Source organism: Pagrus pagrus (genome assembly GCF_965226575.1).
Source record: "Pagrus pagrus genome assembly, chromosome: 24".
NCBI lineage: Eukaryota > Metazoa > Chordata > Actinopteri > Spariformes > Sparidae > Pagrus > Pagrus pagrus.
In genome coordinates, this window is record NC_140206.1 from 10,548,794 (window position 1) to 10,616,453 (window position 67,660).

Genomic DNA, 67,660 nt, shown 5'->3' on the forward strand with positions numbered 1-67,660 from the left:
CATAAGAGAAGAGAAACGTCCTGGGGTCAACAAGTATACATTCCTATCTTTCACTACCAGCTTACTACTGATTTATAGGCTCCAGGCTCATCATGGTACAGAACAGTAAACAGCCTCACTGACTGCACCTCCTCAGCACTGCAGCGTCTCAGTGTCGCCCTCTGCTGGTGGGCGGGAGAGCAACAGTATTATGTCTCCAGGGAATTTACAGATTTTTCAAGAATGTTTGAATTGATATGATACTGATAATATATATAAAACGTTTTGCTGCGTTAAATCAATAACACACCAAGATTAAAATGAAGCACAAATGATATGAAACAGGAAGTTACAACTAAATCCCACTCCTGATACGACATTTCAGATCAAATCAATAAGAAAAATGAGAACATAAATAAAGCGAAAATTTGGGCTTCACGAGATAAAGATTTAGTGACTCAATAAGTTTCAAAACACAAATAAACAATGTGGAGGAACAAACGTTCCGCTCATGTTTCCAGGGGAATGTTTATCGTGGTGGACGTCCCCACTCAATTTGTGTATGAGGAAGTCTTCAACTTGTAGGTCGCTTGGAGAAGTCTGACAGAGTAAAAAGAGCAAGGTAACTCTCAAATCTGATATATTTCATTATGTTTCTAACATTTATCGTCGCTGTTCCTCAAATAAAGCTAAAGAATAAGATAATAACACTTTACTTCCTACTTCAGCGGTGTGTTTTCAAAATGAAAGCTCAGCTAACATTAAACGCTGTGTTCAATCACGTTTCGTTGAGTGTGAGCTGAATGTCACGTTAAGTTGCTGTTAAAAATACAAAATTGCTGTTAAATATCGCCTCGTTTGACGGCAAATGTCCGTAACTTCACCGGTCAGACATGTTTGTACAACACAGACGTCATTATGACAACAGATACTTTTATTTTGAAAGTGAACTAACCGTGGTTTTCTCTTTGACAGCCGCAAATGTCAGTGTAAATACGTTTAAATGTGGCTAATAATCAGTAAAAGATGCTTTACTTCATGTGGATGCTTGGCCTGGGAAAAAAAAGAAATGCTTACCATCATGTTTAGACAGTTCCTCTCAGCTGCTTTTCAGATTAAAAGCCCTGGCTGTTCTGAGACATGTCAGAACATGTCAGGACCAGCAATCTGCAACTCCAATAGTAAGACATTTAATTGGGGAAAATTGGCGTTTTAAAACACTAATAATTCACCATGTTTAGTAGATTTGGTTCTTAATCATTGATTCATCATTGTTCAATCTGAAGAATAGGTTTATCAGCTAAGCGGGGCACCAATTTAGAGTATGTATCCTTCCTTGGGCACATTCTGGCTTTCTATTCTTGTTATTTTTGTCCAATTATATATTTTAGGATTGTATTGTAATGTATCAACCACATTTAAGAGCAACCTCTTTTTTGACAAAATCAGAAAAGAGAAAAAAGTCAAATTCATTTATTTTCTGGCTGATTTCATGTGACGGAAAGTTTTATGGTCAGTGATCATCTGATTACATTATGCTAAGCCTTAGCCTGTAATTGATTTGAACAATGTAAACAAATAGGTTGGCGATTAATTTAGTAGTTGACATTTAATCTATTAGTCATTGCAATAATATTCAGTTTACTGTCACACGAGACAAAAGCATCAATGTTCACATTTGACAGGCTGGAACCAGAATAATATTTGGTATATTTGTTTGAAAATGACATAAGATTTGTCAAAATTGTATAAAACAGATTATTTTTCTGTCAATCAATTAGTCAATTAATAGACTAACCATTTCCATTTGACAAGATTCATTGATTTACACTGCTATTTTGATACAACAGATTTCAACATGGAGGGAACTTCCAAAAGCGATGCTGCAGCTCAGCCCTCCGTTGCTGCTCAGGTTCCTTTCCTTCACCTGTGTAATACCTGTGAGAAAATCCAGAAGTCTAAACTCCGTCCAGATAAATCCAAAATCCTTGGGGACTTCATTGGATCATGGAGGAAGTTTCATTCCGCCCTCCACAAAGACAACCCCAAAACAACAGACTCTTTCTACCCAGCTATGCGCCTCATTGTCCCCTCTTTTGAACGAGAGCGTATGGCGTACGGCATCAAAGAAAGCATGTTGGCTAAACTCTACATTGATGTATTAGGCCTCCCAAAGAATGGCCCGGAAGCCAATAAACTGTTGAACTACCGTGCTCCAACTACATCACAAGGAGAAGCAGGAGACTTTGCCGGCATGGCATACTTTGTGCTAAAGAAACGGTGCAGCAGTGAAGGAAAGCTCAGCGTCAAAGAAGTCAATGACTTCCTGGACTCTGTGGCGATCAACAACGCAACCAAGAAGAAGGATCTCGTGAGAAAGAGTCTGCTGCACCTCATCACCCAGAGCTCGGCTCTGGAGCAGAAATGGCTCATCAGAATGATTCTGAAGGACATGAAGCTCGGGATCAGCAAAGAAATTGTCCTCCAGGTCTTCCACCCGGACGCTGCTGAGCTCTATAACGTCAACACGGACTTGAACAAAGTGTGCCAGCAGCTCCACAACCCCTCCGTGTCTTTAAGCGACGTCTCTATCGGACTCTTCTCTGCTTTCAAGCCAATGTTGGCAGCTGTGGCGAACATCCGCAATGTGGAGAAGCAGATGGGAAACAGCCCATTTTATATTCAGACCAAGCTTGACGGGGAGCGTATACAGCTGCACAAAGACGGGGACGTGTACAAGTACTTCAGCCGGAATGCCTTCGAATACACCCAGCAGTTTGGAGCGTCCCCAATGGAGGGCTCGCTGACACCTTACATCCACAACGTTTTTAAAAGCAACGTCCTAAACTGTATCCTCGACGGTGAGATGATGGCGTACAACCCAACCACTGAGATCTTCATGCAGAAAGGAAGCAAATTCGACATCAAGAGACTCATGGATGACTCCGAGCTACAGACCTGCTTCTGTGTGTTTGACGTGTTGCTAGTTAACGACCAGAAGCTTGGCAAGGAATCTCTGAAGAAGCGCTTAGAGATCCTTCAGACAGTTTTCACCCCGGTCAAGGGGAGGATACACCTGGTGCCAAAGTCCGATGCAAGGACCATGCAGGAGGTGGTGAACGCTCTAAATGATGCCATTGACAGCAGAGAAGAGGGGATCATGGTGAAGGATCCTTTATCCATCTACAAGCCTGACAAGCGTGGGGAGGGATGGATGAAAATAAAGCCAGAGTACGTGGACGGGTTGATGGATGAGCTTGACCTGCTGATTGTTGGTGGATACTGGGGGAAAGGGAGAAGAGGTGGTATGATGTCCCACTTCTTGTGTGCCATTGCCGAAGCTCCAAAGCCTGGCGAGAAACCCACGGTTTTCCACACTTTCTGTCGCATCGGCTCTGGATACACCATGAAGGAGTTGTACGAGCTTGGTTTGAAGCTAGCCAAGCACTGGAAAGTCTATAAGAAAAATGACCCACCATCATCCATCTTGTGCGGTACAGAGAAACCAGAAGTTTACATCGAACCCTGCAACTCAGTCATAATCCAGGTCAAGGCAGCTGAAATAGTCGGAAGCGACATGTATAAAACCAACTGCACCCTGCGCTTCCCCAGAATCGAGAAGATCCGTGATGACAAGGAGTGGCACCAGTGCATGACTCTGGCAGAGCTGGATCAGTTTCGCAGTAAGGCGTCCGGGAAACTCGCTTCGAGGCACCTCCGCATCGATGATGATTCACCACAAAAGAAGAAGCGCAAGATGGTGGCCAAACCCAAGAAGGTGATCGGGATCATTGACCATTTTAAGCCTCAGGACCTCTCCGGGGTTACAAAGGAGACGGATATGTTCGAGGATGTGGAGTTCTGTATCCTGAATGGCACCGAGGATCACCCCAAGGCTGAGCTGGAAAGGGGTGTGGCCAGGTAACATGACATCCGTGAAAGAAGCCTTTTGTGGTGTTGTTAAAAGAGTCGTTGTTGAACTAGAAAATAGAATGAGGATGATTGAATGATTGATGGCAAACAGTTATAGATCCAGCAGACATGGAGCAACATTAACATTCAGGTGGAGTCTTGGTTGTACCCAACTGATGAATGTACTCTTCTTTTAGCCCTTTTTTTGGTCTCTCCGAGAGCTGTTCATGGTCATGCATCAGCAGTGTGTCGATATTTGACGACCTGGGAATTAGACTCAACAATCAACTGTCTTTCTACAGAATCACTTACTTCACCTTTAATACAATTCAAACTGTGATTTGAGGGAATTATTTTCAGGAAACCCTGAACACTACATTGATAAAAGCTGTGAGTGTGACACAAAAGAGTAAAATTGGGGACCACGAAACCAAAACAATGAGCTGAAAGATGCTAAAATGCTCTGTAGAGCTGAGACAAACTGCAGAATTGAATGATAATTGATGCCCTTGAAGTCCTTTTATCGGTTGTTAAGACAAAAATATTGATTTAAAGCCGCTTTAAAGCAAGACTTTGTAACTTTTGGTAAACAGTAGTCACTGTAACTACAAATAACTGATCACAGATGTCCTCTCCTCATTAGGTGTGGAGGTATCGTCGTCCAAAACCCAGGACGGGACACCTACTGCGTGATCGCCGGCGTGGAGAACATGCGTGTGAAGAACCTGATCTCGTCCGATCAGCATGACGTGGTTTGGGCCGCATGGCTGCTGGAGTGCCTGGACCAGAAGGTAGTGGTCCCATGGCAACCGCGTCACATGATCCACATGTCGCCCTCCACCAGGGAGCACTTCGCCAAGGAGTACGACAGCCACGGCGACAGCTACTTCGTGGACACAGATGAGCAGCAGCTGCGGGAGGTGTTCGGCCGGATCAGCAGTGCGGACGTGTCTACGGCGGTAAACGTCTGCCAGGTGGAGCAGCGTTACGGCTGGGAAGACCTTCCCACCAGCATCTTCAGACCCTTCAAGGTGTACATGGACAGCTACACCGACATAGGAGAACCTCAAACCGCCTTACCTGCCACCTGTTTGGACATCAGGGCGCTGGAGTTTCGCTACCATGGAGGGAGGGTGGTGCAGAGGTTGGAGGAGGGAGTCTCTCATGTCATCATCGCAGAGGAAACAAGACTTCTGGATTTAAGGACTCTGAGGCGTTGCTTTAGGAAGAAGTTTAAGATTGTTAGAGACTCATGGGTGACTGATTCAATCACAGCAGGCTACCTCATGGATGACACCGACTACTTAGTTTGAAGAGAAAGTTGACACTGGAGAGAAATCCTCTTATAGTCACAAGCTGACTTCAAGATTAGCAATAAACTAGAAGTAGAAAAATAACAATTCCAGAGAGAGTAAGCGATGTGATTCAAAACTACACTGTACTTTACAGGGATGTAACTTCTCAGGGGCTTCATGCAAACTCAATTAGTTTTAATTCTGCGTTCTTAATGCGTGATTAAGGCTGCTTGTTATTTTATTATGGTTTTAAATTGATAGGCTGCTTTGAAAGTCAGGAAGGCCGTGATTGTTTTTTCAATTTTGAAAGTGAGAATTTCATTAAGAGGGATCCAAATACGGATGCTGATTCATTCCTTTTTAGAGACACTGCTTAATCTTTTTCAGCTATTATTGAAACGGTTTTATGGAAAGAAAAAAAGGTATTGAGGGATTTCATTTGAAAAACTGTTAAATTTTATGGGAATATGAGGGTTAGTAGTGTTTTTTGTCATTTGTGATTTGTGAATAAAGGGGTATTACTGCCCTCTTTATATGATGTGTGCCTTTTTGCCTTTATGTCTGTTTATTTATATGTAAGCACAACTCTAATAAACATCTGGAAATGGTTTAAAACGGACTGATTGTACAATTTTCTTTTTAAAATTGATAATTAAGTAAAATGGAGAACGCGTGTGAAGGGATGGCCTTTACCTCGGCTCGTCAGGGTGTAGTCAGCTGGCAGAGAGAGACCGAGCGACACCACGGGGGTACGTTAAAATCGGTTCAGCTAAAGGCCCTCCAACAAAGATGTCTCCATGTTTTCCTGTCTTTATAAAATGTCACCATTGCGTCTCGGGACTCATTGATATGTTATAACCTTCATTACTGTCGCCTCTAGGGTGCAGGTAGCTGCCTGTGGTGTCCTGGGTATTGTTGTGCATAAATGCCGCATGAATACATTGTCAAAGTAAAAGGGATGAGGTACCTGTTCCTAATCATATACTGAGAATAATGGCTCCGATTGGTATGTCGTCGCGTTCCCTGTAGGGTTTGAATTTTTGTCACATCGTTGTTAAATCAAAGGGGCACTGTGTAGTTCTGGAGAAGAAATTCAAACTCAGAATTTTACAATATTAGTGAGGTAATAATACAAACTCAGAAATATTTATAACAAAATAGTTGAGAACAAAATGATCTCGATTAGTGGTTAAAAAAGAAAAATCCTGTGCCACAGAAAGCGTTCTGTGACCCATCGCCCACTCTAAACTATTTACAGGTGATGCGGAGTGAGCGTTTGACTGACAGGCTTTAATTAGAGGTACTCAACTAGTGCTTATTCCAGCGTGGCTCTGTGCATGTGATGTGTTGTGTCACTTCTAGTCGTGAAAAAGTCTGACTGCCTGTCCTCTGAAAGGACTCGCAGGAGCAGATTATCAGTCATCTGGAGAAGAAAAACAGCAGCCGCTCAAACAGCCGCTGAAAGCTGGGATTGCAGAAATACTACGTCCTAATGGGATAAATGCTCTAATTAGGCCGGCTGTACGCTGGACACAAGCAGAAACAAATGGCTCGGAAGTGGCCCTTAGACAACCAGTGGCTGCGTGCACTCAGCTGAAATAAATGAGCTCCTGTAGAGACCAAACAGAGGCTCATGGCTGCAGGGAAGGTTTGTGTGCAGCAATTAGCACGGCCCACCCTCAATGAAGAAATTAAATCAGAAACAACAGAGAATCGAGCTCCATTTTGTGCCTCTTGAATAAGTGGTCATATGGTTTAAACATTTATAAATATATGACCAACATAACAGTATTTTATTTTTCATAAAGGTCACATATTATGCTCATTTTTAAGCTTTTATTTTGGTTGTCTACTTGAAGATGTTCACATGCTTTAATTTTCCCAAATCACTTTATCTTTCTCATGCTGTCCATTGCTGCAGCACCTCAATTCACCCTCTGTCTGAACGCTCCGTTTTAGTGCCCGTCTCTTTAAGGCCACCCTGCTGAAAATTCAGAAGTATTTATTTTTTCCATAACTGGAATAAACAAGCTGTTCTCAGAGGGAAATAAGGTCCCCAGAACACTGTTTGAAGCTAGGAAGGTGGCAGGGTCCGCCACATATAAACAAAGTAAAACAGTTGTGTTGTCCTTTAAGATCAGTTTGTTTGCAAAACAAAGGATGCATTTAGCCCCTTTATGACATCAGTACAAGACGTTTCCACTGTGTGCCGCAAGCCTTTCAAACTGTGTTATCCCGCCGACCAGGCAGCTGCTCATTTTCAACCGTTTCATTACCGTCATAAGATTGACTTGCAGAGACTTGCTTGAGTGAGGTAATCCATCACAGTGAAGCATCGTGTCTGCTTTAATCGCTGTCAATCTCATCCCTGAGTGGTAATGGAGTTGTAGGCCTGAGCGCTCATTGATTTAAACGTCTGTGTTGCGTTACTGTGCAACACTGTCACACCTCTGGCAAAAAATTAAAGCACGCTGTTCACCTGACGGACTTCCTGTCTGAGGTGAGCGTCAGTGTTAGCAGGTTGATTTCTTACAACTTTTACAGAAGTGGTCGTCAAGAGAGACACATTCAAATGTCTCAACCTCAACGGCAGCCTTTGTTTTTAAAAATCAGTGGCTGTTTTATAGAGTACTCTTAATTTGAAATTGGCTCAAGCTGACAAAAGTTGGTATTGTCCTTTAAAGAGGAAACAGGCTCCTGTCTTTTGATGAGAGCATCTGAAACCAGGTGAGTACCAACCTGTCTGTCTGCTCCAGTGTCAAGCACACTACAATATAACCTACAATAAGTCTGCTGATGGATATTTTCAGAATAAAACAGCTCACGCGAACTCTCCTTATCCAGTCAGCACATCTTATTGTTCAGTATCTCCTGCACAGCTGCATGTTTTTGCCTTCAGTGGTTGTAGTTGTTCTTTATCTTTCCTGCTTTAGACCTAAATAGTTGAGACAGGAGTCATTTTGGACACCGACATCACGGGCTTTCATTTTGAAGTCACAATCAGAAAGTTTCTGGTGACGTCGTGTCTCACTCTGTCGGTCTTGACGCACCAAAGTGCCGAAGGATGCGGTGACTGCGGTGCGCGCGCATAACGTCAGAGCCTGAGAAGTTGTGTCACGTTAGAAGGATTAGCTAGCACAATACCGGATGTTGATTGATTTGACCTTCAAAATAAAATACAAAATGTAGCTCAACATCAGCTGTAGGTTTTTTGTTTTGTTCAAATATTATATTGAATATTACTATATCATTACTATATATACACTATATAATTAAATGCTTTATGCACATTAGTAAAATCAGCTAGTCTGCTTTTTTTGGTCTTAAAATGTCTTTTAAAATGACAATATAACAGGTCTAATGTGTTCAACTTCATCAGAAAGCTGGCTTGTGGTAAAGCCTAGGTCAATGGTTCCTGATTTGGGGGTCATGGGGTCTTGAAGAGGTATTAATATTAATAAAAATAAATAAAATGAGGGGTCATAAGAGTGTCAAAACAAAAGGATAAGAAGGGGAAAGTACTTACTGTTACCTACAATGAGGCTATGTCTGACTTAATAGATAGTTTTATTTTCTGTGGCGTCTAAAAAGCCTTCAACTATACTATGCAAGATTAGTTAGCTATATTGGGATGTTTTAGTGTTTTACTTGATTGTTTATTCTGTGACATATCTTAATGTTTATTTTGTGTTTTGTAAATAGTTTTCTTCCCTGAATATAATGCCACATATTTGATTTGACTTTTATTGCACATCCATACACATGCACGTATGCACCCATATCTCAATATCCCTGACAACCCGAGGAGGAGAAATGACTGTTTGCTTTAACTGTCCATAAATGTGATCAGGGCTCATAAATAGACAGTGCTTCATTTTAACTGTGTCACAAACAGGACACAAAACAAAAAAGTCATTTCAAGACCTTTATTTTGAATGTCACAACCGGAAACACCGCCGGTTATCGCCCCTGACTTGACGCAGCTTCCTGCAAACACACACCGTCTCTTGGCGAACATGGCGGCAACTTGACAACGGCAGCGAGATGAAGACGGTGAGGGCTTGAAAAAGAAAAGAGGTCTGTTACAGGCTTGTAGGCCCATCCGCCGACACAAAGGCAGACAGCTTCGCCATGTTGGAAGAGGATAGCGCCCTTGTCCCTGCACGACCGAGGCCGGGGAAAACGTAAACGAGTCGGTGAGTGTTTCTAAAAACGGAGTCGAGGCTACGCAGAGGAGCGGAGCGGCGCGGCGCGGGGCTCAGGGCGGACGGGAGGACAGCGGCTTCACCGGTCAGCCATGGAGGATGCGGCCCGTGGTCGCCAGCGTCTAATTTGCCATCCGGCCCACGCTCATTTTAATGGGAATTACCGCTGAACGCAAAGGCAAGCCGGGACGACCCACCACCTGACACTTGAGGGGAGGAAAACGCGAAGCGGACCCCACGTCAATGACTGTTGCGGCAGAGGAGCCCCCACGGTGGAGTCGGCCGGTTCCCAAAATATGACCAGGGGTGCTGGGACGTGTTGGCAGCAAGAAGATGACGACGGCTTCCAAATCTGGCTAGAGCCCCCCCGCGACAACCAAAAGCCATTCACCGACTCAGAGAGGGCGCAGAGATGGCGACTGTCCTTGGCATCCCTCTTGTTCTTAACCATCCTCCTCTCTGATCACCTGTGGTTCTGCGCCGAGGCCAAACTGGCCCGGACCCGGGTCAAGATCGCATCCTCCAACCTCCTCTCACCCCAGACCCACTCAGCACACAGCAGCCTCAGCGGAAACCCATATGCTATTTTTATAGGAAACTCTACCAAACATTTGTGGCGGCTCGAAACTTGCCACCAGGATAGTTTGTCTAAAGACTGCTTTGCTTACGCAGATGCCGACCTTTTGTGCGAGGGCCTTTCCGACAAAGAGGGGACGCGGGCTGTAAATATGAGCGATTTGTACCTTTCCTTTTGTAACTCCTACTCTCTGCTGGATTTGTTTTACGGGTCGACAAGTCCGGACAATTTGAACTGCAGCCTCGACGTGCTCGGCGATGGCGACACCTCCAGATGCATCCTGTGCGTCCAGGCGTACCAGCGCTACGACCAGCACGCCCAGGAGAAATACGAGGACTTTGAGCTCCTGACTCAGAAATACGAGCCGGGGGAATATTCAGTGAGGACGTGCATGGAGCAGTGCAAGGTAGGATGCAAAAAAAGGGATGGAGGGGGGTGGTGGTGGTGGTGTTGGGTGATGTGGTGGCCATCTGTTGATTTGGGCCCGGATAGATGCCAGTTTTGGTCCTCCTCCTCCTCCTCCTCCTGTCGCCATGGAGACGGATGACAGATTCAAGGAGACTCCCGGCTCCGGGCCTCATGTTCATTCATCTCCTCATTGTGTTTAGGCCCCATGCTAATGTGCAGATGGAGGCCCTGCTCGTGTGTGTGTGTTTTTTTTCTTCACTCCACGCTCCCTCCTTTGACATTGAGCACCGCCCCGGCGCTTCTTCCAGCTCGTAATCCGCCTGATCAGCCGTCGATAACCCTCGATAAGGCTTGTTGGAAGTGGCTGAGCTTTTTTCTTTTCTTTTTTTTTTTTTTTTTTTACAGCCAGCCGTATATAACAGTTTAATGAGCAGGAAGGAGGCTGCAGGCGTAAGCAAACAACTCTTGAGAGCCCGTGTGTCCGTCCTGTGTGTGCTGTCGCAGTCCGCCAGGTGTTCATCATGGCCGCCCACTCCATATCGAGAGCGTTTCATTAATGTCAAGAGGTGGTTTCCCCGCCTAATGTGGTGGAAGGCTTTTTTGTGTGTGTGTGTGTTTGCTCAGTACCTAGGCCCGCACACAGGCCTCGTTTTAGCTCCAGGCCCCGGGCTTCGCTATTTGATAGCCGGTGCACTGTTTACAAGCTACTAACAGAGCGAGCAGGGTCAGAGAGGCTGGAGTGGGTGTCCGGGAAACGAGGCGCTGTGTGCCGCCGCAGCTGCGCTCAGCACCGCGCCGCCGCGGAGCTGTCCGCGGTGCTGAATGGCGCTCCACCGGCTCCATTCACAGAAGCTCCTGGCCAATCCCAGATGGCCTCCATTCAGCCAACCAGTGGCAGAGACACATGCAAAGGCGTCAAGAACGCGAATCTAATAAGGCCATCTGCCTGCTTATACAAATGCATTGAGCTTCAGATAGACCCACATACATATGAGCTGGGCCTTGTTTAAATTTAGAGGAGGGGAAACACAAAAAAAGACTAACAGAGTCCCTTGAGTGTGTGTGTGTGTGTGTGAGAGAGAGTGTGTGTTCATCAAACAGTGATTCACTTTCCTTTATATTCTCTGTGCAGTCTTAATCCTAACAAAGACAACACAGCCTTTTTTGAGCAAGATAAATCCAGCATTCACATGTTTGTAGACCCCCACTAGTCCTTACTTGTATAAACACTCACACACACTCTTTGTGTACACAATGGAGCTGGAGACTGCTGCACTTTAATTTGTCGTACACCCAAACATGAAGCGGGGGTTTTACAGTCTTAAAATAACAGTTTAAAGCTTTGCTGCACGGATCTGAAGGACATATTTCCAAGTTTTTATGGCAGTCCATATGGTTCAGATTGTTCTGTGGAAGAAGCTGAAACAATTAATGAATAAGTGTCAGAAAAATACACTTTTTTGATAATTGATGAATCATTTCTGTGATTTTTCAAGCAAAAATCTGAAAAATGATCTGAATTTTGCTGCTTTTCTTGGTCATTTATGAATTGAAAACTATATATCTTTGAATTTTGGTCCAACAAGATAAGCACATTGAAGGCGTCAGCTTGGGCACCGTTTGATAGTGTTAGTTTCTTTCTCTTTTGTGGAGAGTGTGAGGAAACAACAGTGTTGACGTCAGGTTAAAGTTGTTTATGTATTGTTTTGCAGAGATGTTTACTGAAGTTAGCATGTGAAACAGCTAGCCCCAGCCCATCCTGTCTCGTGTGCCAGCTGTTTGCTTAATAAATAAACAAAATAAACTCACAAAGTGTCGAGAAATCAAATACTCTTACTTCTATTTTCCTTAATAGACACTTTCTGAAATTAAGTTTCTTTCCTTTACTAAACTAAGATGAGCTTAATCGCCTTGTTAACTCATCGTTAAACATCGTTAAACAATCACCTCAGTTTTGTTTGTAATAAATCCTCAATTCACAGATATGAAAATATCCTAACTGTACACACCATATTTGGCCACTGCTGATGTCCGACTCTTCCTCAAACTCAAAGTCCTGGTCAGAGCAGCTGTAAATCGCCTCCATACTCTATCCTTGTTGTCAACCGGCCCCTCGGTTAGTCTCGGAGGCTGTGTCAGTCCCAGTTTGGTTTCCAGCTCAGGTTCACTCTCACGTCAGGCTGCCAAATCCAGTTGAGCTAGGCCCAGTCGCCCTGTGATTCGAGGTCCTGGTCCAGACAAACTCTAGGCCCAGTGGCTCCCCAGCAAACTGGGCCATAAGCTAATTAGCTAACAGCCAAGGATAGCTAACAAAGAGCAGCTGTTTTGTCGGTTTTTCTTTGAATTCTGGTGTATTCTATAAGTTATACCTTTATTGGAGAAAATAATCTATCAACCAGCATTAAAAATAATCAATAACAGAGGCTTTAATTCTGATATTTCATTTCTGGAAGCTTTTTACCCCATTGGCACTCTCTGCATACCGAGGCCTCTACTGGTGTTGAGTAGGTGAAGCTTGACCTAAGCGACTTCTCACTTCAAGGCCGGGCAGATGCCAGCTTTAGAATATGCAATCATGTTCCCCAGGGTGATGGCAATGGCCTGGGTTCAGCCTTTTTCTTGATAAATAGCCAAGCCAGCAGCACCTGTCCTTGCCATCAAGTACCAGGCATTGAAGAAGGCTCCCATTGATTCACTCAAGCCTCCACGTGTGCCATTCTTTGCTTTCCTCCGCATGATTTCATGTTTTGTCCTCTGCCAGTCTCGGGCTGGTGTTTCCCCCTCTTCCTCCGAGCTCACCTCTTGGCACTTGGAGAGAAAACAGTCATTTAGTCAAGCGGATAATTTCTTTAACAATGACCCTTCTCTCTCACCTTCTTGATTATAGGTTTGTTCCAGCTTGTATATGTGGTCGGCGGCGTTACGGAAAGAGCAGCGTGACTCAAACGATAATGTCGAGCTCTTGTTGAGTTAATGGCTACCTGCCTTGGAGAAGCCAAGTTGTGTGCCGGCTCAGACAGATGTACGTTGAATCTGTGTAAATATGGCAAGATTATAGTGCACACTGAGCTGGCAAGCGTGACAAACATGAACCAAATAGATCCCTACATTGTGAACAGCGGAGGCAGGTACAGTGAGTGTTCGCATCCAAAGCCAGTGGAAGATCTCTGACATTTTCAAGTGAGGATATTTGACATGAAGAGCGGCGTTTGTTGTGCAGGAGTGGCTCCCGTGGTCCGCAGGTGGTACTTTGATTCCTCTTGCCTGAGGTGAAACATCACACAGTAGACACGGCCGGTGTGCTGTTCCTCACAATGGGATTCTCCATCATCTGACTCTGTGAAAAACCCACCATTCATCTTGACAGCGGGGCCGGGCTGGAAACATTTAAAGCTGGGCCGACGCACTAATGCCGACTTGAAAGCAGCATTTTTTTTGTCATTCCAAGTGTGTGAACCAAAATGTCAGGCTCGACTAGCAGTTTATCAGGAAACAATGAAGCCAAAACAAACCTGAATCCTCGAAAAGCACAACAACTGTCTTGGGTCTCCACACTGTCATCGCATTATCTGATGGAGGGCTTCCTTATGCTTGAGGTCTGCAGTATAAAAGCACAACTGTTATTATTTAAAGTGTTATCATGTTATATAGTTCGTAAGAAGTTGTATAAAAAGTATAAAAAAAGTCTAAAAACATGGTGTTTGGTTGTTATTAGTGCTGCAACTTAACAATTGTGTTCATTATAGATGAATCCACCCATTATTTTCTCCATAATCTATCAGTTCTTTGGTCTAAAATGTCAGAAAATAATGAAAATATGCATTACAATTTCCCCGAGCCCAGCGTGACATATTCAGATGTCTTTTTTGTCAGAGCAACTGCCCAAAACCCAAAGAAATTCAATTATTATTCAATCAATGTCCCTTTTGAAAACAAAACAAATAATAAGTGAAAAGAAACAGCGCTGATTATTTCTGTTATCGATAAACGTGATGATTATTTCCTCAATTAATCATTTGGTCTGGAAAATGTAAGAAAATAGTGAAAAATGTTCATCGCAGTTCCCTGAAGCCAAAGGTAAAAGTTTCAAATTGTACATTTAAACAGTCCAAAACCAAAAGAAGCAAAAGAAAACCAGCAACTGTTTGTTGGTCAGCTTCTTGGTAAAAGCAGTGGTGTCCTGCATGAATACACTCTTTTCTGCCAGAGTTTGGACACCCACCCCGTCCTGATGAAGCAGATTATCAGAGTTTTTGAGTGTTAAACCTTTATTGAATAATACCTAAAGATGTTTTATTAACTTAATTTGTTGTCATTTTAGTTATTAAGGTTTAATGTGACAGAGAAATGGTCTCCAGGGCATTTAAAAATTCAGCATGTTGCTTTATTGCCTTTTGTGTCAAGGAAGGTTGCAGTTTCTGTTTTATTCATTTCTGAGGGCTTAGATCAGCATTATTTGCAGTATTTGCGACCTCATGTTGTAAAGGGGCATCAAGGTAAAATCGTGTTTTAAAGCCTTTGTTCTCTCAGTTTATCTTGTGCTTTCATATAAATAAATTACACATTGTTAATTAATAGATGCAGTGTGAGAGACTTGGAGCGCCCATTTTCCTCTGGCATCGTACGAGATGAAGCTCAAAGGTTGTACCGCTGTGTTACAGGTTGAAAAATGTATTAATGTGGAGAATCTGATAATTTTTTAATCATTTCACTGCTTCCTGATTAATCAGCAACTGAAAAGATGCTGGATAGTAAAGAAATCTGGAGGGACTTCAGGCCATACTTCAAGCTAATACAACATATTTAATAACCAATTTACAACAGTCAGACAACAGCTAACGTTAGCATCTAACCACTTCCTAGCTAAAATAACTATTTGATAGTGTTACATAATATAATAGGAATGGCGGAAATTAATTCTTAAATATCAACGCACATCTTGGACACGTTTATTGAAGCCTGGAAGTGAAACACAGGAATTAATCCAACAGTAATGTTAGCTAGGAAGTAGTTGAATGCTATTGTTAGCTAATCGGTTATACATTAGTTTTTCACCTTGTAATATGGCCTGATGTCACTCCAGATTTTCACTATATGTCATCTTTTGCGTTGCTTGTTAATGGGGAACTGGTAAAATGATAACATTTTTTGAACGGCCACCATGTGAATATGGTCCGTAGGGGCCCACAGTTCATTTGGCCCAGGACCCGGGTCGTTGGCCAGCCCTGGCTGGGACGTTACACAAAACATGAACTGTGTTTGTGTTTCTCACCAGAAATGAATCTGCTTGGATCTCTCCAAGTAGAAAACATCCCACCTGATATGATCACAGCATGATAGAAAAACATCCACAGTTTTACACACAGAACTCGTTTGACAAGAAAATTGTTGACAAGAATAACGAATCAACAGCGCAGGTGTCTGGTAATTCCAGTTGTGAGTTTGGGAGACAGAACATTCAACACCTGGACCAGTCATACGGCATCTGCTTTCATTACTACTTCTACCCCTTTGACCCTCTATGACCTCTACTCCTAATGCTACTACTACTACCACCAATCCTACTACTTATTATTCTGCTTTTACTACCACTGCTGTAACGTAAAATCATTTTAAAACACAATCACTGACAAGTCTGTGCACAAATCCGTCTCCTCCCCCACCCTCCAGGTCCAATTGAAAGTCTAATCTTAGCCGGTGTTGTGTGCAAGTGGAAAGGAGGACAGCGACCACAGCGTGCTCCCTCTTTAGATCCTTGTCAACCGCACACATCTGCATTGATCTGAGCTCGTTTTGAGCCGGAGGGACGGGTGGCAGCAATACCAAGAGGTTGATCCCTATTGATTTGCACCGAGCCCTCCGCTTTCACTCGTCCTTCATTTGATAGTGGGCAGCTCCTCCGACCGAAATAGGGCAGCGCCTGAGCTCAGTGAAGACATCATGTTGCCATCTGAGCCTGTTTGATTGTGCCACAAGACCTCGTATGTGTTTTTGTTTTGGTAGAGCAGTGTAAAGTTGCACTCTCTTCATCTGTTATCTCCCTCCTTACAACACGGACAGTTCTGCAGTTCTGCAGTAAATGATGTGTAACAACAAGGATATCAGTTCTCAGATCGGGGGCCCTGAGAAAAAAGTCTCAACACAGATGGAGCTGTGTGAGGTAATGCATCTTCCTCTTAGGGAAAAGGTTAGGAGGAACAAATCTTTCCTTCTGACAAGATCTCAAGAAGGTCTCAATGATGTGTAACAACCTGTACCACTTAAAAACCAGTCTGTAAACCAGTCAGGGCTGCAGCTAATTCATATTTAAAATGTTTATTGTATATAGACTGAAATATCTCAGTGACTACTGATCTGATACCAGTAATTTAGTACCCAACGTTACCTTTTTTCAGTACTTTAATCTTTCAGTGAAAAATCCCCAACAAGAACTTCTCCAAACAGCTAATTAATGACATCAAGATGCTGACGTTACTCTAAAGATGCGTCGTCAGGTACCGAAATCTGGTACTGATTGATTGAAAGTCATTCGTTACTGTTGTACCCATGTAATTTGGTTGGTACCCTTATAAATAATGACACTCCCGTGTTAGTTTAGCATGCTAACATATTAAACTAATATGTTGAAAAACACAAAACCTCTGCATGTTAGCATTCTCACTTGCGTAGCATGGTAACGTTAGCCTACAGCTTTTTGTCAGCACTCCTGCTATTGACCTCATTCTGCAGTTCCCATGAGCCTCACAGAGCGTTTTAACACCTCATTGTTTTAGTTTTATGGCCCCAAACTTTACAGTTTGGGTTGATTCTCACTTCTGTCTGCTGCTGATAGATGTAAATAGTGATGACGCTCTTGTCAAAACCTTTGCACACTACCCTCAAAGCACTAAATGACAGACAAAGTAAGCCATGTTGCTAATGAATGCCAATGTTGCTTCATAGCTACCGGATGTGTAAATAAGCAAATGACTGCTAACAAGTTAGACTTAGTTCGCCAACTTTAAAGGTAAAAATAAGCTGCTTCCTGTTGTTCCAGTGTTGCGTGTGTGTACATCAAACCAGCAGGGATTATGACAGCTCCCTGGGTGGAAGAGTCTCATACGGGACCCACTGTAGCTTTGCTTTTCTCCCTCACTCATCCCACAGTACCTCCTACTTGACAACACATAGATAAACAGACTTTCTCATCCCTAAATCAGTTATGTTACAGTCTTACTGCGGTTTCTGCATGAGTGTCCTGCGATCACCCATGCTTCTTCTAATTGCTGCCTTTGTTAGCCTTTTATTCATTATTCATATTAGCCGACACTCTGTGTGTGTGTGTCTGCTCCAGTCTGACAGCCTCATGTGCATTAATGACTGACTGATTGTTGCAGTGCATTGCATTGTTCACCTGTCTAGGTTGCACGAGAGCTGCAAACGGAAGTGCTCACGTGGGTTTTACGCCATTGTGCCTGCCTGCAGCAGTTGTGAATGCTGACCTTGGAGAGGTTTTTGTCCCCTCAAGATGCCTGGCCCACTCCACGACAGGCCTTTTATGAATGGGCAGATCCCTGAGCTGCATGCTAATAAGGCAGGAAGGAGAGAGGGGAGGCCACTAGCTGCTGCAGTGCACGGCAGCGCTTCCATATTGTTTTAACTGTGAACGGCTGTACCGAGAGCAGAGCAGATCACACGAGATAGCAGCAGGGCTGGAGGAGGGAGGGAAAACGCACCAGGCACGAGGGGGTTAAAGCAGGTTAGCACATTAATGGGCCTCATTTAACCTCTGTGGCATTTCCATTATAGGTGACATGTGAAGTAATTTCTCTGTCTTACAGTAATGTTGTCAATCAAGGGTGATGACTGTAATTAACGCTACCTTGTCTCTGTGTACAGGAATGATTTCAATTAGGGAACTAGATTTTTTCTGTTGATTTGTAGCCAGCACTGTTTAATCAGTCCATCGCTTTTGTCCGGACTGAAATGATGGTGACTTCCTGCTTGTGGTTTATGACCGAATAGCTGCAAAACTAATGACATTCCCATTAGCCTCAGCTGTACTTTGTGCCAGTTAGAAAATGTAGGCATGCTAACATGCCCAGCTTGTTACATGGTTAACATAAACATGCTAAACATCAGCATGTTAGCATTGTGAGCATGGTAGCAAGCTGCTGTTAGAATAACGCAACTAATGACTATTTGTAATGTATTTTTTTAACTAGCAGCATGGTATAGACCGTTTTATCTCAACAACTATTAAAAAGATTGCGGTGATGTTTGGTACACATACATAGCACCATCATCAGTTTCAAATTTCTATTTATAGAACAATACCTCTGATATAATGACATTGACATCAGCTTCACTTGTACCTTCTGTTTAGTGCTAATTAGAAAAGGTTAGCATGCTGACATTCTCAACTAAAATGGAATAATGGTAATAATTACACCTCTGCATGCAGCTTGTGGTTCAAACTGGGAGCTCAGGGAACAGGGAAGTGTTTGTGTTGTTTACACCATTAGCACAAGAGCTTTGGACCAAGACGGACTAGCTGGATAGCTGGTTAGCATGCTAACTTAAATACACGTTCTGTTTATTATTTTACTTCATTTTTGGGTGTTTTCAACTAGAAATCTTACATATAGCCCCTTTAGGGCTGCTATAATTCTAATTAATATTTATAGATATTAGCATTTAGCTCAAAACACTGTTGTAGCTAGGTACAGCCTCACAGAGCTGCTAGCATGGCTTTAGACTCTTCTTGTCTTGTTTGAACAAAATAGACAAGCTTACCAGCTTCTTTTGGGCCACTTTTTCTTTTGAATAACGGACATATTTATACATATATCATTTATATATTGAGAAATATATGTTGATGTCCCAAAAGAAAAGAAAAGAAAAACGGAACAACCGCAATTCTTGTTTCTCTGATAACATTTTTCAGCTTGTTACACTTTACCTCTACAACAGTAGAGGTAAAGTGAGTGCAGTATCCCTTTTTTGTTTTTATTGTATAAAGTGTTTGTTTCCTGAAAGAAGACAAACACACAGATGTGTTAAAATGACAGTCTTAAAAAACATACATTTATAACCTCCCTGGAGATGAGTTGCATTTAGTTGCCAAGCTGTTCTCCTGTTTATGCAATAATGGAACAACCAGAATTTAATTAGAGTAAAAACACTCATTACTTTGCCTTCGTAATTGTGAAAAAATGAAGATGTTGCAAGCAGGATGTTTTTTTTTCCTGTGAAACACCTAAGGGTCACACTAATACCTCCATTCATTTATGGGCATGACATCAATTAGTCTAACAGTCCTATTGTCTGTATAGGTATTTGAATGGATTATTTTTACAGGGACAGATATAAGCCTAAATGCATATCCCAGCAGCCATGTGCTATTTGAATTTCAGTTTTTACTGAGCTAGAGATGCAAACTCCTCACCCGGATCAGAGGCAGGGTAGGACGGGTCAGTCGCAGGCGTGCTTGTAGCATGGCTAAATGCTAAACCCCCCTGATCTCCCTAGGTGTACTCGATTTTCTCTCTCCATGCAATGCTCTTGCCCTTTTTACCCTTAACCTTCTTATATCCTTGAATGTAGAAAATGTAGGAGCATTGTGAAGGTTTTGTGCCCTTCGTCAGGGAGAACTCGGCAGCATTGACGATATCTAGTGGTGTCAGATATGAAAACTGATGACTAGGTGACTGAAATATGTATAATGAAAATATGTAATGGGATTATCTGACTTCCCCTTATTCCCCAATAAGGTACCCCTCTCTTCATGTGTCCTTTCATAAAAGCTTTAAACCAGGTCTGCATGTATACAGCGGACTAGGTAAAAGGTTAGGTTTGAATCTCTGTTAAGCTCCGTGTGGCCCATTAGGATGATTGAGGATGATTTTTGTCCTGTTAAATGAATTGTCAGCCACTGGACGTGAGTCTCGTTTATGAGGGCACAGTGCGACGGTTTGCCTAACAGCACTGTCTTCTCAACAAATAAAAAAAGGGGGGGTTGAAAAGTATTGGCCCTCATGATTCAGATTTTGATATTTAAGTATAGTTTTGAATGTCTGTGATGCTCAGGAACATTTTGTTGTTTAATGCCCTTTTGTAATGGATGTTTTAATTACTCCACAGCTAGATTTTCAAACCAATTATGCGGCCTGTAGGTACAACTTTAGCCACTGCAGTAAATGTTCTGCACAGCAGAGCAATGTTTGGGTGACTTGCAAAACACTAGCGGGAGGTCATTTTTATTACGTCTCCTTGAATTATGCATGCAAGATCTATATTGTCAACAAATCCCATTAGTTAGTCCGTCTCTCAATATTTCCCCCCGCTCTGTTTGTGGCACTGAGTTCCTACTGAAGATGTAAATGTGTTGAAGTCGATGTTTGATGGTTAAAGGGCTCAATAATTTCCCAAAACAGCCGGTCACTGTCGTTTAATTAAACATTACTCTCACAGGTGGATATAGAGCATTTGCTGGGGACTATTTTCAGTTGCGGATTAATACACAGTTGATGCTCTAGTGAGTTTTAATGGCAGCGGGATGATGTTTGTGGGATAAAAATAAACTACAGTGTGTGTGTGTTCATGGCAATGAAGGAACATGTCACCCAGTGCAACAGTGTGACTCATTGATGTTTTTAATAGTGCATGGACAACAATGGAGCTCTGTGGCACAGAGGAAGACGATATATCAGGCTGAAGATGCACACACAATACTTGTTGTTGTACAAGTGTAAGAACCGGCTGGAGGCTCTGCAGTGTATCATTACTCAGCCTGAGATAAGCAGATGTGATATGAAAACAAAGCGATCGTTGACGTATAATTTCTCAAAGGACTTTTTCTTCTTTGCGCTGTAATTGTAACATCACTCACTTCAGTGTTATTCTAAAAGTGTACCCGACAGTTATTGCACATTTATTCCTCCAAGACGAACAAAGATCTGATCAGATAATATGTATGATTGACAGAAATTTATATTTGTTTTATGTAAAGATTGCAAAAGCTGCGAGAGTTTTCTTTCATGTCGGTGCCTACCTTTGAACAATAAAGCTGTAACTTTTTGTAAGGCTGTGTGAACATATAAACAGAAAACAAAAGGAACAATCGGTGGCGCAGAAGGCGAGTGTGCAAAGAAAATACATCACATACAGAAGCCGTTCAAACATTATTCTCTTTCTAGTTATGGTTTAATATAACATACTGCCTCCTGAAGGAGTGAAAGGAGGCTTTATTGCATCCTTCTTGTAGGACTTGCAATAGAGAGACTATTTTTCAAAAACACGCAGTTAAATTGTGACGTAGTTTCAGATCAGTCGTATCAGCTGCAGTGTCCAATCAATAATGGATTTACAATAAAGGGGTATTTCTTTTCGTGACTTGTGGCCTAAGTACGCAGCAAGTTACAAGTTGCCTTCAGGGAACTCACACAATTGAGTGGAGGCAGAGCAGACGGAGGACATCATCTACATAAACATTACCATTTCTTTAACCCTAACAGTATCGTAGTTGCCGTGCAGAGATATCACAGAAAGTGAAAATTACATTTTTTTGCACAATGGTCTGTTATCAGCGTTCCTGCCGTCTATAGGGCTCTACTGATCTGTCTGAGAGAGCGGCTCCATTTAGCAGAGAAGAGGCCGAGGGTGTCAAACAGTTAACAGAGCCATCCGCTACACCCACAGTCCTGATGTTGCTCCTGCGTGACCTCTCCTCCAAATCCTCACATCTGATCTGCCAAGTGGCCACCTGAGTGGAGAGCCGCTCTGCCGTGCTGTGAGGAGCTGTCACACCGAGAGCCCGTCTCTTCAACGCTATGTTCAGCTCTGTTATAACAGCAGATGTTCAAACCGCTCGATCCTGGACTGCATCTCATTTACGCGCTTTCAAAACAGCCCTAATATGTCCCAGAGATATCAAAAAAAAGTTCTTCTGCGGTGACTCGAGGAGTTTGGCTTTCAAGGCCGCGATGTTGACTGCAAAGATGGGGGAGATGGAGGAGGAGGAGGGTGGAGGGTGTCTCATCACAGGAGCTTGTGGGCGGGATGGGAGGCCCCTTGGCTGTTAAACTTCCATTTTGTCCTTGTATATTAAACCTACACTCCAGGATAGCTCTGAGGTGTAATATACCAGAGCTCTACATCGCAGCCATGTTTTTATTCCAAACTTAGAACCAGTAAATCAGTGTTATGTCGCTGTTTGTCGCTTTCAGACTCATGAGTGAGTTTGTTGATACCTTGCCCGAACTGTTTGTGTGCGCCTTCTGCTCAGTCCTTTCACTGAGCAGGAGTCAGAGGCAGTTAGCTGTATGCTTACAGCGACACCCTCACTCTTTCTGAGGCAGTTACTGAGGTTAATGTTGACACTGACAGTGTTACATAAGGATCGAGGTCTTGGCCACAGTTATCTGCCCTCCATCACTCAAGCGGTGACCTCTCACATTTTGCCTGCCGTTCAGCCTAATAAATCTATATGCTGATTGCTCCCCCCCCCTCAGGCCGGCCATTCCTCCTCTTTTCCTCACCGTCATTACTGCCAACACTTGGCTGATAATGATGGTCATTTACAGTATTTACCTTGAAAAGTGCGTGATGTCATTCTGCTCATACATTGTTTCCTGAAGTCAGCAAATTGTTCACTGTGTTATCCTCACAATAGAGTTAATGAAAACGTAGAAAGATTATATTGACTTAGTATGAACCTTTTCCAAAACGTCTCAAGATGAAAGTGTCTGTTAAACAGCATTAACATTAGCTGATGTTAGCCACCAGAAGCTACTGGTCATATAGACAAAATAAGACTAGGCTAATGTACATTTTCCTTCATTGAGGTACTACAGGGATAGCCAAATGCGATGTTTGGCTGTGTGTTGATGTTTACTACTGTTGGCAGGGAGTGTAGCCATGTTGGACAATGACATTTCTCCAATAACACTCAGAGACGTCTTGTCAAGTCAAGAAAAAATCTTTTTCTGATGCTTAAAGAGGATAAAAGTGACCTCAGAATGAAAGATGAGGTAAACGAGTGCAAACAAATCAATCAAGAAAAGCATTAGTGAGTACTTCTGCACCATATTTTCATTGCATCCGTTTGGTCTGCTCTCTCTCTAATGTGTGGACTGAATTTAGGTCGGTGTCGGTATAATCTGATGATGAACTCAAACAAGGCAGTTTAGGATGAATGAGCTCTGATGATAGTAAAGCTCCCTTACGAACATGTGTAACATGAACAGTACAGCTGAACTCGGTCCAGTTTGTGTCAGTTCTTGTGTGTCAAAGCTTCAAAGCGGCCACTCAGCATTTATCTTTCTGTGTTTATCGTGGAGCGACATCTCTGGGGGGGTCTGTTCAGTCAATATGTCCTGTGCTCAGGTCAGGCCTCCTGCAGTCAGCAGCCTCTGCATCGATAGAGAAAGCAGAGCCACCCTGACCTATTCAGCAGCCTCCCAGAGCTCTGATACAGCTGAAAATGAATTCTTTAAACCTTTGGAGAGGAGAGCTGCAGAGCTGGAACTGAGCCAAAAGGGATCCTGCGACCAGAGCACGGCTTAATCTACTCAACGTGAAACCAAACCTGGGAAACAATCTCGTATCTGCTGGAAATTGGGTTTGTTTCACACAACAGATGGAAAGCCAATTCATAGATCTACCTGTTCTGTAATCTAACAGATTCACGGCTGCGCCTGTGTGCTCATCCAGGCTGAAAACAAATCCCGCCATACACATTCATGATCATGTTTTCTCAGAACTGATCTACAAAACACGCTTCAGGGAAACGGACGGCATCTTTGGCCTTGTGGCCTGATAGGTGGATCCAGATCATCCAGCTCTGGCACCCCATAATGCCGTGTACTCTACAGTGCATTTCCAGTTAAAAGGTTCAGGGTTTCTGGAAGCCTCTGGAGGCCTGTCAATACTATTGATGGAGCACTAATCAATGTCACAAGATCAGAATGTGTATCTGTGTTGTGAGTGGTACTTTGGTTTTGAAGATTTTAACGACAAACTGAAGCGTTATGTAGAAACTGTATCACAAGAGAAACGTTAAAGACGAAAAACCAGAAGACACACAGTATTTGAATGTATCTGAACCTCTTCTGAAATAGAAAAAGCCTCATTTTGAGCCATAATATAGTGTAAAAGAAGCACAGTACCTAGAGAATTGCAGTACACGTTCCTTCTAGTAGCGGGATGTTCCTGCCAAATTCTTCTCCTTCTGGTTTCAGCAGTGATTTTCTTCGTCTAAATCTTCCAAATAACTCCATTCTGTCGTGGATTAAAGCCAATCTGCATCATATTCGCTTTTGTTAATCTTCAACAGGTCGATGCAGAGCTGCATTGTATGACTGGTATCATTTGTGAATGTGTATGTTTCAATATTTGTGTTGAAACAGACCCACGAAAAACAAACAAAAAGGTTCTTCAGGTCTTTACGTTGACACTCAGTGCCGATCTGACACGGCAGCTGGCTATTTTATGTTGCTGCTATGCTATGCTGATATATCATGAGCAGCTGTGTGAAAGAATGATATGAAAATATACCAAGTTGTATGAAAAACAATGTTAAAACATCATTTGTTTTCAGCCATTTGCACAAATAAGTACAGTAAATTAAAGGTGCAATATGTAAGAATTGGACACCTGTTAAATAGGGTGACCATATTTTGATTACCAAAAACCAGGACACTCGGCCCAGCAACGAGATATGATACTCAAAATCCACTCAAAGATGCCTTAAAATGAACATACTGTACATTTAAAGTATGCCTCCTCTGTATGGATATAAAATGTATATATTACAAACAAAATACTATCTATAACCAAAGACACACATTCAGACATGCTTCTCAGAGGTTACTTAACATGTTTTATTACATTATTTATTATTTATATTTATTGTTTCAAAAACAGCAAATGAAATAATGATAGAAATAATGTCTCTTCTGTATTAGAAAAATAAATAATAATAAATAACTGAAAAATACCTCTGCATCAATCCAACTACTACACTCACCTCGCACACTTTTTTTTATGTTTTTCGGTGTCCATGTGGGTCCCTGGCACCCCCATTGGACACCGAAACATATGTACTGGGTTTGCACACAGTGCACGAAGCCTCCCACTTGCCCCGACCGGGACGGTAAGTGGGGAATTTCTTTTGTAGCTCATCGTTAAATGTGCATTTACGCTTCGGCATGATGATGCAGGCAGGAGTGCTATGGCTGTCTGCTCGCTCGTTGTGAGCGTCAATTTAATGGCCCAATGAAAAACAGGACATTTCACCATTTTATAAAAATCTCCCGGGACGGCCAGGACAGGACGTGAAAACAGGACATGTCCTGGGAAAACAGGACGTTTGGTCACCCTATGTTAAATCCAGACCGTTAGCAGTGCAGCTAGTGGTCCATATTGTGAGCTCAGAGCACCGTGTTAGTGTTGGTGTTTGCACTGCTAGCAAGGGAGCTTGGGACTGGGACTGGTTGGGGCTAGCTGGTTAGCATGCTAACTTCAACAGATATCTCTACAGCACAACACATAGATGATGGAAAAACCCATCTTTGATAACACTGAACCTCTAAATGGGCGTGTGAGTTGCCGCATATTTACGCAGACGCTTGTCAGACTCTTATCGCGCCTGCATCTTGTGGAGAAAAGTTCAAATGCCTTCTGATCTATGGGGCTGCTTTGTGATCTGCTGTGTGGAGTGTCAGTCAGTCTGCCTGACAGACAGACACAAGTAAACATTTTTAAAAACCTGTAGTCCTCCACTGCAGCCCCTCTTTTACCCTTTTGTTTTCAACAGCGCACGGCCGGTAGAAGATGACACGGTGAACGTACAAACAAGGGTTGCACTGAAATTGCAAACCATCTAATTTGATGAGAACACTCTGCCTCAGAGTGTCATTTTCCAGCAGCACACACACAGCGCCTGGATACGTTACATCACCAGGGAATGGGATGTAATAAGTAGGAACATCAATGCAGGAAGACAGACACCAGTGTGCATCCCTGTCCGGCTGGATTATCCGAGGGTTGCGTCAGCGACCAGAGGCGGCCGCTGAGATTTGAATTGTGAGTGCATCAAAGTCCTGTCAACAACATTTTGTCAGACTTTATGATGTTTCTTTAATGTTGTGTGTGTAGAATAAGAAAATACTCCTTTAATGTTTGGACCACGTGACCCCATCTTGAGTTCCACCTGGAAAACATCCTAAATTGAGATTTTTCAGTATCAGGAATCACATTTTTTGCACACTCAGTACATTTCGGTTCAATAGAGGGAAAAAAGTCTCATCAAACGAAGAAACACATCTTAAAAATAGTCCAGGTAGTGTGAGAGCTGCTTCCTGTTCTACCCCGGCTGTGATTTGTGTGAGTGGTAATGATCTGTGTCATTCAGCTTCTAACTGGGATCTCACTCTGCAGCTGACTCATATGCTTTTTATAGCCGTCTCTGTCATTCCACTTCATAGCTGCTGTGTGTGCGCGCGACAACAGCGTCCTGATGGGAAGAAAGAGAGTGTTGATACTTGGTGGTGCGTTGAGTTAAAGTTTTCTACATACCCAGGAGCTTAAACCAACATGGGTACAGTTAACTTGGCACTTGTTTAGTCCCTGGATAGGCCACTTATTGGCTGAATTTGCTGACAGTTGTTTTGGTACTACATCACTGTAAAGACATTAAACATCATTATGGCTTGTAATTAACACCCACATCTTACTCAAAGCATTTAAAACATTGTCATTTAAAGGCCAGAATAGCTCCAACTCAAATGTTTAATGCTCTTTATTTAAAAAGATTGGTTATTCTTCAGTGTCTTCAATGCTTTACATGAGGGTTCAGCTGAAGGGCTTCTTAAATATAGTTTTACATTTGGGAAATACGCTTCTTATCTTTGTTGACAAGAGTTAGATGAGAAGATTGATACCACTCTTACGTCTGTATGAATAAATATTAAGCTTGTAGCGGCAGACAATATGAAGCTTCTACCTTCAGCTGTTTAATTCAGCTTAGCTTTGAAAAAACTCATGACGTCATACATTATGTGTTGAAAACGTATATGTTGAAGTAAACATGTATGTGACGCTGTCATTCTACCCTCCTACTGAAGTTACATGTGCAGAAACGAGTGATGCGGGGCGGAAAACATCCTTTTAAAATCATCAAAACGATTTAAATTAATTTTAACAGATGAAGACATGTTTCAAATTGGACTCGGAAAGTTGTTTTTTCTCATTTCATTTTACATTATGGCTGCTGCTTTGGAGTCATTTCAGCTTGACATTTCCTCGCCGAATAAATATTGAGGGAACTCTTATATTTCTCTGCTGCTCAGTGGTTCCTCTTGTCTGCAGACAAGCTCTCCCACAGTCCTCTCTGTATCAGATGACAGGCATGTGAATGGGGCTGTAGAGGGGAAGCCCTGCGCCGGGGTGAAGCAGAATGGAGGAAGAGCTTCTCTGCACGTCAGATTTACAGGAGCTGTCAGCCCGAGACAGCCGCTGCCTGTGAGCTGCTGGATGCTGGTGGAATGACCAAAACTGACCCGCTTTTACAACACAAAAGTCACATGGGGGTGTGTTATCCATCTGAGCTGAGCAGTGTTTCCCCTTGAAGCCAGGCGCAGAGAAAGTCTTTGTGGAATTAAACAAGGGTCATCTCATTACATCATAAATGTGACTTTTCTCTCTGTGGTTGATAATGTATATTAAACAGCTCAGTTATTCTCCTCATCCTTCTACATGTAGTACAGCTCGCTACCTGCTGTTTGTAACATCAGTACATTATGAGATAGTGTGACCACCGCACGCACTCAAACGCACACGCTCCCTGTTGAGACACTATTTGATTTGAGAATGTTTTTCGCTCTCAGATTGATTGATGCTGCATGACAGCACACAGGCAGAAACCCCCCCTGAAGGCGTCAGATGCACATTTGTCCAAACTGTCGGTTATTTTATGTTCCAGGCAGAAGCACAAAGTAGTAGCATTTTAAGAAATCAGCATATACCGTATATCCTCAGTGTTTATTTTGACTTTGAAATTAAAATTGTACTTGGGTGCATGAAAATTTGGTTCCATCTTATGATTTCATTAGCGCATATAGTGTTTCTGGTTGTCAGCTGATGGTGCCATCACATTGTCCCATCTGTGTAATGTCACAGGACTACGGTGGTTGCTGTGAATGGCTCAGCAGGTGTTTAGATAGCGTGGATTAAAAGTACTGTGCAGTGGAAATCAGTGCTAACATCACATAGCAAGACCAGCTAGCTTAAACTTGGGCTATGGCTATGTAGCTTACACTCCTTCTGAGGTGGAGGTGCTAGCAGCCTCTACTTAAGCTAGGCTAATTTGCTTCCACTATCTGTGTACTAGAAGGTTCCACTCAGGCTAAGCTAACTAGCTTCCACTTTTTAGAGTGGAAGCATATTGTATAAGCAGCTTCCACTTAAAGAAGTCTGCATTAAAATGTGTTAAAACGACTAAACTTAGATATTTTGGTGAGTTGTGTAATTGTGCCAGAGAAATCCACATGTTCACACGAAATCCACATGCAACCAACCAGCTTACTTTACTTTGCATTAGCCATAAGCTAGTGAGATAAGGTAAGGTACAGCAAGGGTGTGTGTCCGAGAGGTCAACTCTCATTGAACTCAGCACTCACCAGAGACTCCGTTTCTCTCTCATCTTTTTCACTTCTCTTCTCTGTAATGTTACATTCATGAAGTAAAGTACATTTCCCCTCCAGCTCCAGTCAGCAATCAACATTACAGTAAAAAAAAAACACCCGACAATGGCAGTCATGTCCGCAGATCGCTGCTGCAATTAGGCTGATAAACAGGAGGCAGAGTCCAATGTGACTCTGGGTGTTTATTTCTCCAGACGCTCCGGCTCTGCACCAAACTCTCCTCCAGAGCGGGCCAGCTCTTGAGAAGTTACATGTTGTGTGTTTAAGCTAGGTAAACCAACTTTTAGTTTCCAGTTGCAAAGAGACGGATACTATCGATTGCTAGCGGTACATAACAACACGTGGTGTTGTTGTATCAACACCCATAGGCTCCACAGGCAGGCGTACAATGGTAGTTAACAGCCATGGTAGTTACTCGTTGTCAGAAGAACAACAAACCCAAAGGCTTGAAACTTAGATGCTGTTTCTCCAAATATATAATTTATTGTACATCATTTATCCATTTTTATCCAATAGCTGCAGTGTCACTGTAGTTCCTTTACAGGAGAGTGAGGAGAATTCAAGTTTCACTTTGACTTTAACACCGCTGCTATGAATCTGCTTTAGTTTAGATTGGATTCTCGATGGAAGTCTGAGGTTTCTTGGTTTTAGATAAGCTTCTGAACAGTATTTTCTGTCTGTAGTTGCAGCCGGTCCAGGAGCACTAGGGCTGCATGCTACAGAAAAGAAGAAGCCGTCCATGACTTGTTCTACAGCCTGCTCCTTATATAATAGTAATCACTGTGGTGAAATTCAGATGCCAGCGCTGCTGACACTTATCTGCCAAAGCGTCAGTGTTTGAATCTTAATTTTTGAATGTTATTTTTAGGCTTCAAAAGATTTGCATGTAAGCACTGGCAGAAAACGTCTTTTTGGCACATTTTACATCTCTACGTTAACGCACATGTCCAAAACAGGACCAGGAGCACATTCTCCTGGATCTCATCTTTGATATTTCATTTGTGTTGGCCGATGCATCACCTACAGGGCTGCGTGTGTACAAATTGTCAGGCTGGGGCTGAAACCAGCTGCAGGCACAAAGCTCCCGGTGGAAACGGTGGCCAGCTTGGTGTCTTTCCTGTCTGTGTCTCTGGGCTTCGGTACATTGTTTGAAGCAGACTAAGCTGCATGGCGACAGAGGCTTTTTGAGTGCCAGGTTCCCATTCACACTGATCACACATTAGACTGATCAAATCAGACTCCAGGCCTGCTTCCTGACTAACTCGATTTGCTCTCATACGCTTCCCTTTTCACGCTGAGCACACGCACGCGCACATTTACACACACACACGGAGGCTGGATGCACGCTGAAACGTGTGCACACAAACAGAAAACCAACAGAGAGTGGGGCAGTACCCATTGAGCTCTAATGAAAAGCAGAAAAAGCGGTTACCTTGGCAACTGCCAGCATACATCTTCAGGAGGACCCAGATTTCCTGTCTGACTGCGATCGTATTGTTTTGGCTCTCTTTTGATAGCCGCAGCATCCCTAGACGGATTATCTCACCGCTGGCAAGAATTTATGCTAAATCATGGCGAATTAAACAGCAGCCATTTGCGCAGACAGGAAGCCGCCACACTGAAAAATCCTCAGTCATGGATTTAACACCTCCGACTCCGACAGAATACCACCAACTCTTAAAAACACAAATGTAATCAATGATCTGAGGGATTTCATCTTTGGCCTTGAGCCAGTTTCTCCTCCACGCAGACGGAGAGAGAACGCTGCTGCCAAAAGCAGAGGATCATGGGAATTAAACCGTCGGTGTGATTTATCCAAATTACCCTCTAACATACAAAGAGGTGTAGTCACTACGGTTTTGAATGAACACATTTATTATGACAGAATATCCACAGAAAAACATAATTTAGCCTGCACCGGGAGCATCACCTAGATAACAATGGAGACAGATCTCCCATTGAGGCACTTAAACCTCAGAGTGATGACCTTTTATTTTTTCGGAAGAATGAGTGTATTTCCTGGCAAACAGGTACGAGGATTCAACCTCAACATTACAGTATTTTCCACACAGATACTCTGTCAACATTAAGTCCTGCGTGTCAGGAATATATTTGATTTTACAAAGCATTTGGGTCCACGCTGTTCTCGTCATTATCATCCTCATCACCATAATCAGATTATTATAATTATTATAATTGCCCGTGCGGTGTTTGTTATCTTTGTGTATCGGTCTAAACAGGAAACAAATCAGACCCCCGTTTGGTTCGTCAGCGCTCGGGAACACTGGAGGAGGGAGGAGAAGATTTACCGTTTTAGCTTGGTGGAGGTCCTGGGTGTAATTTAACCAAACATCCATGACACTTAAAAACCACAATGACAGTTAACTATCGTCCCTCCGAGCCGTAGATGCTCCTCTGTGGTTAAATAACACAGGGGATAATTAACTGTGTGCGCAGTGTGTTGTCTACTCTGACAACCTTCTCCGTGGGATTCGTGTTTGTGACGATGTTTCTGTAGGTGGATAAATGCTAAACTTTAGCAACAAAAAGGAAATGTATTTCCTATTTTTGTATTATTATTATTGTTATTATTAAATATTAAATTCTTTTGAGGTTGAATTTCTTCTCCAAAACTACATAGTGTCCCTTTAAACTTTAATTTATAAAGAAATAGCAACTTTTTGGTGTGAAATCAGTCAATCTCAACATTTTTGACAACTTTTGCTTCCATGTGTCAGGTAGTCAAATGACTATTTAAATACTTTTTCCTCACTTCCTTCCTCCATTATCTGATGAACAGACCTTGAACTGACAGGTGACATACTGTGTTGCCATGCGGTTACAGGAGACACAGTCAACAAGTTGACAATAGAGTAACCTTGTGTGGGTTGTCCACGTTGAGGCGCTGCTTTGGAGAAGTCTGCCATTTAAAATGGCATAAAACATGCAAAGGTCTTGATTTTCTGTAGCTTGCATCAAAATAGAAACCTGAATAGTGGCAGATGAAGAATAGATTAATATATAAGATAACAATGAATTAATGAAGCAGCTTTAATTAGTTATTGCCGACTGTTTAGCCATGCTAGCAGCGTGGCTCTAGCAAATGTGGCTAATTGGCACAAACCTAAAACACATTTACTCATAAGTTTGTTACTCAGCAGCTTCCTTTATACTTTGCGGATGCTTATTAGCATGCTATATAAGAAAATAATATCTAAAATGGTGAACATGTTAAACATCACAGGCTGCCTGTTAAACATTAGCATGTTAGCTGTGTTGTTGTGAGCAATAATGTGACGAAGGGCAGCTTGACAGACCTGCTAGCATGTAGCATGTACATAGTTGAAGTAGTAGTTGAGTAGTTGTTAATACATCATATTATATAAACACTGCAGTTTTTGTCTTATTTTTCTTCTCCTAACCTCAGTCTGTTATTGTGTTTGCGTTTATTGTTGTTATTCATAGTCATTTAAGTTCGTGTGGAGTGTATTGTTTAATTAATATTAAGCACTGTGTTTGTTATGTTTATATAATTAAGAAGAAGAATATAGTGTGGATAAAATATAATGTATTAGTATAGCTTTGATAATCAGGCACTCATTTTTAGTATAGCCATCCAGGGAAGTGATGTATTCTGCTTGTGTTGTGTTGTGTTGTGTTGCTTGTGTTCTTTTGACACATAAGTGTTTATCTTCTTTTTTTCTGATCCAAAGTTTGGGTTGTTGCTCTTTGTTTCTCTTTGCTTGTGGTTTTTTTATAAACTATATTCAAGTAAACAACTGTTTACCCTGGTAAACCCTGGTTTGTTGGCAAAGATTTTGGCTAAACAGTCCGATTGCAGTCCTTGCACAGTGGATTGCCTGTGCTCCCTGCTTTAATTCCCCTTCTCTGGTGTTAATCCCACTAAAAAGCACATGAAGAAATATCTAAAAACGAGAATGAATCCAGACTGTGGTTTGCCCTTGGTTCATTTTGTATTGCTAAGCTTTCCAAGCCTGGAGGCTTTGGCTGTTACATGTCACCATCTGTCTCCTTATGCACATAAGTCTGTGCATTTTGTATTACATTCTGCCTCACAGTGAACTACAGCAAATTTTACTTGGAAGAAGACAGAAACTTGAGTTTGATGAGGGTATTTGGTGCCACTTGCTTTTGAATTGCATTGTCATACTTGGATAAACATAGCAAACTAAATTAAAAATGAGGCTCTTCGAGTGTTTTGACAAACCACTCCATAGCTGTGTGCCCAAGCGCTGACACCACTAGTTGATTAAGAAGAAAATTAATCAGCAACGATTTTTAAGAATTGATTAAACTAAGATTAGGTAAAAATGAGATTATACTTTATGTCCTGCAGGGAAATGTTCTGGCTCTGAGACACTACTATTTATTTATTTATTTGATATATTGATGAAGGATGAAATGATTTCACTCTTGGTGTTGTTGAAGGCAATACCTCAAATTCTGGGATGTGTTGGGTCGGACTATAGATATGTTAGTGATGATAGTGATGTTCTTGTGAGTCACAGTGTGTTTTTCATGTACTGAGCAGGAGACTGTGAGTGTGACATACCCTCCACCTCAAAACTTACCAGAGAAACTTTAGGCTGTCCTACACATTAATGTAGACCCACTTTAAATTGCAACAGAATTGTATCCAGTATACTATGTGGTAGGTGGTCCTTGCTCCATCTCTCTATCAGCTCAGAGGTCCTTGGCCTGAAAAATGTCAAAAAAGTTCCAGCCTATTATATGTGAGTATTTGCTGCTTGTCTTTGAGCGTTCTTTGAGAATGGTGACGGCCGTTTTTCACTATTTTTAGGATATAAGTGGCAGATTAATTGATGTTACCATGAGTCGCAGCCCTAGTTTGGTGTTAGTGTGCCTTTATCTTCTATAATAATAACAGTTATTGTGAAAATTTCTACATCCTCTTACTGCTGCAGAAGTCTTTCATAATCCATATCCCATAAATAAGCAAATAGTTTCATTGCACTTGGCATGGTTTACTTTCTTTTAGTGAATGCTCTGCATTAACATTGATCCAGCGTCCCTGTGAGCAGACCAACCTTGACTGAAATCTCCTGAGCTGTCATTAATACATGAAATATTGGCGGTACTTTTTGGAACAGTATAAATATTAAGTACACAGGTAATTACTTTACAGGACAAGATGTTGGTGACAAATGGACGAATGGCTCTTGTATAGATCTGCTAATAACAGAGGGAGCCAAACAACTGTCACCAATCCTCAAGTGGATCATGAACCAGCATCTATTAATGTCATCTCTTCTCCTTCCTCCTCCTCAGACGGCCTATAAGCCCTGGCTGTGCGCTCAGTATTTCCCCACCACCCAGCAGTCCTGTCAGAAGAGGGTACCGTGCCACCAGTACTGCCTGGAGGTCCAGCAAAGCTGTCCGTTCATCCTGCCCGACAACGACGACCTGATCCACGGCGGCAGCCCCAGCTTCATCTGCACAGGTTAACTGTCCGATGTTACTTCCTGTTTACAGCAGCAGCAGCAGCAGCCGTGTGTGTGCATGTGTGGGTGTTTGTGCGGCCTTGCGTTCTCTACCGCCTCAGAGAAACCCTCCTAATTTAATTTATGTTAGTGAACGGCATTTGATAAACGATCGCACAGTATTAATTCATGCACAGTGTGTGCCTCTTACTTACTGGATGGTATTCCTCCAGGAAAACAGCGAGGTGTTTCTGAAGGCTTTCTGATGACATCTAGTGGTGTTTCTGAGCACAGCCCAGCTCTGACAAGGACGTTTTAACAATGCATTGATGAATTGAATTTGGCCTGTCTCTCAATATTTACTGCAATTTATACAGTAGTACTCACCAAGGACTCTACCTCAGAGGACTGAATGCTGGCTTTATGCCAACAAACAAGTTATCTGGAAGAGCTGAGCGACGCCTCATCTGAATGGCCCTCCACAGCCACTCTGGTGTTTGTTATTTATTCTGGCTGGTGTTGCCTCTGCTCAGGGAGGACCTGTGCTGGCAATTATGAGAAGGCACTGAAATTTTAGGAGCTAAGGGACAATAGAAAACTTAATAGTGGGAAAGAAAATAAAGGCTGGGAGCTTTTTTAAATTTTAACCCAAATTCATAATTACCGCCGCCAACATGTCTGTTTGCTTGTTTATTTGTTGGCTGGTTGGTTTGTCAGCAGGATTACACAGAAACTACTGAACAGACTTCCACACAACTTGGATGGAGGATGTGTCCAGGTCCAGAAAAGACCCTGAAGGTCACAAAGAAAACATAGGGAAAGATTTTGCTTTTTCAAAAACTGAAATAGAAAATTCTTCCCAATAATTTTCATACAGGCCCTAATAAAAATAATAAAAGTGAAAGTTTCACCCTACGTATCTAGTCTACCATTGTGGCAATTTTTAATGTGTTCATTAAAGAGTTTGGGGATTTTTTTCACAATTCCTGATGAGTTTTTAGTCAAGAAATAAGTTTTATTCATGCCACGTCAGCCATTCCTAAATCTGCTGTCATTATCCCTCGACTGCTCTCCTTCGGTGAGAGCTAAGTGAGGTTTTCCCTTTGCAGATAAGTGCAGTGACAGCTCCTTTTACACCCTGGCAAGTTAAGACTTCCAGAGTCATCAACTGATGCAGCGATGCGTCACCCTGTGTGTGGCCGTGGACTTTAATTTGAGTTCAGCCGAGGGTCACGGTGTCTGGTCCTCCGTGTCGCGATCACAGCTACAAACTGAGGTCCGGTGATGTATCGACAGAGCTGAAGGATGTCCAAAGGAGGGGTTAACACTGATGAGATAACTTCCCTGTGCTGCAATTAAAACATTCAGTGCAAATAAGAGTGGTGTTTTGAACAAATGCTGTTTTTAACTGTACTGCAGCAGTTTTTTAGACTTAATTCAGATGCCCTACTTCCATTTAATCCTTAAATATCTCCTAAAAATGAGCTGTGTAGGAATATAAATATACAGTATGAGTTTGGTTATTTGTCAGGCTGATATTGGCCTCTTGCTGGCTCACACTACGCAGTTATTCATAATATGCACACATCATGAGACAATATAAAGTTGTCTATGTCAAATGAGATTATATTCAACTGTGGACTAATACAATCTTTTAGGATTAAAACATTTGATTTTAAGTAGATTTAAAGAGGTGTAACCCTTCTGAGAGAAGTCAACCAGATTTAAACTTGTCATATTCTTTTGTAGGTCTCATGCTGAGTAGCCTGTCAGTGATGATAACTATATTTACCATTACCTCATTATTGTAATTGTCAGTGGTTGATGCTTATCAAAAGCTAGTCTGGCTTTAGCGTCCCATGATATGACAGCCCATGATTTTTTTTGGTATCAGCAAACCAAACCACCATGACTCTGTTTATTAATAGATACAAGCTGTCCGGCAGGAAAAAGTCAGCATTTTTCTCCTGTGTCATCTCTTTCTCAGGGCTCTTGGGAGATCATCTATCAGACAGTGAGGCGGAGTGCTGCGACGTCCGATGGGACTCCAAAATGGACAACCCTTCAGGCGGGACACTAAAAAGGACTGCTTCTTCCTGCCAGCCCGAGGGGGCCTCGGTCACCTCCGCTGCCACCCCGAGACTGTGCAGCGGGCGACTGAAGATCTGCCTGCTGGCCCTCGTCCTCCTACACACTGTCATCATCATTTCAGCCTCCCATAATTCTACGCTGGTGGGCGTGGCTGCCATTTTCTCGCCGGAGGAGAGCGCTTCTAACGAGGAGTGAACCTTGGGGTTGAATCTGGTGCTTGTAAAGAGTGATGTCGCTCGAGAGGATTATGGCTTTTACAATGTCATGGCCGCCAGGGACACATCTGGCAAGACGTGCAGGAAATGCCTCTACAATCTGCCGCAGATGAACCATCAACCACAGGAAGTGGGAGGGTTTTAACTGGAGCTAAGGGTGCTGGGATTGGACATCGACCGAACCGAGATGTTTGAGAACCACCCCCCTAAAGAACTGACCTCTTGCCACTTGAAACCTGCTCATTGTTTCTATTCCATCCAAATGTTTTCTAGCATATTGTCCCTCCTCTCCTCTCCTTCCCTTCCTCCCCTCCACCCTCTCCCTCCGTTTTCGGTGTGGCACGTTGGAGGAAAAACGGACATCGATGAAGTGTGCGCTCTCACTCATCATTACCTTTAGATTTTTGCTGCATTTTTTCAGGTGCCAGAATGTTTTGACATATCAACTGTGTTCCACTACCTACTCTCCATCACCTCTGAGGCATCGTCTTACTACCTTGTATGAGATGTCGCTCGAGGGCCTGCCAGGACCAGCCCATCCATCATTCATGTGGGTCTTGTTTCTCTGAAAACAAAAATGTATGTGATTCTTCTATATTCAGCTTGTATTTTGTCCCAATAGAGCTTATTTTCAACCCCTTACGACAGTACATGCCTACATGTTTTAGGACCTTAAGTGCTCTGAGACTGGCTCGCTTTCTCTTCTAACTTGTTGGGCCATTGAGCAAGTTAGGAGCGATGAAGTGGCGAAGGTAGTGACGGGTCAGCTTATGCTTACTTGGCGTTGCAGGAGTTCGTGCTGAGTCGCTTAGTCGCCAGGCAGTGCTCCTGGACAGGAAGTGGTGTTCTCTGGTTGCTAAAGTGTTCAGTTTACCTCATAAGGTAGGGTCGGTGTTGCAGACGGGCAGCCCGGTGGCTCGTCTTAACGCCACAGAGTATTTAGAGTTGTCGTACAAGAGACTGCAGGGACAACCCAGGGACACTAGAGAATAGTTGCATGATGCCAAAACACCAGGGGCCTCATTTATCTAACGTGCGTATGCTTGTTTCTATTCACAGAATCCAATATATCAATTTATTCTTGTGCTTGACAATGTGGACTTAGAAACCACTCCCCACCAACAAAACCCCAGTGGTACGTGATTAATCATGGAGAAACTGAACAACAAAAACACACATTTTCAACACATTAATGATAATAATCTAATACAACCTAATCTTGAGGGAATTATGCCATAAAGTCACAGCAAAACAGAAGTTGGAGCTGCTTTAGCGTCAGCGTTAGCTTTGTTTCAAGAAGAATGTGATTGGAGGGCTCAGAAGTGGCTCAGCAAACACGAAGCTGAAATCCAAACACATGCCTCATTCTAAGAAAAAGCTTTGCTAGCTACCCATTAGCTAACGGTCGAGTGCAGTTTTTTGTGACGTATGGGTTAGCTAATCGACCAAAATCACATTTGATTGGATAAGTGTATGAAACTGTCCCTGAGTTCAACATTACGCATTGAAAACATTTTTTCATTCATATAAAAAACTTTAAAATGTTGTTTTTGACACATTTTGAACCATAATGAATAAATGACAGAGGAAAGGATCAGACTCTCTCTCAGTTCAACACCAGTCATTAACCTGTATTTTTGTTCATGTTCATGTAGTAACCATAACGTAATGATTTCGAGCTCGGTGATTGGCTGCTTGTTAAAGGTGCAATATGTAAGAATTTTAGTTCAAAACATTCAAAAATTGACCAAAATTATCAACCGAATGTTAAGAAATAACAGTTGATGTTACATCATAGACGTCTATATACTGTGTAGAACAGATACCTGCTCAAGTTAGCATGCTAACCAGCTAGCCCCGGGCCTGAAAACCTCTTTCTCCCAGTGGTACAAAGCTCTTGTGCTGGCGGCTTGAACACCAGCACTCCTCTGGTAGTCCAGCTAGCTGCACGGCTGACTGAGCTAACAAGCTAACAGTAGCTACAGTTATGGATGTATAAAAGAAAACAGTTAGCAGCAGTTAGCAGTTATTCTCTTAAGTATGAATTAAAGGTGGCCTATTCTGACGTATTGCACCTTTAAGGTAGAACTGATCAAATTTCACACTGTTACTGGTGCTGATTTACAGGGATCATCATCACGGCATGCCACTCCACCAGAAACATCTTCCTCGAGTTCATTTTCTAGCAAAATGTAGTTCCTTAATATCTGCAGGGAAAAAACTATTGGTGATCATCTCTTAGATCCTTGATAGTGCAACTGATCCTCAATCACTCAATCAATCATGGTCGCATGACAACAAATAAATTGTGGAAAAGGTTGTAGAAGGAAGCGGCGTGTGTTCTGATAAACTGCCTCCAGTGATGTCACTCAGGTGCATTGTGGGTAATGTAGGCAGGACTCATTATGGACAGTTTAAAAACAAATGATCAAAATCGATACAGCAGAACCAGAAATATCGCCTTTTTTATTCCACTAATTCTTCTTCCTTTTCATAACCTGGCGCCGACATTACCCACAATGCAACTAAGTCACTGAGTTACATCACGGGGGGCAGTTTATCAGACTACATGCAGCTTCCTGTGGAGCCACAAAAGGATTTTTATGACTTTTTTCACATCTGCAGAAGTACTCCCCAAGACCTGTGAACAACAAAAACAAAAACGTGGTAGTGTTGCCCTTTAAGGCTCCGACTACTAGGACTTAAACAGTATGGTTGACCATATATGGTATTCTGGGGGCGTGTCGACAGCTTCTACACACACATTTAAAACTTGTTCTACGTCAGTTTGATAAATGAGGCCCCAGATCTTTGAGTGCCTCTCTGCTACGTACGCCCAGTGAGGCAGATACTGGCAATGGAGCAATATAGAAAAAAAAACAAAACAGCCAGTGTTAGTGTACTTTGTGGCATCTTCACTATTGTTGGCTTTACCGAGTCGGTGCGAGTGACCAGCCAAACAATCAATCAATCAATCAATCAATCAATCCGTCGACTCGTAAATACCCTTAGACGAGCTGATCAACTGCTGTCTGTCTCAGACTAGCAAAGGGCTGCGTTAGTGTCAGCATGCGAGGAGTGTGAGGAGTTTTCAAGGGCTGATCCATCCGATTTTGTTCTTCTTCTTTTTTTTTCCTTTTTTTTTTTGCATGGCTGCTGCCAGTAAAGTGCACATTGACACGAGGGCGAGTCACGCAGGGATTAAGAAGAGTTTAAACTCCCCTTTTTGGCTAGGAATGTAGAGATTTGACGGGAAAAAGAGATTTATTCAACATTAAAATCTGATACTGTGAGCAACTAGTGATACACCAGAACTAAAGCTAAGGATGCTCAAGCTCATTTAGCCTCTAATGATCAGTTAAAGACAGATTGGTATTTTAACCTCACCTCCAAGTTGTTCTTGGCTGTGAAAACATGGTATCAGTGCCCCGCTCCCCTTCCCCCATTAACAGCTTGACCTTACCTCGCCTCACATCGCCTGGGTTTGCTCTTCACGCGCTCATCATCAGAGTGGGATTTCACACGGAAGTTGCCTCTGGATTTTCAAAAATGCAGTTCATAGACTTCAGCCCTCTGATCCCCCTTTTCGCTTGATATTCTCGTGTGACGTGTCGTTTTGTTCGTTTGTTTTCCTTGACAAACTGTGATGAAACATTCCCTTGAAGACAGCAGCGGATGTAATAGGCCCACACTTTGTGCTCCGTCCCTTCGATCTCTAGCTGTTCATGATCTGAGTCCTGTGGATCTATGCAGATGAGCCCCGCCTACCCTCCCTGACCACTGCCACCACCACCACCACCACTATCACCAATCCCCCTTGTCCTTTCTGTTGTAAATATGTTCTGAGGATGTGGGATCCCAAAATGGCCGCCCCCACCCTTCCCAGCCCTCCCCGACACTCCCCCCACTGTTGGAATCTCACTGTGTTTTCTGTTCGCCTCCTTGGTTTTTGTCTGTTTTTTGAGATTTTTGCCGCATTTTTCTGTTGTCTAAAGCAGTGGTGTGAGTTGATGAGTAGGACTAAGTTGGATGTTAAAAAGATGAGATAAAGAGGTCTTGAGAAAAATATACAAAAAAATGAAGCTTGAATTGAGAAAAGGGTTCAAATATAGAGAAAAAAATATGATAAAGTTGTCATATTGTCATACTAGAGATGCTTTAGTTTGCTAATTTACTTTCTTTTTTTTCTACAAAAGACTTGGATGAAATTATTTATAAAATGCGTCCCACGAGTCATGATCTTTTTTGGACGTAAAACAAATACATTTATTAACATTTTGTTCAAAAGAAAATAAATATAAATTATGTTAAACATTACTGGTGTTTGTGATTTTTTCACTGAGTGTCTTTGACTTTGACAATTATGGAACCGGAAAGGGGTTAATATTTTATAAAGGTGCAATCTGTAAAAATTTGCCATCTGTCTAATTTATACTAAAAGAAAATAGGGGGCAGCGTGTCGCTAGAGTGATCATTAACTGCTGATAGCTTTAGCTACCATTAGCTACTGTAGCAGTCCGGACTGGGAGCACCTGGGTAGTGTTGGTGTTGACACCACTAGCTTTGGACCAGGACGGGCTGGGGCTAGCTGGTTAGCATGCTAACTTCAGTAGATATCTCTGCAACAGAGGACACAGACGTCTTAATGTCGAAACTGTTATTTGTTCACAGTCTGTTGCTTATGAAAAATTTCTAAAATCTTACATATTGCACCTTTTAAAAATAAACATTATGAAATACGTGATCATTGGAATAAAATGTGTAAAATATATGAATAAAGCAACAGTTTGGGAACAATAATGTGCATAATGTGAAATAAAATGTACATTTTTATTTCAGAAGGACACCGTTTGTCAACACTCTCATCGCCTGGCAGATTTCATGCCCCCTGCCTCTTTTAAGCTAGCAAACTCAACAACTGCTACTAAATCTAGCCTGTTAGCATGGGCAACAACGATGTCAAAGTCATTTTCAAACAACTACAAGTTCCTGCTGTAAATAAACACACGGATGAATAACTGAATTAACCAGCTACACTGACTTCACAGTTGAGCTTGCTAGCTTAAGAGGCAGGGGGCATAGAAGTCATGCCCCGTCCGGTGCACCCCATGGGCCCTTATTATGGAAAAACTTTGTATGCAAGTGAAAGGAGAGAGACAAAAAAAATGTTTTGATCCAGTTTGAATCGCACATGATGTTTTTGTCAATTCAAAAGACAACTTTCCAAGTCAAGAAAGTTGCAGTTTGTCGTAAATAAAGTAAAACATCATGTAGCCTTGTTCAAACCGTGAACTACATCGACACGACTCTTCACAACAACAGGGTGAGTCGTTATAATTTATTAAATGATTTAACAAAATGATGTTTCATTTATATTTATTCACTTGATTATTTATTTAAAATGTTCTCTTTAATATCCAACACTGTGGATTAACAGATAGTGAAGCATCTGCTGGCACGTACAGTCCATTTCAGTTTCTCATGTTGACCAGCAGAGGGAAGTATCGCATCATATCCCAAAATTCAGACCAGGATGAGCGTCCTCCTGAAGCAGATGCCCCGTCAGCAGTCGCTTCTCATTTCCACTCACTCACTGATCCTGTTTGCTTTCCATCAGGCCCGCTCTACATGACTCATTTTCTTTCCTCCTTCCACACAGCAGTGTCTGCTCAAGTGCAAAACATCATTTAGTCTTGGAGAGTCTCAAAATCTGATTTCTCACCTGTAGGAGTCGTCAGCTTGATGAAGTTGCGAGTATTCTCCAAGCGGGCAAAACATGTGTACCCAAATAAAATGATCTCACGCCTCTGGCAGACTTTTTAAAACCTATATTCAATTAAAAACAAAATCTGCATTCATTATATGTCAGGTTAGATTCAGCTTGTGAGTGTATTATATATATATATATATAACATTTGATCTTGTGCCAAATGAAATGTGCTAAATGTACTGCTAATGTTTTGTGTTTCATCCAACAGATCTTCCTAAAATCCTACGTACTACACCTTTAATAGTTAAATCAGATTTTTCTGATGCGAGGGAATAACAGTCTTGACGTTATGTGAAGACATCTACATGTTGTTTTGCAGAGATATCTAATGATGTTACCATGCTAACCAGCTAGCCCCTAGCCACTTCGAACCTCAGGAGAGGACAGTCCGATAGTAAACAACACCGATTAACCAGGTCGATGCTTTGTTTGCTTTCCCTGCCTCCTTTTTCAAACAGCAGGAACCGAACCAGCATGGATCCAGTCAGGTTTGACCGATTTAAAGCACTTTGCAGAAAAAGTAAAAAGGCATGAACGAGCTTAGAGGCTCATGGGAAATGCTACGCGTCCCTGCATGTGTGGTAGAGCTCGGCTTGATGAAGGCTACAGGATAGGGATCTGAGGACAACGAGGCGGTCGACAGAAACAGGCACATAATTGACTGTGTAAAGTTCTGTGGTGCGTTTGAGCTCGCCCTGCGTGGCCGTGATGAAATTTTCAGACGGCTGGTGGATTTTGTAGCTTAACTCGATGCAGCAGCACAAGAACATCTGCAGAGTGCTGCTGTGTTTAAAGGAACATCTAAGACAGCACAGAGTGAAGGCTCAGTTTTGTGGTAATTATACTTTTTTGTGGAAAAGCCATATCAGACAAATAGTATTGTTTATGTGTGACATGCTAGGATGAAGTGTTCCAGTGGTACAAGTAGAGTAAAAGTTTCTCACTCTCTAATGTCATAATGACCTTAGCCACCACAAGATATACCCAACTGGGGAACCTCTGACGCTTCTGATCTGAGGCTGTGGGATGTTGTTCATGCTCTCAAGTCCTGATCAGACAGTGTGAGGCCGTGTGATTCACGGGTGAATTCAATCACGCAGTCCTCTTAAAGCCAAATAAATGTCCCGACTGGCCGAGTCATGGCAGTGACTGGCCTACATAGTGCATGCAATCAGGTGGTCGGGTTAGAAAGCCCCTCACTGAAAGGAGTTTTGGATGTACAAACACTTATTGTGCAATCAAGGCCGACAAAAACATTTGTTGGTAGAAGTTAGCTACAGAGAGAAATGAATAACACTTCTTATTCCCCGAAAGGCATTAGCATGATGGCTGACGGCTTCACTTAGAGGGGTAATTTAGGGGAATCTGCTTAAGATTATCTACTAGGATCTACTTAAGATCAGGGTTTAAGTAAAAATAGAGTGAAAAATGACCTCTCTTGATGTGGATCAAGTAGCAAATGGCAGTATTTTGGGCTCACAGATAGACCAGTCAGAGCAAAACCTTTGGAGTTAAAGGACAGCTAACATCCACTTTCATATCCCTGACATCAAAGTGAGATAGCAGTCTGCTCAAGGCCGCTTTAATGTCTGCAGACATGACGTCTTGGATGTTTTGATGTTGCAGGGATAGTTGAGTATTTGCTGGAAGAGATCTGTTTTGAAAAGTGCAACATGAATGAAGCTTATCAATGTCAACATGACTAATGCAGGACCCCTGATAAATACACTGTGATCCTCCCAGATGGGCACAAGAACTAAGCAGTACCTTAGTTCGGCCATGAGGTGGCATCATATGATCGTCAAAGAGAGCAAGAGGATGGAAAGAGGATGCAACAAAATGATAATAATTAAAAAAGTGTTAACTTTGTTTATATGTGGCGGACCCTGCCACCTCTCTAGCTTCAAACAATGTTCTGGGGACCTTATTTTCCTCTGAGAACAGCTTGTTTATTAACTTATGGAAAAATAATTATTCCTGAGTTTGTTTGTACCTCATTTATATTGTGACTATTAAAATTACGAGTGTGAATTTCTTCTCCAGAATTACGTAGTGCCCCTTTAAGATTCAAAGAGGAATTGTGAGAATGTGAAACTATCAATACCAGTAAAATACGCCCGACTGTGCTTGTATTCACATGAAAATGTCTATAGAGGCCAGAATGTGTCTACAAACACTCCACAGAGATGGCACAGGCAGATAAATTCACAAAATAAAGTCTTCACTCTCAAACCTGGGATGTCACATTCAAATGAGCGTCACAGGTAATGTGGACATGAGATGTTGCAGCAGATTAACGCGCTTTCAATTTCCAAATACTGAAACGATTCCAGCGGCACTTGTGGCTGTTGAAGTGGTTCGCCTGCAATTTCCTGTCAGTGCTTTTTGCCATTTCAGGCAGGCTCCCACAGCACAGCTCACTCACCTCCCACTCATTTCCCCCTTTTTTTCTCTCTCTCTCTCGCTAAACCACATGTCAACTGATCTGACATTTCCCAATCTCGTGGGCTTTTTTTTTTCTTTTTCTTACTGTGGCAGGCTTTCAGAAATGTTTTTAAAAGAGTCGGGGAAAGACTTCTCAGAGCTTTGAGATTTTGGATTACTGAGATGTTCCTAATTGTGTTCTTGAGTGCGGAAATGTACTTCATCAGGCTTTCTTCGTATTTAGTGGCCATGTCCATTCGGAAATTAACCCTAACCTGCTACCTGCTGCTAACTGTATTATTTGTATACATCCATGACTGTAGCTACTCTTAGCTTGTTAGCTCAGTTAGCCGTGCAGCTAGTCGGACTACCGGGGGAGTGTTTGTGTGTTGTGTCTGCTCTGGCTACACAGTGGGCTTCTTTTTGCTGACATTTTTTAAAGTTAAGCAAAATATTCTGAATAATATTTGGTATTTTTGCTGCAAAACCGATCCTCTCCTAACTCTCTATTGACCATATGGAAATATCAATAGTACTTGTATTTGTGCCTCTGGGTTTTTCAAACTGATGTACAATCTACGGCCATATTTATACATACAGTAGGGTCAAAAGGTCTGAGACAGCTAGTCAAAATACCTCTATTTCCATGTGATTCCAGTTATTTTTTGCATTACAGGTAGTTAAAAAGTTGAGTTAAAAGTTGAGTCTTTGAAAAAATGTCCATGAATTTCAGAATATTTCATTAAAACATGAACTCCACAAGCTTGCATCTTCATGTGCCTCAAAAACTTTAAATGGTGTTGAGGTCACGTGACTGTTGAGGACAGTCCGTGACAGTCATGACTCCTTGCTGCTGAAGTGGTTCTTGCAAAGCTTTGAGGTGTCTTTGTGGACAAATCTTGCTGGGATAACATGAGTATTCAAGTTTTGTACAAGCTTGTGGAGTCCATGCCAGCTTGAGTGCATGTTGTCATTGAAGCAAACTGGAGACGTGTCAAATACTAAGAAATCCATTGACACTTGGGGAAATGTGGAGTGTTGGCATTAGCACAGGAGCCTTAGACTGCAGGGGCTAGCTGGTTATCATGCTAACTTAATGCGATACCTTCTGCAACACAATACATAAATGTCTTTGACATAACGTCAACGCTGTTGTTTCTCCACATTCTGAAATCATTTATGCGCTGTGTGCGATTTCAGATGCTGGACTGAAGGAAAACCTGGTCATCAAATGGATTTACATTTTACCAGTGCCTGCTACTTAAAAAGGCCTGGAATCCATAATGGATGACATATTCAAATTCTGAATGTCATCTTGAGTTTCTTAATGCACCAAAGCTGATGGACACTTTATTCAGGCCAAGTAGACAAGACACACACACAGACTGTACTGTGTGAGGCTGAAGTACAGACAAATCTGTAAAACTTTATTTCTTTATTACAAATACACTGAAATACACAGTATATGTGCACAAACAGAGCTTGTGTTTGAATTAAACAGCCAAACACCAACCGATACCAAAAAGCCCAGTCTGTGTTCTTGCTGTCACACGCTCTAAATGAATTGGAGATGCCAGCATCCCTCGCACATCTCGTCCTCTTGCTGCCCACTAGTCCTCTCTTTATTGAACAAACTGGCATCCAACTCGCCCGAAACGCTTCAGTGACTTGACACCCTCAGCTACCATCGCCCAGCACACCATCACATCCGACGCCTGGGCTCGTCTCCATCAATGGCCCCACCGCTGCAGCAAGTTGGAGGGGTGACAAAAAAACTCCTGACAGGCCGCATTTGTTGTTGCTGCCTGAGGGAGAACAGCTGGGGTTACTACTGTACATACAGCTTTGAGGACGTTAAGCAGTTTGACACGAGAGTGAAGGAGAATAATGTGTTTACATGATCCTTTTTGTCTGAGGGATGTGCAGAAACAAGGTGCAACACAAACGGATACACACACACTACTGATGTCCAGTGAGTCTGCAGACTCGCTGCCCTCTGGACACACATGTCACTTCCCATCTGTCTTTTGCACTCTGTCGAAACAAACCCCTGGAGCCACTGTGTTTTCAATCTCTAGCCGGAATATAATTTTCTTTCACTTGATGTTGGTGGTAAAGTAAACGTTAAGGCATCAACAGTGCTCATTTATTTATTATAATTAATCCTGAGGAGAATATGAATGTCTGTACAAAATGTATACAAATGTATATAAAAATACTTGCAGTTGCATATTACCAAAGTAATCATTAACTGTAGCTGTTGTTAGCTTGTTAGCTTGATTAGCTGTGCATCTAGCGGTCCAGACTCGGAGACTGGGGCGAAGGGGGACTGTTCGTGTTTACACCACAAGCAAACAGTGTTGGACCAGGACTAGCTGTTGCTAGCTGGTTAACATGCTAACTTCATGGGATGTCTACACAAGATATGGGTGTCATAACATCCAAACTTTTATTTCTTCACATTCTGTTGATTATTTTAGGTAATTCTTGAAAAATACATTCAAATACAATTCAAAGTGAGCACATGATGACACTGTGTTTGTACCCATGAGGTACATGTGATGCAGCTGCCTTGGGCTGTGGCTGATCTTTCTTGTTGTAATGCAGACACTGCTGGTAGTCGTGCAGAAGGTCGAGGTCATGTTGATGGAAAACACTGAAGGTGATGGTGTTATTTTCAGTGTTGGATCACAGGCATCTAAGGTTTGTAGCCACAGGTTTTGGGTTGATTTTTGTTCAGCGCCATGCTCTGCAGCATACAGTTTCACATTTCAATCCCATGATGTACTCAGAGTAATTAACGGTTGTCAGTCTGTGTTAAAGGTGCAATATGTAATGATTTAAGTTTAAAACATTCAAGAATTAACTAAAATGATCAACAGAATGCAAATAAATAATAGTTTTGACATTATATCAAAGGCATTGATGTACCGTGTTGCAGAGATATCTACTAAAGTTAGCATGCTAACCAGCTAGCTCCAGCTCGCCCTTTTCCGTAATACCTCTCCCAGCTCCCAGTCCAAACTGCTAGCTGCATAGCTAACTGAGCTAACAAGTTAACGGCAGCCCCACTTAGCAGCAGTTAGTGTTTCTTCAGGTGATATACTGCCCCCTATTTGTTTGGAGTTTGAGAGGTGGCAAATTCTTACATATCGCACCTTTGAATGTTGCTGAGCAATTCTTTCTGGAGCAAACAAGTTCACTGCAGGAATTATGGTAAATGTAGGCTGGTTTTAATTCCCAGTGTGCACAGAGTGATTGTCAGTCTGGTTGGTTTTAAGTCTGAAGTCCTGGATGTTCTTTTCGTAGCAGTTAAAGGAGAAGACATGGATAAATTCACACAACGTGAGCTGACTTTAATGAAACGTGGCAAGCTGTTAATATTGTCTTCTGGATTGTTGGCACAGGCTGCCGAGGCAAACTGGTCCATCTGAATATCCATGCAGTGAACTGACACTATGTGAGATGAGTAACGCGGGGTGGACATAAAGTCACTCCCTTTATTTTTCTGTGTTCAAGAATCAGTAAAAAGCCACAATTACGAGACGGCTTGTGAGACGCTCCCAGCTGCACCTGACATTAAGCAGATATCACTTTTTGGCAAATCTCCTCCTCTATTTTCTTCACACATTGTACCTCTGCATTTTTAAAAAGAGTTTAACTGTATGAGTCATTCATAACAGTATGCCTTACAGCTGAACTATAAGTGACTGATGGCACTTAAATGCCACAGGAGACTTTCCCTTCAATGCACACTTACCACATTGTTTAATTGCCTGTTCTTTCCTGTCACCATCTTCTATTTATTTCCTTTGAAAATGTCTCTAAGGTCAACATTGGTTGCCTTAGAGACAAGAGGACAAATATTTCTCATCTTCTCTGGCAGCACAGACAACAGTGGAGGATACCAACACACGTCTTTGGCTGTTAATCAGTCTGACATCAGGTGACACTTAAAAAGCACTGCGTTGGATAAATAATCAAGCCCTCTGCCATTTTGTTTAATTAAAGCTGATATTATCATCAACTCGAAGAAAGCAAATGTCAGCATTAAGGAGTACAGCACAATCTCAATCAAGACACTCAGTGAGAAATGCATTATAAAGGTCAGTCACAAGGAGTAAGCATGCCTGGCAGACAGAAATGACAGCGTACTTCATTTTGTTCTGATGATGATTTTGCAGTGTGACATTTCATTTCATTGTCAGCAAGCACGGTGCAGGATTAAGTAGTTAAAAAGCCCACCAACCCGGGGTTTGTTTCGAATTCTTGGCTAGCTTCCTCTCGTTTGCCAGAAGCTATCCAACACATAAATACTCTAACAATTTATAATGTGTTGCCGGTTGTTTACTTGCATGTGCTACAGGCTCAGAAAAAAACTTTGGGTCCGAACTGGTGCAACAAATTTAACAACACCTTATCAGTACAAAACACATTTAAAATATAAGTTCACACAATAATGAGAATCGAATCATTATCTTCTCACCCCCGTGATGATGGACTGTTGGGTTAAGTAAGTTTCATAGTCCACAAAACATTTCTGGAGCTTCACAGCAGAACAGCGTTGCAGTAGTCTCTCAAACAACAGAACTAAATAGAAGAACAGGTGTCTCCATTGCAAACTATATGGCGTGGTCTGTCATTGGTGAGGGGGAGGAGGGCTCTGCATCAGCTGTGTCCTTGGCCAGTAAGTGGTATTTGAGACTGGACGTACTCCGGAGGTAACTCGATTCACATCGACAGTAAATGCAAATAACTTTGTTCTCGTGGAGAGAACCATCTGGCAGGGCTTTGAAGCCGAACCTGCCATTCAAAAGACCCTTTTCTTTAACCATTTCTGCTCAAGGAGGTTTGTTTCTGCTTACTATCCACAACATTACTGCTGCATCGCTTCCTGATTTCCCAAACTACAGGGGTGGGCCAAGGGTCATAACATGCATGCATTTATCACGTGTCAAAAAAAGGGAAAAATATATATGGGAAAATCATTTGATTTATTAATTAAATTTTTTATTATCATTGCTTTTACTTGTGCTACTTGTGCAGTGACCCTGGACTTGTGGCAGAGCATAACCATGTTGTCCACAAAGTATCAAAGTAATTTATCTGTCATTATACTACACAGTGTTTGTGGTGGTCACATAACTCAAACTTGAAAAGACAAAACTCAAAAGTTATTTAAAATATATATGGGAGGCCAGAAATTAATTAACGTATCAATTTATTTTATTATTATTGCTTTTACTCGTGCAACCATTGCTTATGTCAAGTGGCTATCCACCTAACCTTAAGATTTTTTATGGGATATTCTCATAGGGGAACCGGAGCACCCGGCGAAAACCCACACACTCATGAGGAGAACATGCAAGCTCCTCACAGTAAGGCCTGGCCTTAACCAGAACCTGACTGTGAGGCACCACTGCTAACCACTGAGCCTACATGGTGTCCTAGGAAAAGGTCTTCTGCTGCTCCTGTCGGGGTCACTCATCCACCAAAGGCTGATAAAGTCAAGTGGCAATTCCACCTAACCTTGAGATTTTTTATGGGATATTCTCATAGGCGAACCGGAGCACCCGGCGTAAACCCAACGTGTAAATGAACAACCATGCAAACTCCTGCACCAGTGCCTGCAGAACTATAGTTGATAAACCGTCATCTAGCGAGAAGATGAGTGGGATCCATGATAACATGGTAAACCCTAACCCTAGCCAACATTTCCATGTGATTCTGATGTTTGCGTTCACACATAACTCAACTCAGTGAAGCTGTAATTGTGTGAAGATGGCTCTATTCTCTCCATGAGCTTGACGTTGTTGCGAACGTTCAGCAGTTTAATGGCCTCAGATCTAGCCTTCTTGGGCCAACAATTGGGTAAATTTGAAGTGCTGTTTTTTGGATGCACAGGTGGAAGTGGGGCCTGTGGTGGATTTCTTATCGTGTTGTTGGTCACACCCCTGTTTGTATCCTTGAAAATGCATGGGAGCTTGAGGGCCTGACTATGGACCTCACAAGCTTTCATCTGCTGACAGCGAGCATGTTGTTGAGCCACCGTGTCAAAATTGCATTTCATAACTTTGTTAGTTTCTTCTCTTCCCTTCTGATACTTTAGTTCTTCCTCTTCCCAGAATAATTTGTCAGCTTCCATGTCAGCCTTGAGTGTGTCCGCTTTGATCCGACGCTCTGCCTTTTCTTTTAGCTCTTTCAGCCCCATCGAATACAGTCGGTGGGCAGAAATAGACTCAAACATTGCTGTCCTCTTCCTCTTCTCCTTATCTGTCATCTCCAGGTTAGGCCAAAAGTCGTCCGCTTTGCTCTGATGCTCTGCCTGTTCCCTCTGCTCGTTCTCCTGCGTCTTATGCAGTGTATAGTAACAGAAACAGTCTAAAGAAATAGACTCAAGCATTGCCCTCCTCCTCTCCTCATCCGTCATATCCATCAGAGCCTGTTTAGCTTGTTCCTCCTTTGTGGCGTCCTGGTTGTCCCAAACAAATTGTTGGGATTTCTCAAGCTTCATGGCTGCATCCTTTGCCGAGAAGGTGGTTTTGGAAATGGGCGGGAGATTGGAGGGCTTAAAAGGGAACTCATTGGTGTTCATCTGCTGAAGGTGAGCACAGTTTTGGGCTGCCAGGTTGTTATTGTCTTCTAGCATTTTCATATGTTCTTCCATTTTCGTCTGAACCTTTAATTTAACCTCTTCCCAGAATAATTTGTCAGCTAGCAGTTCAGCCCAAAGTTCGTCCGCTATGCTATGACCCTCTGCCTTTTCCTTTAGCTCTTTCTCCTGTATAACATACTGTCGAGAGAAACAGAAATGGTCTGCAAAAATAGACTCAAGCACTGCCCTCCTCTCCTCATCCGTCATCTCCCTCAGAGCCTGTTTAGCTTGTTCCTCCTTTGTGGCGTCCTGGTTGTCCCAAACAAATTGTTTGGATGTCTCATGCTTCCTGGTTGCATCCTTTGACGCATTGGTGGTTTTGAAAATTGATGGGAGGAAGGAGGGCACAGATGGGGCCTCAGTGGCTTTCATCTGCTGATAGCTAGCACGGTTTTGAGCTGTCAGGCCAATATTATATTCCATTATTCTGAGACGTCTTCCTCTGAAAGACTCAGGGATCCTGGGCAGGGCTGGAGGGTTGCCGTAAGCAGCTCTGTAGCTTGTGACAGGTTCTTGGATCTTTTGGACTGTTTTAGAGTTAGCTGCAACTTGAACACGACTTTCCTGTAGGCGATCTGCCTTGGAATCACTGTTGGTTGCATCTAATCCTTCACTGTCCAACTTGAATGACACCGTTTTCACTAAAAAGCGTACAGGATTGTTACACGTGCTATTTTTGGGCTGCTCAGGTGGCTTCGGGGCCCACTGTGAATTTTCCATCTGTTTGATGGCATGAACATTTCCAATCCCTTTTAGTCTGATGCCTGGGCAAAAATTGTCCCGATACTCTGTGGTAATTTTTGGGTTCATGTGGGACAAAGTTGTTGTGGTCTGCTTTGTTAGTATGGGGAGCAGAGGTGGCTGTGGGGCCCACGGTGGATTTTCCATGTTTTTTGTTTGGAACATGGTTGGTCGGATGTTTGTTGGTCGGATGTTTGTTGGTCGAAGCGTTTCTTTTCACTTTCGTCCTGGTGGTGTAGAAGCGTACAACTGTATTACTGTCTCAAGGCAGTTGTGTGCTATCCTGAATCACAATATCAATATATATGCAGTGGTGCAAGTACTTATGTATTAAGAACATCAAAGCCATGTGGTGACATCATCACATTCCGTTGCCTTTGATCTTTAACTTTGATGGGGTTTTTTTGCTTTGTTTTTTTTGCTTTGATGTGACAGTCATCAACATTCTATTTTTTTTTAAACTGTATAAATATATACATTTTTTAATTTCAAAAACTTTATTAACAAAACTTAAATCGTACAGCTTAAAAGAAGAACAACATAGGCTATCAAAATGTATTTAAAAAAAGAGGAACATTTTGGCTCTGCCTGGCATTCTGCCCACTGAATTAAGTTATGGTTACAATATATATACTTGAATGATGCAATGAGACTTTATTTTAGAATTAAATACAATTAATTATGAGTATTAGTTTTATATTAAAACTCACATTGCATTAAATTCCCATGCATTGAAAATGTATCTTCGAATTAAATATATTGAATTAATGAGTAAGAGTTTTATATTAAACGTTAAATTGCCCATTCAACCCCTCATATGTGATAGGGTGAATGGTGTCTCTTACTCAGCCACTCCGTCCCCCTATCGCTTGTTTCTGCACTATGTAACCTCAGTGAGAGGGTGGGATTACAGCAACACATGTTCAACATACAAGCTTTCAACACATAACATTGTTATGATGTAATGAGTTTTTGTTTGTAGTTAGCACATTTCATGTCATGTATGTGACATTTTTCTAAAAATATAAACATATCAATAATATTTTTAGGGAAGAGGGCCTTCATTTCCTTTTTACAAAGTAGAAAACAGTGTTATATTCCCTGCTGATGGCTGGTATTGTGAGCATAAGCTGAAGCAGTTTGTAGACCTTAAACAGTGTGCCCTGGAGGTCATCCTCAATAGGAATCTGTATCAGCTCTTCTGGTGACTTGTCAAACAACTTGTTGTACAGTGTGTGTAGCTCATTTCTTAATTTCTGTGTGAAAAAGTCTATTCCCCCAAACTTTTTCTGAATACTTAAAGGACCAAGAAAGTTGACTTTTCTAAAAAAATTTAAGAGAAAGAGAAAAGAAAAACAAGCCCGTGTGGGCAAACGCGTAGTTTACAACATCTCAAGTGGAACTTCCAGTGAATCAGGGGACAAAATCAAAGTGGCAAAGCTGTTCACTGATGGCCAAAAGCTCTTGAGGATTTCTCTTCACAGTCTGTTTGACCTTGAGTACTCTTGCATTGAGAGCACAGCTTAAGAGGGGGAAAGAAAGGCAGGTAACTGCGGTCGAAAGGCCTGTTTTGTATTTTGTAAAACATACCTTTCGTATCAGCACATGCACCACACTTGCTTAACCTACATTCATTTATTTCACAAGTTCCCTGGAATTATTGTATTTCCAGCACAGCGATCAGTAGGAAGCTATTGGCAGTGCTGCGGGCATGGACACTCAGAAAGCTGCAGTCTTGACTATCATCTGAAGAGCGATTCTTTCCAAAGAAGCTCTCATAAATAAATCTGTGTCTAAAGACACAAAAATGAATGTGATTAAATCATCACTCAACAGTCCCACAGCGGGAGATCGTGTTTTTCTGAAGCCCTCTGTGAATAACTGCATGAAAATCCTTTGAGTATAGGCACCTTTATTTCGAGGATACAGAGAATGAGAGAGAAGCTCACCAAACACAGGCGATAAGACACTTCAAGAAGCATGTAAAAAGGACAATTACAGGGTGAATAAACTGTAATTAGTCTTTTGTGTGGGCTAGATGATCCATGATTCATTAATGAAGTGAATAATGAAAACAGCCTGTCAGACGGTTAATCAGGCAAACAGAAGGACAAAGTTGATAGAGTCAAAAGAGTTAAGAAACTCTGAAAGAACATATTTTCTCTGAGTATAACTTTTTTACTCTAGACTCTGAGACCAGAATATTTCACGGTTAGGTGGAGGGATGGAGGAAAAAGCTCGGCTCTGCCTCATTTCCATAAACAGGCTATTCTTTTGAGCCACGCAGCGTGAATACATTTGGGGAAAAAGCACTCTCAGAAAAGCCAGTTCCTTTTTGAAGGATTGAACGTTTGTTGTGTCAGTGTTGTAGCAGCAACGATTTCCCAAAAAGCCCCGCTGAAGGCCGAAGATGATTCACTGTAACAACACGCATGGAAATAAAACGCTGCTGTTTGAATCGGAGCCAAGAAAGCAAGAGATCCGACAGCGAGAACATCAGCGTGATTCATCCCTTTGGACGAGTCCTGCGTCTCAAGGACAGATTATTCTTCTAACAGAGATAAAATCCCAGGTGAAATGGTCCTTGACATAGCTGCTATTACCATGATGGTGATGCTGTTTGAAGAGAATTAGCATTATGATGAATTGGCAGCCGTTGGCGAACAGGTGTGTGAAGCGTAGTGGTGTTAGCGTAAAAGAAATATGTCTTCCTCCCTCACTGTTTGTGTGCTTTATTGCAGACGCTTCTTACAAGATATAGCTTGACAGCAGCATGACCAAATGTGGCTTATACAAACACTTCAACTTGACTATTGCCAAAAGGGAAAATTAACTTTGTCGAGGTTTTAAAAACACCTACCCACATACAACCACACATTTTGCACACACATAAGGCAGAAACTGTAACTAAAACCTTAATCCAAAGCTGCTCTGTTCATTATTTTTTATGTTAAAGCTGCTGTATATGTGTTTTCCAACAGCAATATCTCCTCCCCTTACACATGCAGTAAAAGAAAAATTAAACAAAATTAAATGAGAAGAAATTTCCTGGTATCCCTGCCCACAATCAGGAAAGAGCGCTCCATAAAGAGGTGGTCCTGTCTGCTCATGAACACACAGAGAGCAGGTTTCTCCTGTTTGTTAAGCTTCAAGTGATGAACCGAGGACCCACATTTTAGGGTCTTTCAGCTCATTGTTTCTGTTTTGGTTCACCGTCTCATCAGGGTAGTTCGAGTGAAGCATATAAGCTAAAGAACCATTTTTATTTAATTTCAGGAATTGGTGGAGACCAAAAACAGAGCTAAAAGACGGGCAACCTTGGTGTGTCAGCAGGCAATTGTTTGCTAGCAAAATTACCATATCAACTTCAAATCTCACAATATGGGAAAAAAACGTGGACAGAAAAATAAGTCAGACTGTATGTAAGCTTATGAGAAAATTACACTACTTTTCACTTGAGTTATTTCCTCAGTAAACAATTTCTTATTTAGTTTATGGTCTCAAACACCAGATTTTTACTCTAACTGTGGCCAAAAAATATAATAATATAATATAATATAATATAATATAATATAATATAATATAATAGCCAAAACTTAACCTCGCTTGTGTGCGATTTGGGTGTGAAAATAGACAAAAGAAGCTAAAATCCACCAACCCACACACATCCACTTTGCACACACACAAGGTAGAGCCTTGGAGTTGAACTAAATCACAAGAATAAATTAAAATACATCAAGACTTATGGAACAGCCAAAAATAATGCAATATGCCGGCAGCTATAGTCACACATGTAACAGATGGAGACAACATTTCATGTGATTAACCCTCTTTGTATGATTTTGTCATGAAATTCCTCTGTTTTACAGGCAGATGGTTGGAGGTGGCTCGAGTTAAGTGTTAACATTTCATTTAATGAATATAAAAAAGGAAGTTCACATATGCAGTGTGCAAAATTTCACAAGGCGAAAGAGAAAATCAAGAGTATACAGCCATGTTTTGGCTGCTCGGTGAGGGTGGAATGTTAATTGTAAAGAAAACTAAACTTGTCCAGAGTTTGATTTTGACGTTTAGCGCTATTCTGCAAAGTATGAGTCTAAAGAGAGGAGAGTCATTACCTCCGAGGCCTTTTCTCTCGTGAAAGTGAGATACTTCAGCAGAACGTGAATCCCAAACAAATTAAAGGAGACAGATTAAGGCGTTTTTTTCCCCTTCTTGTGCATGTAAAAGGTCTTGAAAGCCCAGAGTATGCGCCAATGGGAGCTCCTCTCTCCTCACAGAAAACACTGCTCCTGAAACGCCTCGTCAGTGCCAGTGTTTGTAGCTAGATGGTGGCAGGGTCTGCCAAATATAAGCAAAGTAAAACAGTATGAAATTGTGTTGTCCTTCAAGGTCGGTTTGTTCAGTTTATTCAGTCATGAAAACAAAGAGCGTTTGTTTATTTTCTTTGTTTAGGCATAAAAAAGGAGGAGAGACAAATTAAAGTTTAACATTACTTTTTAACTTAAAATGGGAATGATTTGCTTCCTTACCAACTGACAGTAAAACAAGGCTACACTTGACTGGTTTCTACTTTGTGTCAACTCCCTGTGTGATTATTACCCGTTCCATCAAAGATCCAAAGAAAATGAGCCAAACCAACAATGAAACGCTGAAAAGCAGTAGAAAAAGGAGAAAGGAGCGGGATGCAGGAGCTACTAAATCCAGGAGCATCCGAGCTGCTTGCGGACGCTCATCTTTGACACCTTTTTATCTCTCTGTCTTCTGTTTTTCTGAGAAAACCTGTAAACGGTTCAAACAGAGCCATTATCTTCTCTTTGCAATTTCAGGAAATTACTGCATTTCTTTGAACTTCGAAAGGAATGAGTCATTTTTTCGGTTGTTTTTACTTCCACAGTGCTGAAATTGGGATGTCTGGTGTGAGTTTGACTGAGGAGACGTAACAGTATAAAGTAGTTCCTGTGCATATGGTGCTTCCATCTGGAGCTTTGATCCTGTGAACAGCTAGTGATGCACATACAGTATGCTAACTGGGACATGATGTACATGACGACACAGAGGACCGATAAAGAAAAGCCTTACATGCATATATACCTGTTTAGTTGTCATGTATCTTTCATGTTTCCAAATATTTCCTATTATTTTTTTTGCACAGCCTGCACACACAAGCTGTAAACATCCATCACACACACATTACCCTATTTCCTCTTTTATTTGTCATATTCTATCTTTCTTAGCTATAATCTATCACTGAAAAACCCAATTTCCCAGCGAGAACATTAAGTCTATCTTTCTGTATGTACTTTTGGATGATGTTGCTCGTACGAGAGGTGCAGATTCAAGCCTTGTTCCCGCCTGATTGATCTATTGAAGAGAACAGCCTGCATCTCTCGAGCTGTCAGACCACAATTCATCTGAATCTACGAAAAGAGCTAATTACGAAGCCTCGGTTCGTTTAGCTCTGACCTTCGCGTCACTGGAGACCCTGCGGTGCAGCCCCAGCGTTTTACAGAAATGAAAGCAAGCGATATTTTGCGCGTCACTTTTGAAGACGTCCCGCGGCTTGTTTGGATTTTTTACAAATTGGGCAGAAATGAAAAAGCGCAGTTCAAGGGTCAAACTCTGCATTGAGTGGCTTCGTTTTTGGAGCAGATGAGCAACAGAGCAGCAGAAACCACAGTCGAACTCAACTCTCACTGTCATTAAGTGCAAAACAAAGCTGTGGCTGTCCGTGACAGAGAGACACAATTTAACCAGCCAATGTTTGTTTAAGAAAGAGCTCCACAAAGTCAGCTTGTTAAACAAATGTTCAAAGCAAACCAGTCATATTGATTTAAGATATTTGCACACTGTAAAACGTGGTTAATAATAATAAAGTCAGATGTTTGTAGGCTTACCTTTGGCGTGAAACTCCTTGAAGGTAAAGCACGAATTTGCACAGTGACATAAGAGTTCCGGCATGTGACCCGTCAGGTATCGAATGCTAATGCGGCTCTATCAGGTGTTGATCTGCAGTTCAGGGTGAAACCAGCAGACCGAGAGGAGAGTCGGGTCTGTTTTTAAGGAATAGTTTGGTGTCTTTAGAAATGCACTCATTTGCTTTCGAGTCAGTTGAGAAGATCGATACGACTTTCTCGTCTGCATGCTAAATATGAAGCTACAGCCAGCAGGTGGCTAGTTAAAGATTTATGTATAAACATTTTTATACAGATAAATCATTTTTAAAAATAATGAGCTGGTAGAAAGGTGCAGAATAAAATCTCTTTTCCTTTAAAACATTATTATGGTTGTGAATCAGTAACTTTAAAATGATTGTTTTATCTCCGTGTCAGGATTCTGACGGTTGGTACCAGCTGCTAACAAGCTTTGTCAATAGCCAACAGTACAACACTGTTGGTATCACGTGATGTCTGTGTTTCGTTAGCAATCAGCAGTCTCGTCAGCTGCCAGTTTGTGGAGAAAAAAAATGGCTGAATTCTACAGTACGCGCCCGCCATACTGCACTGCCCCGATGTTAGCCAGCTAGCTTTGTGCTAAGCTAAGCTAAGCTAACCCTCAGGTAGAAACGATGATAAAGTGGTATTTATCTACTCATCTCACTCTGGGTGAGTAAGAAAAAATGTGAAATGATTTCCTTGGAATAGGTCCGTCCATTACTCAGTGTTGTGCACATGACTCATTAGGATCATTTTGGCTGTCTGTCAGACTAGCTTTGATAAATGAAGCTTTAATTTTAATTATTGACCTCGCAAATTGCAGTTTCATTAAAAAAACATTCAAACGAGTCAATATTTTTCTAAACTAGCCTTTCTAAAGTTTCTTAAACTCGGTCTGGCATATCTCGCTGGGCATTAAAAAATAAATGGTTCTTTCATTTGTCACCTCTTCAGAGTTTTATTTTTATTTATTTTTTAAATTTTTTTCTAATAATGCAATACAAGCAACCAACATGATGACACATATGACAAAGTACAAAACAAGAGAGCTAACTACGCTCAAACAAACAGAGACAAGAAAGAAATAAATAAACAAAGAAACAAAAGGAAGAAAGAAAAGTTGGTGGCGGATAAACATCAGAAGCTGGAGAGAGCGCTGTACCTTCAACCTCTTCTTTATATTGAAGTTTCGGGTGCCATGAACCCTGCAAACACTCCACCTGCTCATGTGACTCCTTTTCACCGTCAGTCCCTTGGGCCCTGCGCCTGTCAAGATGATTGACAGCATCCCACAAGGCAACTCAAGTCAAAACCTCTCTGCTGGATCAGTCGCAGGATGATGTTTCTCCCAGGGGACTGAAATGATGTTTCATATTTCATGTGCCACTCTCAGAAAAGTGAAAAAAATATCTTACTCGGTAAGATGTACTGCCATGATTGTGACATTTCACTTAAGCAGTGAGGGTGGGTGAAAATACTGAGCTGCTTGAGAAGGCGTCTCATCTGCATCCTCTTGACTACAGTAGGTGTTATCTGGGAAAGACATAATCAGGTTTAATGAGAGATTTCACCCAACAAAGCTATCAGCTGGAGATCCAGTCGTCCAGTGCTTGTCATGTTATTTAACCACATCATGATACAGAAATATGTAGACATACAGGCTGTAGAGGTCATCATAAGGCATGTTATTTTTGTGGAAATTTGGATTCAGCCATACTCCTGCCGTCCTCCTTTGCTGCGGTAATAATTAGCATGGCCACTAGAGGTTGCCACCTAACAAAAAAATGTAACCTGGGTCTTAATAAGCTGCTTTCAAAGTCAACCTATATGGTCAGTGCACATCAAAATTTGGATTCCCTGTCAATCATTCAGACATGTATGGCTCACATCATAAACATCACGTCCAGGTTTTTATACAGTCTTCAACACATCTAATTCGCCTAGTATCTGTAGCTGGTAGTGTCCAGAAACTGAATGTTAACATCAATAGTTTGTTCATTTGCTGATACATTCAGTTTATATGCATCAGTCTCGTTTGCTCTCATGTATGTCATTTCGTACTGAGATTTTTGTGAGTGAGATTAATGGTATTATTGATTTATCGGTCCGTGTTTGTCGGCCAATACACAGGAGACATTAGCAATGCCATAAAGAGAGAGACCAGTGAAGTGACGTCTTTGACATTTCTGAAGCTCTTTGCTCGGCTTCTTTTATTAAATCCAGAACACAAACTGGGGCTGTGTAACGTCCTGGTTTATGTTCTGTGTAAACTTTGGAAACTTTAAAGATACAATATGTAACATTTCTGCATTCAAAATGTCGTATAGTTTGTTGAGTTCTGTATTTACATCGTCTTTAATGTTTCCCATAATGCTTGAAAGGTGCATTCCACTTTTTGCATCTCGCTATCACTTCAGTCAGAGAGGGAGGTGGGAAGTTAGCGAACATGATAAAACATTACTTTGAGTCATGTAGATAGATTTCCATCAGCGTTGATGGCTGTTTAAGGACAAAAAATACAACTCCCATGATCCAACGCTACTTACGTCTTTTGTTTTGATTGTGAGACCCCTAGGGGGATTACATTTACATACGGTACCTTTAAAGAAAGACTCTGAAGCATTCAGTACACTGCAGTTGTGCTGCTAATGTTTTGCAGCATACAAGGGTTATAGATGAGTCTCACCAGTAACGTCTCCTCAGGCCACTGAATGTTTCGCCAAAGCATTAACATTACACCCGCTGACGTTTTGTTTGTTGCTCGCGTTTTTAGGAATGTTTCTTCTGAATATTTGTAGCTATTACACGGCGGCAGGATGCATCTGAGCGACTCGAGAGTGGCAGAGTCGCTGTGCACAAATAAATTCATGGCAAAACAGTTCATTAATTATTTATGATGATTAATCATCCTCGACACGGAGCGAGGATCAGTCAGGATCTGATGGTGAAAAGACATTCACTACTTTTTCTGCACGGGTAGGCTGTCACACAGAATATAACCGACAGTCACGTCATCAGTTTCATAGCCTCGTCTTCAGGTTGACTCCCGAGAACATTTTAAATGGACTGTGAGTTTACGTTCGATCTGTTTACCCTGGAAAATCAAAAATGTTCTGCCCTGTCGAGTGCATCATTATTACTCAAGTGATTGAGGGTGCGTTTGATTGCCAACAAAATCAACTGTGCACTTGTAAGTGCAGTGAGTGTGCTGCTTCTTCCTTTAAATTCTCACACGTTTTCGTCTCCGTCTTCATCACTGAAGTTTGTGCCACCGGAGAACTCCCACGTGCTCGTAGCGAAGCTTCTTCCTCTGTTTACGTCGAGCTTAATCAACACCTAATCCTGCTGCTTTCATGTCACACTGAAGGGCGCGTTCATCTCGGGGAACAAGGAAGAAATCTCGACCCGAGGGGCTGCATCAGACTCCATCCGAGAAATGCTTCGGAAGCTGCGAGGCATGTGTGATGTTTTCAGCCTCCGTGAAGAAGTGCTGCTGTCTGTATGTGTCTGTAGGTAACAGCCAGTGTCATTTCAGTCTGATTTAAGGTTTGACAGCATGTCCACCTTTTCCTAGTTTCCTCACACACACACGCATTCCTTCATGCTGCCGAGGCCAAAGCAGCATCCTCTGAATTCCCCCTTTGGCTTCCAGACTGTCTGAGTGAACGGAGCCAGCAGCAGGCAGCCCTGTGCCACTGTGCCATGTGGCGAGGCCCGGGAGATCACCATTTTCATAATGAGGTGTCAAAAAGGATGACGAACGATGTCTCTCCTCCTCAGTTCGGACTCCAAGGTGCAGAGACTTGGCGAACGGAGCCAGGAGGAAATCAGAGAGCGGAGGAAATGTGGGAGATGTGGGCAGCGTGACTGAGTCGCATGTGTTTCCATCTCTTCCATTAACAGAGACATCAGCTGTGACGCAAGCACAGAGAAGTGCCACAGGACGTTAACTGTATAATAGACAGACCTTTCTTTGAGTCACTACATGGACTCTAAATGTCACCTCATGTTGTAGCTACAGTACAGGTGCATGTTGCATCGACAGGGCTTTGTTTATGAGACAACATGTACAGCTCTCTTAACCGGGAACTTGGCTTCGGAGTTCATGGTGAAGACACGGGACCTTATGGAATAACAAAAACCTTGCCGTTTGGCTAGGTGAAGGAAATCATCTGGGTTTGGGTTAAAAATAACTACGGTACTTCTATAAATTCAGCCACTGCTCACTTTCTCCTTTGCAGCCGCCAGAGATCGCCGCCTAAGAAGAAACGTAACTGTGGGATGTAATAAGCTGCTTGCATAGCCGACCTTGATGGTTGTTTTTCCGATGGGGACGGACTGCAATACCTCTCATGTGGCCGTGGCTGTCTGGGCTGACTGTATTAAGAAATCAGCAGCCAGACAGGAATGGGATGAGCTATGAGTGTGCTCATAATCCCCATTGTTTGTCAGGGATTTCATTTTTGTTTTTTCATTCAAAATACAAAGATTTCAAACGAGCGAGTTTATCCACTGATTACAAACTGCTGCTGGAGGATTTGAGACGGCGCCGCCTTTTCTTTTCTTCTCTTACTCGTCATTATTTTGTCTCCACTGACCTCTGTGATGGTTTTGGTGACATTGCCGTCAACCTGCGTACTTGCGCTAATGTGCGTTGGCATGCATATATTGCATGGACCACCATTTTTTAATCATTTTGGTGTTTTTACTATTGACTGCGAGGCCAAATTGCCCTCTGGGACATTAGAGATTTTTCTCTGCTAATGGGCAGCGACCTCTGAAAACCAAACACCCTTGTGAATAATCACATATAGTTACAGCTGCTCTACACGTGGGTCAATACATAACATCATTAAAACAAATAAGGCTTGGTTGGCAGTGTTTACCAGATGAATTGAGAGTCTGAACCCGGCTCCCTGCTCCCGACACTAATTATGACCTTTCTTTCATTCCGATAATAAAACTTAATCAAATTACCAACCAATTATTGTCGTGTATGTAGACCAGAGGTGCTGCCAGTGTGAACTATGAAGGAACTGGTGTCGTTTGATGTGCGCTCAGTCTCTCCGGCAGGCTTGTAATAGAGTTGGGTGTGCAGCTGCGTTCAGTAATTATTTTATCCAGTCGGGTATTCCTAATTAGAAAATCCTCCCGATGTCAGGGTGGAGATGAAATTTAATTTTGTTTCACGAGGAAGTCTGAAAAGCTTTCATTTTATGTTGTGAGCCGCATACATGACACTGCTGTACCTTGCTCGTGAAACGCAGAACAAACAAATTAAACGGGAGATAATTGTACATGCGAGGCCCCTGATGTGCTCACGGTTGACACTGCGATGATTACTGGTGCTGTAATGATCACGTTAACGATGATGACACTCATTATCAGTTATTGAGAAAATAGTCCCTCAATGTGCCGCAGTTCCTTCCAGGCACCGCGAGCTATAATGGCCCGTCGTGAGTATTGATTTATCCGTCAGCGCTCGTGAATTTTTCTTTGAGGGTTGTTCATGTTGCAGCGAGAGGTTTCATCCCTCATGCTTCATCTGTTTACTGACTGAGTTTTACCTTAGCCCCAGTGACTGCTGTTTACAGCTCTCATGACCTTGTAGGAGCTGTAGCACTTACATATCTTATTCTGAGCACACCAGAGTCTAGAGAGTCTTACCTTGTTTATATGTGGCGGACCCTGCCACCTTTCTAGCTTCAAACAGTGTCCTGGGGACCTTATTTCCCTCTGAGAACAGCTTGTTTATGGAAATAAATATGTCTGAGTTTGTATTATTACCTCATTAATAATGCAAATATTAAAATTCTGAGTTTGAATTTCTCTTCGTGATCAGTGGCTGCATTGTGGGTAATGTAGTACCATGTTTTGAAATGTAGTCCGTTGTTCTAGCGTTGCACTCTGGGGGCGGTTTGAAAACAAATGATTTAATCGATACAGCAGAACCAGAGATATTGCCTTTCTTATTCCATGTACTCTTCCTCTTCAAAACCTGGCGCCTACATTACCCACAATGCAACTCAGCCACTGAGTCATATTGTCGTTGTACGATCAGAGTTTCTCACATGCTTCCTCCTAACTTATGATCGATATGAGAGATGACACTTTTGCTTCGTTGCTCACAGAGACCATAAACATGCCAAAATCGGTCCAGAGACGTTCAGCTTGGTTATAAATTGCATTTTTAATTAGACAGCAGAATGATGATATTTTTTTATGGCATTGTCAGGGTGACAGCAGAGATATTAGACATGCTAAGAGCTCCTCACACTCTTTATCTTTCCTCGTTCTGCCCCACAGTGCTGCACTCGAATCCATTTCCTTTCTAAGTCAAACTTCAAAGTGCTTTCGATGCTCGATACAGAACATGGATGGACGTTCATGTGAGAAAGTTATTTTTGAATATACTGTGTTCCCATGCCTTTCACTGTCCTCGAGCGATTGAGGCATCAATCACAGAAATAGATTTTCTCCAGAGGACGTCCTCCATCTGTTGGGCCAAGGTCTCATGACGACTGTGGTTTTGAAGAAACAGCAAGGTTGAGCTGTCCTTTGCTGGTCGGCTTGAGTCGGCTCAAACGCAGACAGGAGAAGATCTGTGCCAGTGATGAGAGTGAAACCTGTTTTACTGACACTTCGCTACGCTTCCCTCTGCTGCAAGAAATTAATGCAACACACTTGCCAAGAAAGCTGTTGGCTCCTGGCTTGGAGATGGCCAGGGCAGACAACTCAAATGCCAAATGGAGTTGGTAGAGTCCAAATCCATTACTATTAGCTTCCATAACAGGCCAAAGTTATTCATTTCTGCAGTAAAATTCAACTCCGTGCCAATCCCATCAGCAAGCAGAAAATTGCTGGGGGAGGAGATTCCCACAAGCTGTCAGATTGGGGGTGCGTGTCTCGTCCCGGAGCGGAGACAAGGGAAATTAGAGTGATATATATATACATGTAAGTATGCATCGCCATACATGCTATGCAGGGTTATTTCCCATGCGCTCCAAGCCATATGTTTCAGATTTTAAGTGTGGATGTCACCACCCCCTCTCTGCTCTCCTCAAACCAGGCCAGACAGCAGTAATATTTTGCACCATGGATTCTGTACACTTAGTTACTTAGCAGCTAAGTGGCATACTGTCTGAGAAGTCTTTTCAAATCAGAAGGACGTCGCAGTGATTGCCGCCATAAATCTTTGCGTGGCCCCCTGCGGGCCGTCGCATTCAAGGTGGGAGTGTCGACCTCGGGGCTTTCCTCCTACGATGGACCGTTAGAGCCGGGAACGTTAATTGATTTAACTTGAGTAAAGAAAAGTTTGTTGGGGTTCTTTGGCACCAAACTCCGGTTGCATGCGTTTCAGATGTCTCACAGTGGGAGTCCAGAGGCAATATTTACTGTAGTTTTTGTGCTTACTCTTTGCTGTACTGTGCTATATGTTTATACTGTACTATATTACTTTATAGACTGCCACCCACAACACCAGCGAGCAGAGAGGGCACTCAATCTACCTACCATAGGGGTCCACCAGTGGCTAGCCCAATAACTAAACAGACTGGATATGAGCCGTTGATTGTGGCGTCAGTCCTGGACTTTGTCAACCACCATCCACCTCAACTTCCTCCCTGCGACTCCAGCATGGCTCATGAACGTTGTGATTCATTCAGTCAAAGAAACACAGTGCAGGGACGAAAGATAGTTGTGCTGAGAGTCATGAAAACAATGAAAAATGTGTGTACATGCACAAGAATTTCAACAAACTGTGTTGCACGCTCAGTTTTGCCTTATAATATCTTATTGATAAATGATACAAAAACACATTCCTCATCATCAGGAGCCATCATTCATCTTCATTTCTGGAGCTGCTGTCATCAAAACCCTCCAATATTCAAGAAACTGCAGCTCTGCACCAAACCTGACACCTGCAGCATTGTTACTGTGACAGAAAGCTGATATAAACAAGCTGTTTCATCATTGTATCTACAATAAAGTTGATATAGTCGCTAAATACCAGATGAACATGAACTGATGCACCGATTGGATTGTTTGCAATGAAGCAAACATATTGGTAACAACTGTTAGGCTCTTTTATCACACGATGAAGGCAGGTTTTTTGGTAGATATTTAGGTTTTAAAGGGGCACTATGTAGTTGTAGAAATTCAAACTCAGAATTGTAATATTTACAATATTAACGAGGTAACAATACAAACTCAGAAATATTTATTTGTTCCATAACTGAATAAACAAGCTGTTCTCAGAAGAAAATAAAGTCCCAAGAACACTGTTTGAAGCTAGAAAGGTGGCAGGGTCCGCCACATATAAACAAAGTAAAACAGTATGAAGTTGTGTTGTCCTTTAAGGTCAGTTTGTTTACTCAGTTTATTAAGTCGTGAAAACAAAGAGAGTTTGTTTATTTAGTTTGTTTGTTAAGTCAATGAAGATCTTTCTCTTCTGATTAAAGTTTCTTCCCTAAAACTACATAATGCACCTTTAACAACCTGGGTTGGAGGTTTCTACAAAGGACCTCTTGTTTCCTTCTTCCCTTCCTCTCCCTCTTTGAAAGCTGACCTTTCACAATGCACCCTTCCCCCTCTGGATCTATATCACTCCAAAGCAAAATTGGAAAAGCTCTTATTATATCTGAATTAGCCCTCCTTGGTCGCACAGAGCTTGATACCGCCCGTCATCAGGGCGCCATGTTTTGGAAAGGTGTGTGAATTGCACGGAAAATGAGAAAGAATATTAATTCCTGCCCTGGAGAGTTTTCTGTCTGGTGCTGGTTTCCTTTACAAATCGCTCTGCGTGTTGAGCTGAAAATACCTATATATGCGCCGATGTTTGGAAATGGAAACATTACTTAAATGCTGAATTGGATCAGCATTGCAGCAGCGTACGTAGCGTTGCAGGACAAAGTGTAAAATGGAAATCCATCCCTTACGTTTCTGTCATTCCTTCAGGCTGTTTGGATCCTGCCGCTCTGCGTAATGCTGTTTTCTTTTGGGTAAAGAATGAAACAACCCCTGCCTACATCGGTAAAAGCGATAGGGCATGTCATAGCTCAACCCTTCGGGGCAGGCTATTTCATAGTAAACCCCAGAGTTCGCTCTGGGAAGAAGGTAAGAGGAAGATCAGGCAGGAGAGAAATTGTGCCGGATGTGAGGAAAGGCCATTAGGAATACCTGGTCGAGGGTTGGAAAGAAGATAAATGAGCTGTCTGTGTCGCTCTGTTGGGGGCGGTGGCGAGCGGGATGGGGTGGGGTACAACAAAGAAGCTGCGTCCATTTACTACGGATGCTCCACTGTTGACTT

At 42.2% G+C, this 67,660-nt stretch overlaps 2 protein-coding genes across 2 annotated transcripts; both read left to right on the forward strand.

Moving 5' to 3' along the window:
* Nucleotides 1-522: 522 nt before the first annotated feature.
* On the forward strand, nucleotides 523-5,805 carry lig4 (ligase IV, DNA, ATP-dependent). The gene is made up of 3 exons (XM_084347381.1): nucleotides 523-601; nucleotides 1,830-3,900; nucleotides 4,535-5,805. The coding sequence occupies exons 2-3, from the start codon at nucleotides 1,838-1,840 to the stop codon at nucleotides 5,202-5,204; spliced, it is 2,733 nt and encodes a 910-aa protein (XP_084203507.1). The 5' UTR covers nucleotides 523-601; nucleotides 1,830-1,837; the 3' UTR covers nucleotides 5,205-5,805.
* Nucleotides 5,806-9,158: 3,353 nt separating this feature from the next.
* nalf1a (NALCN channel auxiliary factor 1a) lies at nucleotides 9,159-41,144 on the forward strand. Its single transcript, XM_084347615.1, has 3 exons — nucleotides 9,159-10,374; nucleotides 34,370-34,541; nucleotides 36,509-41,144. The coding sequence occupies exons 1-3, from the start codon at nucleotides 9,688-9,690 to the stop codon at nucleotides 36,805-36,807; spliced, it is 1,158 nt and encodes a 385-aa protein (XP_084203741.1). The 5' UTR covers nucleotides 9,159-9,687; the 3' UTR covers nucleotides 36,808-41,144.
* Nucleotides 41,145-67,660: the final 26,516 nt, after the last annotated feature.

Excerpts from the sequence above, each read along its gene's own strand:
- lig4 (XM_084347381.1), top strand. The coding sequence starts at position 1,838 with ATGGAGGGAACTTCCAAAAGCGATGCTGCAGCTCAGCCCTCCGTTGCT. Across the intron at positions 3,901-4,534 it reads CTGGAAAGGGGTGTGGCCAG|GTGTGGAGGTATCGTCGTCC; the intron begins GTAACATGACAT and ends TCTCCTCATTAG.
- nalf1a (XM_084347615.1), top strand. The coding sequence starts at position 9,688 with ATGACCAGGGGTGCTGGGACGTGTTGGCAGCAAGAAGATGACGACGGC. Across the intron at positions 10,375-34,369 it reads CGTGCATGGAGCAGTGCAAG|ACGGCCTATAAGCCCTGGCT; the intron begins GTAGGATGCAAA and ends CCTCCTCCTCAG. Across the intron at positions 34,542-36,508 it reads CCCCAGCTTCATCTGCACAG|GGCTCTTGGGAGATCATCTA; the intron begins GTTAACTGTCCG and ends TCTCTTTCTCAG.